The 62,087-nt window shown below is 37.7% G+C and overlaps 3 protein-coding genes and 1 long non-coding RNA gene across 4 annotated transcripts; 3 read left to right on the top strand and 1 right to left on the bottom strand.

Moving 5' to 3' along the window:
• The first annotated feature begins 2,399 nt into the window (after positions 1 to 2,399).
• On the top strand, positions 2,400 to 7,984 carry LOC112168892 (phosphoglucomutase, chloroplastic). Its single transcript, XM_024305860.2, has 22 exons — positions 2,400 to 2,749; positions 2,846 to 2,911; positions 3,119 to 3,163; positions 3,258 to 3,350; positions 3,486 to 3,538; positions 3,737 to 3,788; positions 3,895 to 3,963; positions 4,157 to 4,225; positions 4,594 to 4,716; positions 4,802 to 4,851; positions 5,039 to 5,117; positions 5,199 to 5,263; positions 5,352 to 5,419; positions 5,672 to 5,790; positions 5,902 to 5,976; positions 6,060 to 6,175; positions 6,643 to 6,784; positions 6,930 to 7,011; positions 7,082 to 7,128; positions 7,243 to 7,320; positions 7,445 to 7,550; positions 7,631 to 7,984. The coding sequence occupies exons 1-22, from the start codon at positions 2,528 to 2,530 to the stop codon at positions 7,696 to 7,698; spliced, it is 1,887 nt and encodes a 628-aa protein (XP_024161628.1). The 5' UTR covers positions 2,400 to 2,527; the 3' UTR covers positions 7,699 to 7,984.
• A 15,437-nt stretch (positions 7,985 to 23,421) lies between these two features.
• Positions 23,422 to 25,277, top strand: LOC112198085 (gibberellin 20 oxidase 1). Its single transcript, XM_024339129.2, has 3 exons — positions 23,422 to 24,102; positions 24,222 to 24,543; positions 24,633 to 25,277. The coding sequence occupies exons 1-3, from the start codon at positions 23,570 to 23,572 to the stop codon at positions 24,897 to 24,899; spliced, it is 1,122 nt and encodes a 373-aa protein (XP_024194897.1). The 5' UTR covers positions 23,422 to 23,569; the 3' UTR covers positions 24,900 to 25,277.
• An 11,764-nt stretch (positions 25,278 to 37,041) lies between these two features.
• Positions 37,042 to 38,552, top strand: LOC112196858. Its single transcript, XR_005805759.1, has 4 exons — positions 37,042 to 37,757; positions 38,002 to 38,075; positions 38,185 to 38,216; positions 38,523 to 38,552. It is a non-coding gene; the product is annotated as an uncharacterized LOC112196858 (long non-coding RNA).
• A 3,850-nt stretch (positions 38,553 to 42,402) lies between these two features.
• Positions 42,403 to 43,914, bottom strand: LOC121051780 (WAT1-related protein At5g47470-like). The gene is made up of 4 exons (XM_040515046.1): positions 43,866 to 43,914; positions 43,262 to 43,367; positions 42,965 to 43,116; positions 42,403 to 42,610 (listed from the first exon to the last, which is right to left on the bottom strand). Exons 2-4 carry the CDS (start codon positions 43,310 to 43,312, stop codon positions 42,571 to 42,573), a joined length of 243 nt encoding a protein of 80 aa, XP_040370980.1. The 5' UTR covers positions 43,313 to 43,367; positions 43,866 to 43,914; the 3' UTR covers positions 42,403 to 42,570.
• Between the last annotated feature and the right edge of the window lie 18,173 nt (positions 43,915 to 62,087).

Raw genomic sequence — 62,087 nt, 5'->3', positions numbered from 1 at the left:
ATATTACTAACCTTAGCCAAGTCCTCCCATTCCTTGAGCAAGGCACTGATCAGTATAGCACAATCACTGTTTTATTTTTTGATTGAAATTCTTGAAAAAAAATTAAATGAAGAGCTAAATACTGATTACTACCCTATAGTTTGGATCTAAAATCAATTCAGTCTCTGAACTTCTAATTTCATCAAAAACACCCATGCACTTTCAATTTTGATCTAATAGGTCCAATTTGTTAGTTTTCTGACAATTGAGTTATTTAACTTGTTAACATGGCTCATATATGGCCTATGTTTTATGATGGGGTGTCGATGTGGCTTGCATATTCAATTTAGGAGTGAGTCCTACTATTAAACATAAATAGTTTTTCAACAAATAATCCAACTATAACTTGAATCCATAACAGAATATTAACGAATTGGACCTATTAGATCAAAATTGAGAGTGTAGGGGTGTTTTTGATGAAATTAGAAGTTCAGGGACTGAATTGATTTTGGACCTAAACCACAGGGTAGTAACCAGTATTTATCCCTTAAATGAAATTAGTAAAGACAAATGTTATTATACAAAACAAAAGAAGATTAGATTTATAAAACTTCTCTAAGCCCTAGTGCAGTCAGAGAGTGAATAAACCATGCAAATTTTGTTTCTTGCTGTCGGACGGGTAGTTCTTTTGCCATGGCCTCCGGGGTTGATGGCTTGGAGGCAATTGTGGTCGATCCTTGATCTCTATTTCAATGCTTCTCGGCTGCAAGGAAGACTTGTACATCGGTGCAAGGAGCGGTGACTAGCAGTGGAGGCTGGGTTAGATTCTGATCCATCCCGGCTCCAAGTAGCGGCGTCGACAAAGGTGTTGACTGTCGGGTGCGCAGGTTTTAATTCCATCTAATTTGGGAACCGTCTGCACTGGGTCTCGGTGATGCCTTAGGAATGATGGTGTTAAGACGATGTGGTGGCATTTCTGTGCGGCGTGGCGGCAACAGACAGTGAGATCTTGATGGTGGCGGTGCTCAGACACCCTTGAGCAGGGTAGTGGTGGCTGGGATCTTTTTGGCCCAATCCCTTCAGCTTTGGGCTGTATCCCCTTGGGCCACTGTGGGTTATTGATATTTAGTTTTTTAGTTAGATTTAGCTAGGTTTCTTTATGGGCCTTTAAGGTGTGCCCTTTGCTACAACTACTTTCTGGTGGGCTTAGTGTTTTTGTTTTGGGTTTGAGTTTTTTACCTCTAACTCAGACTGTATGTGCTTCTAGGGAAGTCTCCTATGCATAGGGTGGTCCCAAAAGTTTTAAGAATAAATTGGGTTGGGAATTGGCCTGATTCGGTTCCTTTCTTGATAGTGTCAAGTTCTCCTGGTGACTTGGTTTCAGTTGCTAGGAAATGCATCTTTACGCATGATTATAAGGACTAAGGCTCTTATCAGTAGCTTATTTTTGACGGCCTGCTCATAGGGTGGGTTATTGTGTAATGTTTGCCTCTAATTAATATACTTATTAATGGATTGACACCCCAATTGATAAAAAAAAAAATATATATATATATATATATATATACTGAAGTAGCGAAATTGTATCGTAAGATTTTTTGGTTAACTTTTAATGTAGTATGTAGATAATCTAATTATAGGCGTGAAATTGATTTGGAGTTTGGTCCAATTAACTCGGTGTAATTGGTTAAGGGTTGAGCACAATTGACTTATGAATGTCATTAATAGTGGTAGACAAGAAACTATAAATCATGATGAGAATATGTGTTGTACGTTTGAGGTCACAATCAAATATTATCAATCTAAAAACCTCTTTAGGCAACTGCTTAAGCGCTAGAAGGTAAACAACTGTCTCGACTAATTTAAGCGGTGCCTCGGCAAGTCAACCGTTGAAGTTGAAAAGAAGGGTTTTGGCATTAACTTAGAACCACGTGCACCTAAAGCACCTTTTACTGAGATCAATGTAGTTGTATGTAAACCTAGAGCAATAGCATGATGAACCACGATGTCTCCGGATCCTATTGTTAAGAAATAGTGAATTATTATTCTCATTAATAGCATTTAACCAACCAGGTAACCATATGCTTCGGCCCCCATTGAACGCTGGACCATTTGTTGAAGATATATTAATATTCATTCATTGATAAATCAGTAAGTCTACTTCATACCGGTTTATCAATGAATAGAATCAATTTACCTGAACCATTAAATTAATCCACTCTTAACATATTAATACATTATTGTACCGTGAACAAACTTACACGCAGAATACAGAATACAATAACCAAACTCAACCCGACATTTGAATGGCAAAAGGCCGAAAATGAAAGCCAAAAAAAAAAAAATGTCACATGATGACATTGAAACTGAAGTCTGAAGATAAGTGTTTCCCAACGTACATGTGGCGACCATGGATTTTCAAATCAAACTCCTAATTATCAGGCAGCAAATAGTCCAAGAATAGATCTTCCCAAATTTCTTCTTCTTCTTCTTCTTCTTCTCTCTGCCAACACACGCACACACTCAGTCACAAAACACAAACTCAAGAATGGCACTTTCTCTCAGACTACACACCCTTCTCTCCACCACTTCCAGACCCAACTTTTCATCAAATGCCACTCTCACTCCTCCAAACCCATCTCTCTCTCTCTTCTCCTCCTCCTCCTCCTCCTCACTTCTTCCCCACCACCTCCCTCTCAGAACCCCACACTCCCTCACCATCAAAGCCGCATCTTCTCCAGCAACCGTAGCAGAGCCCAAGGGCATCAAGGTCCTCTCTTTCATTCCATTATATGTGTGTTCTGCTGATACTCTGTTCGTGTCTTGAATTTAATGATTTAACAAATTGGTTTTCTTTTTGTTTCAGATTAATTTGGTTCCCACCAAACCGATCGAAGGCCAGAAGACCGGAACCAGCGGTCTCCGAAAGAAGGTATTTATCCATCATTCATTGTTTTTGATGTGCCATTCTGTTGAAATGAAGAAAATTGTGATTCAAGTAAGCCAATTGGTTAAGCATGCCTAGCTGAATAGTGTTTGTATATGCTTGAAGAAAGACCTGTCATTGATCACTTTCGTTTCTGCAATGAAATTGAATGAGGGGCCTTAACTCGTTTTCCCCAAAACGTCTGTTTTGTAGGTGAAAGTTTTTCAGCAAGAGAATTACCTTGCCAATTGGATCCAGGTTTGAGTGCTTACACTTATTTGCGGTGTGGAATTCATCTTTGCGTTCAGTGCATTGTGGCTTTCTGAGTGATTTTGAATTTTCTTTTGCGCAGGCGTTATTTGATTCATTGCCACCAGAAGATTACAGGGATGGTTTACTGGTGCTGGGAGGTGATGGTCGTTACTTTAATCGTGAAGCTGCACAGGTTCTCTTATAAAAGTTTCTTCCTTTATTTTTCACTCAATGCTTGCATTAAATTTGATGTTTTCATTTGATCTCCATTCATATTGGAAATCCTACTTTCTGTTTTTATGATCATTGTTTTGGATCTGTAATGCAGATTATCATCAAAATTGCCGCAGGGAATGGTGTTGGGAAAATTTTGGTTGGCAAGTGAGTGCCTGGATTAGCTGCTGTCTCAAGTACTAGTAGTGCCTTTACATAATTGTTTCAATTTCGTGTGATGGCTGATATGGAATTTTAGATTCTCATGCATCTAATTGCATGTTTTGATCCTTTCTACTTTCTCCTCAGGTAATACCTTTAAGCTTTAGTAATATGAGTTAATGATAGGATTTCTATAAAATGCAGGGAAGGAATTTTGTCAACACCTGCTGTTTCTGCTGTTATCCGCAAGAGGAAGGCAAGCTACTTCTGCTTGATTCTTTTGTATTTCATCATCATGGCCGATCATTATACAGTGTACTTACTAGCCTTTTGTCTTCTTTGTAATGTTTCAAAATTTATAGGCCAATGGTGGTTTTATAATGAGTGCAAGCCACAATCCTGGTGGACCTGATTATGATTGGGGTATTAAGGTGAGTTTCTCATGCACACATAAAATGGAGAATGCATAGTGCAATGTATAGTATGACCGGATCATAGTCCTTACACTTGCCATGTTTCAACTTCTTTTATTTTTTCCTTGCTTCTTTTTGTGTTGACACATTACAGTGTTTATAAATCGACGACTAGATAAAATCTGACTCAACATCTATGATCACTTCCCAGTTTAATTACAGTAGCGGACAACCTGCACCTGAGTCCATCACTGACAAGATTTATGGAAACACTCTTTCTGTAAGTATCTGATTTTGTATGCTTATTCGCTACCCTTCTTATCCTTCTATTCACATTTGTTGAATTTGGTTTCTGTGTTGTTGCTCCATAACCTTTTATAACTCACCCAAAAGAAGAAACAACTTATAATTTGTCTCCAGTCAGGTGTCAAATTTAAGAAACACAGTAAGATCTCTTTGATTCAAAATTCACTTACTTTGCAAAACAGTTAGTTTTCCTCCTGGCATTCTCTGTAGGAGAAGTCTTGACCTCTAGTCATATATCTTGAAGTATAAATTCCAAAACTTAAAACTTTTCGTATAATTTTCATATGCTTTTTACCTATACCATTTCTGAGTGATTATTTAAATCCTGTAAATGCCATGCAGATCTCGGAAATAAAGATAGCAGACATCACTGATGTTGACTTATCTTCTGTTGGAGTTATAAACTATGGAAACTTCTCTGTTGAAGTTATTGATCCAGTTACTGACTACTTGGAACTAATGGAGGTGCAGACAAAAATCATGTTTTTTGTTATTTTTTATGACAAATAATCTCGTTTGGATACCACTGATTGTTCAATATTTCCTGTAGAATGTATTTGATTTCCAGCTTATCAAAAATCTTCTGAAGTTAGACTTCAGGTATACTTATCTGCCCTCTATCGAAGAATTTTTACCGTGTGCTAGCTTATTTTGGTTGTATAGCTTATTTATTAGCAGATTATGAATTGCTTCATATTCAGTTCATGCCATATTTGTGTGTAAGGTGCTCAATATGGTAGATGATATTTACATGATTCTAGACTACTTAATGGCTGGAACTTTCCAGGTTTCTATTTGATGCCATGCATGCTGTTACTGGTGCTTATGCAAAACCCATCTTTGTGGATAAACTGGGAGCCACTCCGGTATGTTAGACTAATTGGAGAATGATTATAATCTATTTCAGATCTGTTTTCCTCATGACAGCTGTTAGACATGTCATGTAGGATTCAATTTCAAATGGAGTGCCTCTAGAGGATTTTGGGCATGGTCATCCAGATCCTAATCTCACGTAAGAGTTTAATGGTATTGATGATGCTCAGTTCATAACTTTTGATCATATCAGGGCACTGCTAACATGTTATTATGTTGTCAAACAGGTATGCTAAGGATCTCGTCGATGTTTTGTACAGTAAAAATGGACCCGACTTTGGAGCTGCAAGCGATGGTATGTTAACTAAGGCAGCAGAACTTGTACTAATGACTTTATGAATTAGGAGCCGTAAAATTTTATTAGTATAATTTTTGATGTTCTAAACTTAATTGCGCTCAGATAGTAAGAGAAAATTACAATGCATGGAAGTGCTGAAGTCAGAGATTATACGACTCCTTTTCTTTGTTGTTTTAGAAGTTGCAATGGACATATCAACTTGTTGAATAACAAAAAAAATTCTTTTTTTTTTTTTCCTTTTTAAATCAGGGGATGGTGATAGAAACATGATTCTTGGTAAAGGCTTTTTTGTTACTCCTTCAGACTCTGTTGCAATTATCGCAGCCAATGCTCAAGAAACTATTCCATATTTTCAGAGTGGCCCCAAGGTGTGCACTTGTTTTCAACTTTCCAGCTTCTTACTTATCTCATGTGACTGAGTGACTCTATCTTTAGAACAGCAGTATATAACTCTTTTTCTTCCATTTAAAATTATTTAGGGATTAGCACGGTCCATGCCAACAAGCGGTGCACTTGATCGTGTTGCTGAAAAGTTAAAGCTTCCTTTCTTTGAGGTTTATCTCTCTTGACTATTGTACTTGAAGCAGCGATTTATTTCTAAGAGATGCACTTCTCATAACATCTTATGTAACCTCAGGTTCCCACTGGTTGGAAGTTCTTTGGGAATCTTATGGATGCTGGGAAGTTATCTATATGTGGGGAAGAGAGTTTTGGAACAGGTTCTGACCACATCCGCGAGAAGGATGGCATATGGTATTTGACTAAAAATCTATACTTTCGGGTTCTTATAGTGTGCACCTTTTGCCTACTTTGAATAAGACTTATTTACATATTCAAAAATGGGTTTATTAACAAAAGGTGCTCTGCTGAAGTTTTGCTTCTTGACTGTTTTGTTTGATAGTGTGAATTCTCTCATATCTAAGTGAAATGTGTGGAGTTAAAGCTCTTCCCTCCCAATAGGCTGACTTTCGAATGTAGTTGTTGTAGTTTCTTTTATCAAACCCTACTTGGCTTTGGTTCTACTGGTACAAAATGGTTTCTAACAGCTTACTATTCTTTTCCAAAATCAGTGTCCTTTAAATGAATTGTCTGATGCTTCAATTTTCTTGGACAAGTTTTAGCTACTTATGGGCATATCACGCTATAAGTAGATTTTTTTCTCATTGGTTCATCACAATAATTGTCACTTCCAGTGTGAGACCTGAGTTTTTAAATGACAGGGCTGTCTTAGCTTGGCTTTCTATCATTGCATATCGGAACAAAGACAAAAAACCTGGCGAGAAGTTGGTCTCTGTTACAGACGTTGTGAAGGAACACTGGGCAACCTATGGAAGAAATTTCTTTTCTCGATACGACTATGAAGTAAGCATCGTAACTGCAATTTGAACCATACTTTCATAATCACCGAATGCACTCTACTTTCAGTTCTGGAGCTTTGTGATCATCCTTTTAGATTAACTTATCTTTTACTGGGGTAGCTTCTATGTTTTAATTAGCCTTTATCCAGGAATGTGCGTCTGAAGGTGCCAATAAGATGATAAATCATCTTAGAGAATTAATCTCTAGGAGCAAGCCTGGTGAAAAGTTTGGTAAGTTTTTACATGTATTTCCCTTTGTTGCTCCCATGACCTTTTGGATGCTGAAAATATCACAACGCAGGAAATTATGCTCTCAAATTTGCCGATGACTTCACCTATACTGATCCTGTAAGTTCCAGAGCGCTACATGTTTTCCATCCTTTCCCAATTCCATGACTTAAAGCAAATGAATAAAGTTTTTGGGATCAGCATGTTTAAATCCAATCTCCTATGATTTTGCAGGTTGATGGAAGTGTGGCATCAAAGCAGGGTGTTCGGTTTGTTTTTACTGATGGATCGAGGATCATATATCGTTTATCAGTAATAAGCTTTTCTTCATTCTATAATTCTTTTTATTTTAAGAAGCTTTTCTTCAGTCTATAATTCTTTTTATTTTAAGAAGCTTCTGCAGAATGTAATTGACTTTCAAATATCATATATACAGGGAACAGGTTCAGCAGGAGCAACTATTCGAATATACATTGAACAGTATGAACCAGATGTCTCCAAACATGATGAGGACGCCCAAGTGGCACTGAAACCCTTAATAGGTTAGTGTACCGTCATTTACTTCAGTAACAAAGGACGTATATAACTGTTGCTTATACATCCTTTTCTGGTTATGCGTTAGATTTGGCATTGTCTGTATCGAAGCTGAAGGAGTTCACTGGAAGGGAGAAGCCCACAGTCATCACATAAAGCACAACTCCATAACTGGTACCATCTGTCATAAGAATCACCCCAAGTTAGTAGTGCCAGGGGCAGTGAGTTGTGGTACATATCCCACCTTTTAAGTTTTCGTGTACGGCTTGAAAAATAAATCATGACCCTTGTAATATGTTGGAAGGAAAATATATGAAAGTGAAAGGCATTTCCTTGTTGCTTTAAAAGCACCTGATTGGAATAAAACTTGAACTCCGAACTTATACACAGAATAAACATCCCATCTCAAGTGGAAAACCAGTTACTCTGTTTGAACCTTCAATGTGTTTTTATTTATTTTATTATTATTAGTATTATTATTATTATTATTATTTTTTTTTCACTTTGGAATGCAAACTTATTAGAAAGAGCCTTGAAACGGAGCTCAAACGGAGGAGCAGAAACACAGTAACGTCTGCTGGAACACCAAAACGCTAAAGAGCACATTTGCTCCCAAAACAAATAAATGGCAAGACCCTAAACCCCACAAGGCCCAACTAATATGAGGAAGTCTACGTCCAAGAAAAGCATTGAAAGAAATAAACTTGCTTCTAACAGTATTGATCATAGTGTAATCGGCCTAATCTCATTTCAAAGAGAGACTAATCTGATAAAGTTTCATACAGAAAAGGGGTGCTGTCCGCTTCGGTGATAGGAAGCATTTACTCTTGCAACTACACTAGATCCAGTTCAAATCTTCCATCTCCTTTGGCTTCTCACAATCTGAGGCTCGTCACTCATCATTGCCTTTGTTGAGAGGCATACCAGGCTTTTCAGAAAGGCAGGGTGCAACCTAGTAGCAACTGACTAGTTCAATGACCCCAATATGCCATCATTCATGTTCGTCTCGTTTGGAACATAATGAACAACAGCTACTTGTTGATTTCTGATCCTTGAGTCTCCTATGGTTCATGTAGACCTGATCAGTTCTCCACAATAAACAGCATCCAATAGCCGCTTCCCGACCCTTTTACATGGGAGCTGACTGTAAAACTAAACGAGCAGGACCACCATCCTCCTCACTTTATAGACTGGATTATGCATAACGCGAAGATGAAAAGACTACTCTTACAATTAGATACCTCCTGCTAGCTAGTCTTGTACTTCTCTCAGAGCGACATCTGCACCGCTCGACTTTCCTTTCTAGGGATTTGACACTCTCTTTTTTCTAGCTGCTTCTACACTTTGCTCTGTCTTTCTGTTTCTGATTATTGTGGTTATATGATTTATTTCATATTGGTGAATGTTGTGTCAACGATGTCACCAATGCAAATCCATGATGGGTTTTCCCACTATACAATCAATTTTATGCAACTAAGACCAACCATTCATTTAGATTCCACACTTTCTCAGATCAAAATACTTGAAGACTGAAGATTGGTTGTTAGTGCATTTGGGTGAGGTAGTAGCAGGAATCAAGAATGACAGGATTTGGGTCCCCTTAGCTGTTCTTGTACCTTCTTGTTGCTTTTATTGGTTCAAGGGTAATGCTAGTTCTACTTTTGCCCAAAGTTTTCTGGAAAAAACAGGTTCCCATTTCTTGTGTTGAAAGATGGCACCAAAGTAGTTGATGTTGAAGCCTAAACCGCAATATAAATTTTTGACATAATTGCCACAAGCAAGCCAAGCAAAACCGGCTTTTCTTGCTTTAAAGTCCAAAACCAAAATCAAATCCAGATTGTCTTTGCCCCCCATTGTCCAATAAGATCTTAAATCTCTATGCAGGAGAAGACCCACCAGCAAATAATGGCAGAGATGCTGAGAAAAGTAAGCAACCTTTTAGTGGATATATAGTAAGAGATAGAGGCCAGATTGATGGACACTGTGTTTGTCCTTATAGAATTGTGACACTGCTACTCAGCTCAGCTGTTTTGAAAGTATTTAGATCGAGCAGACCCTAGTTGTTGATAGATCCAATCTTCTTGGGTCTATCAGTTTCATGGGAGAAGAGCTAGAACTCCAACCATCATCTTCTTCTTTGTGTTCATGTTCATGTTAATGTGCCTCACTCGTGGGCAGGGACCTTCATGTCTCTCATTCCCACCTACTATGTCTTCTTCTGTCCTGTAGATAATAGGAATGAGGAATGTTTGAATTGTTATTTGGAAAGAACATTATGGGACAGCATTAGTTATGGTGCTCCACAATAATAACAAGAGTCCAACAATAATTTTGGGACAAACTTATAACTTAAGGCCACACATCAAAGATATTTTAAGGAATAAAGGAGTTTAAAGAGTGTAAGCATTTGATATCTGCATTGTTAGTGTGATCCCCCATTATACAGACAATGAATCAAAAGAATCGCACGCATGAAAAATCAAAAATGGTCAATACTATTTCTTAATATTGCTTTGCTTTGTAACACGCTTTTTTTTAACACGTTGTTTGGCTTCCTTGAGAATGCCATTTAGTCATCGACTCTTAAACAAGTCAACATCATACTAGAAGTACTAAAAGAAAGAAGAAAATTTCCACAAAAACTGAGGCAGTGAGAAATCGAAATCCAACAGAGGTTTATACTATGATGAATATTGAAATCCAACAATAGAATTCACCCACAAATTCTCAATAGTGAACCAAAGCACTCCTTTATACATGCTTCGAACTCTAATCCTACTGCAACCTTTACACTCGATTTTGACTGGGTAAACAGCATTGGTCGAAATGGAAATCGAAGTCCAAATTAGTTACCAAAACTGAAGTTAGCGGTCCAAACTCACGCGTACCCGACACATCCACAATATACCACATTCTTCAAATTTTGTCCAGCAGTTTGAAACCACTACTTATCATTTATGCTTTCGCCCGGACACATCCGATCTGTTGCGCTATGCCCCAATGTCATTAACCTAATTTCTACATTATTATTTGATCTGTTATTCTGGCCTTCCCACTTATCAAAATATCCATGAAACTGATAATGGAGGAAGGCATAGACGACATGCAAGTCAACTCGACAAACAAGTTAAACACTACTCAGGATGTGATGCGATCTCAGTGCTCCAATACACGCTTCCATTCACTTCTGCACATAAAGAAATGGAGTTTTTTTTTAAAATTTTTTTTTATGTCAAAAGATTATATATTAAGATAGACAGAAGCCCCGGGGGCATCCACTGTTTACAGAGTCAAAGAGCAGAGCTCTAAAAACCTCAGCCGGATACCTATCTATCCAAGTGGTGCCATCATAGCACCCATTTGCAAAAAGATCCGCTACAAAGTTTGCTTCCCTAAAAACATGTTTGAAAGAGATAAAGTTAAAACTGGAGGCGATAGATTTGATATCTTGTATTATCTTCAGTAATCTCCATAGTGGCTGGCAGACTCCATTTACCGCATCAATGGAGTCTCCTTCCACTTCAATCCTGGTGAAACCTTTTATCTTGAGCAGTGATAAGACTGTTTCGCAGTGCAGGTGCCTCCGCCACCGGAACTGTAGTGACACCAGCGCACTTTGCAGTTGCGATGATTGGTTTTCCATAGTGATCACGAATTATGTAGCCAGTTGCTGCTGAAAGCAATACAGAGAAACATTGAAGAAGAAAGGTAAAGACAGAAGAGAAAGCAAGAAAAACTTGTGAGAGCTACATTTTTTACTCAACTGATGATGAATATTACAGAGTGAAGACTTTTATACTATTCTAAAATATCCACTCCTATCTAATACCTATTATACCCTTAACATCCCCCCTCAACCATATGCTTGGGTATCGCACCCAAGCATAATGGTTGGAACAAAGAAAAAAACCTGCTAATTTATCAAAGCATCAAATAAAACCCCAGCAGCACAAGAAACGAGCTTCCAATATGCTACACTTAAGCTGGTTGCCGTATGGTTGTTCTTCATTCACATAGAGACCAAAAGGCCAAGAGATTTTCTTTGAATCCATATGTAGCAAAATATATTCCCCTCTTCATCAGAATTGACCAAAAACATCTTTTGCAACGGTCAAGAAGCATCTGAATGGCAAGAATTGGAATGATGATTGACTTGTATCTTAGAGCAAGCCCAAACAAAACATTGGTGGTAGCACCTAACTTACAGAAATCAGCAACATCTTGCATGGGGCTGAATCAATTGCTAGTATGATATGCAGTGACGAACCCAATGGTAGTCCAGCCCAAGACCAACAGATACACACAAGAACAATTGCCAGTTCTTTACAACTTCCTGAACTCCAAAAATGTAGATTGTGAAGGATGATGGCAGAGCACCCCAACAAATAATTGCAATTCCAATAGTCATTAGAATAGTGGAGAGGATACGATGCTTTTCCAAAGTTGGTCCTTGACAGCCTTAGAAATCAGTGACAAACAAGGTTGTGATCAAACAAACAAGAGTACCCATAGAAGTTTCCATTCTCTGTTCATGATCCTTGCGACTACAGAATGGCTTTGTTTTCAACACTTCAACTGGGTATTGAGAAAAGAATACTCTCAAATCATGGACACTGGAAGCATGGAGACTCAAACCAGGACCTCGTGATAGAACTCAATCATTTTAATCTGTTGTTGATAATACTTTGCCACATTATTCTCTGATATCTTCTTTATCCACCTCACTAAACTTCCTTCCACCTCCATAACTCCTAAAACCATAACCAACACCAAAATCATATCCAGAACCATAACCATCCCTTCAAAAAGGAAAAGAAAAACTTCTTCTATTCAACTAAATCTCCTTCTTTTAACAATCACTTAAATCTTCTTCTTCAAACTGCATTCAATTCTTCTTCTTCAAACTATATACAACTAATTCATCTACTTCTTTAAAATTCAATCCATTCATCTTCTTCAAAATTCACTCATTCTTTCACAAATATTTACAACTAAATCTTCTACTTGTTCAAAATCCAATAATTCATCTTCAAAAAAATGATTCACTTCTTCTTTCAACATTCAATCAATTCTTCTTCGTCAAATATATACAACTAATTCTTCTTCGAAATTCATCTAATTCAACAGAAAAGAAATTCCACCAATTCTTCTTGAAAATATCACAAATTCTTCTTATTCAAAATTCAACTAATTCAACTATACTTTCAACATGGACGGATGAAAACTGGACATAACAACCTAGTACAGAGATTCCATGATAGACAATAGCTCAAGAGCAGAAAAGAGAGATGCCAATCGGAAAGAAATTACCAGAATCTCTGTGATTGTACCAAACGATCTAGATGAGTCCACACTCAAATTCCAGTGGAGGCTGCGATGATTATACTGCAGAGGTTCCGATGCGAGTTCAGGTGCAGGAGTAGGTGACGACATTTTGCATTCTCGGTTTGAGTTTCACTCCAGAAGTACTGAAATCGTATCATGACATAACGAATAAGCTCTCTCCGATCAGAGAGAAATAGGGAGCCGATTAGCACAAGCATCGAGCAAGGATCCATGGCAGAGGGAGAAAGTGAATTTGCGGATTAGGGTTTGAAATTGGGGAAAATAAAAATTGAAGGAAACTGACAACGCAAAAGCAAAGGATAGAGGAAGCAAGAACATCTAGGTCACTGATCGACCTGAGCTCCTGATACCATGAAAGCAATACAAAGAAACATTGAAGAAGAAAGGTAAAGAGAGAAGAGAAAGCAAGAAAAACTTGTGAGGGCTACATTTTTTACACAACTGATGATGAATATTACAGAGTGAAGACTTTTATACTATTCTAAAATAACCACTCCTATCTAATACCTATTATACCCTTAACAGCTGCTAAGTTTGGTTTGACTGAGCCATCAAAATTGATTTTGACTGCATCTTGAGCTGGCGGTCTCCAAGAGATATGAACAGTACTAACAGGAGTCAGGGTATAACTTGTACCTTGAGTGGGACTGTTTGCAGGATGCAAAGCAGCATAGGAGGTTGCAAGTATCATGTGAGGTGTAGCATTCTTGCTTTGGAAGATCTTATCGTTTCTTGCTTTCCAGATATGCTAGTAGAGAGTAATCATCTTTGCAAAAAGATGTTGGTCATAAGGTTGCAGAATAAACATCTGCTTGAAAACTTGATAATAGCCCTCATCCCAGTTTGTTGATGAAGATATGCCTGCAAACCTCCAAACTGTCTTAGTGAAATCACAATAACCAAATAAGTGGTCAGCTGTTTCATTGTCAGTATTGCATAAAGGATAGGAATTATCATTAATTAGATGAAATCTGGAAAGCCTATCCCTGGTTTTCAATCGTCCCTGAAGGAAAGATCCAGCCGAAGATCCAAAGTTTGTTAATCAGTTCAGTACGAGTATGCTTCTGCACATTGTCTAACTGCAGCCAAGTAGCTGATTTAATGGTGAATTTTCCATTGGAGGATAGCCCCCAGACAAAGTTATCTTCCTGGTCAGTCGAGGGAATAGGAATACCAATAATTTGATTCACAACATTGAGGTCAAAGTAAAGGAGCAATTTTTCTTTGTTCCACCTACCATTGCTAATATAATCAGCAACAACTCCATTCCAGTTAACAGTGGACTTCTTTTTTTCATTTAGTAAATTATAAAGTAGGAAGTCAAAAGCCCAATTGAAAGACCAAAAGTTAATAGACTGACATTTGCCAATGATCCATCTTATGCCTTTGAGGATGAGTTCCCTTGCCTCCAGCACTCCCTTCCAAGCCATTGAATTGGTCTGTTTCTTCTTTACCTGGAAAAAAGAAAATTTCCTAAGATACTTTTTCCTCACAATTTGAGCCCACCAGTTATCCTGGTCAATAAAGATTTTCCAAGCCAATTTGGTTAGGGAAAATTTCGCAAATAGTACACCAAGTAAATGCCACTAATAATTCTTATACATGAAGTTCCAAACCAAACATTTCGGTACACGAAATCTGAAACTCGACCCACTATCAGTACACGACGTCAAATTTTGACACCAAAATGTCCATTATGCCCTCAGTTTTTTTTTTTTAATAAATTTTTTTTTCTGTTATTTTTTTTTTCCTTCGTTTTTATCTCTTTCTTGTTCCTTCTTCCGGGCTCACTCCCTCGCTTCCAACGCCGCCTTCCTCCTCACCTCCACGCTCACTCCCTCGCTTCCAATGCCGCCCTTGCCCTCCAATTGGTGAGATTTATGGTCCTACATCTTATATTTGTAACTCAGCCAATATTTACTCATGTGAAAAGAAAGAAAGAGATAAAAACGAAGGAAGAAAAAAAAATAACAGAAAAAACGAAGGAAAAAAAATAACAGAAAAAAAAATTTTATTAAAATTTTTTTTATTAAAAAAAAAGAATTGAGGGCATAATGGACATTTTGGTGTCAAAAATTGACGTCATGTACTGATAGTGGGTCGAGTTTCAGATTTCGTGTACCGAAATGTTTGGTTTGGAACTTTATGTATAAGAATTATTAGTGGCTTTTATTTGGTGTACTGTTTGCGAAATTTTCCCATTTGGTTAATGCTGCCTTGTTAAATAAAGCCGAGGGTCTAACTCCCAAACCTCCTAAAGATTTAGGCTGATAGACTTGATCCCAAGCTATTGGAGGGCATTTCATATCAGAGCACCAGAAGAAGTCTTGGGCTAATTGGTCAATTTTGTTAGTAATTTTCTGCAGGCATTTGAAACAAGACATGGTATGATTAGACATGCTGGCGAGATTAGATTTTATCAAAGTCAATCTGCCAGCTCTTGAAAGTGTTCATATCTTCCAACCACTAAGTTTTCCTACCAACTTTAGGAGAAGTTCCTTTGCATTAATAGGGTCTTTCCAAAAAATAACATTATGAATACCTCAATACTTACCAATGGTTGTTTTATGTTGAATGTTCAGGACATTTACAATATCCTGTTTTGTAGAACTTGCCACTTTGGGAGAGAAATAAATGGATGATTTGTGGAAATTGATCTTTTGTCTTGAAGCTGTAGAAAAATTGTCTAGTACCTTGAGGATGTTCCTAGCTCTTTTCCTGGTAGGCATAAAGAAATGGAGTTGACAGTTGAGACTGTGTATGAAAAATTTGCATGTCATGCCAAATTGGAGATCTACGAACTACTGATACACCCAATGCATGAATTATGACTAATTTTATGAGGATATTTATTACAGTCTTTTTCTTAGCTTTGTAAAAATTTGAGCATCCGAATCAAAACTAATGGAGGTGCAATATGATAAATTGTTACATAAGAGAGTATTTAGTGTAACGGTGTGTACTTGCACCAACATAAATTGACGGTTGGATAACATCAAGTATATTTTTTATTATTAAAAAAAAGTTGTCTATAAATATCAATAGCTGAGATATGCTAAATTTGCTGATTCACTTGCACCGCTGATACGTAGAAAATTTTCCATTGTTACATAGGGTTTCGCGTCTTCAATGTAGTGTATGCTATAAATAGCTTGGAATACATTGTTGGTATTCACTATACTTAAACTTTGGGTAAAAGTTATAAATAGTCCCTGTGATTTGGAGTGATACTCAATATTAACTTTGTGGTTTCAAAATGTTTAATTTTACCCTTATGATTTGCAAAATTGATCAAAGTTTGTCCAAAAGCTAATTTTGACAAAAATTTCCCATGTGTAAGGATAAGTTTGTCATCTCAATACAAAATAAAACAAAAAACAAATAAATTAGAAATTTTGTAGGAAATGAAATTAAAAATAAATAAAAACCAGAATTTCACAACCTCCTATTTTTTTATTTTCATTTTTCAAATGCTATTTAATTAAATTTCTTTTACTATTTTAAATTGAAATGACAAATTTATCCTTGCACATGAGAGATTTTTGTCAAATATAGCATTTGGACAAACATTAATTAGTTTCGCAAAGCACAAGAGCACAAGAGCACAAGGGTAAAATTAAATATTTTTAAACAAGAAGGTTAATTTTGAACATCACTCCAAACTACAAGAACTATTTATAACTTTTACCCTTAAACTTTTGAAGTTGGTGATTATTATCTAATAATGGTACTTAATTTGAAATCAATTACGTTTAATCTGCACTTAAATCTAGTCCGTGCGGACTCATGCATGCGTTTTATTACAAAGCTTATGAATTGCATATTTCATTAGACCAACTAGAACTATGAGCATCTCTCTTTCAGACTTCACCTTCAGTACTAGTTCAGATAGGTTTCATTGAATCTTCAAGTTGGTTTCTTTTAATTAGTCTCAACCACAGTTGACAAACAAAGGTATATTTTTTTTTAGATGAACAAACAAGGGTATATGAACCTATGTGGTTAACTGGTTATGAACCTATTGCAGTTACACGAGTGACTATAGATTAGGCTTTTTCTAAAACTTGAAAACTAATTAAACTCTAAATTCATGCTTGGAAATTATATATCTTATTTAGTTTTTTTTTTTTTTAAATAGGAATTGATATTATTAGTAAGCAAAGTTATTAAATAGGCCAGAGTCTAACATGCACTTATACAAGAAATCTAGTAAAGAACCAGACAACATATATAAGACAAAACTAAACTCATTAAAGTCTAAACGGATACTCGCTGGAAAGCAAGCCTAACCAAGCAAGAACAACCTCTCTTCCTAAAGGAAAAATTACTCTTCTAGTCTAATCGGCCAGCACATAATTTTGGTACAAATAATAACTAGAAACATTTTAGAAAAACTCATAGAGATGAGGATTGTAACCAGATGTCTAATAGCATACAGACTTAAGAAAGTGCTAGCTCCTTCTCGTTTGGGTTGGAACCAGCCTCATCCTCAGTCTCTTCAACAACCAACAATTTGGGCATCAGGTTGGTCTTCTTGCTCTTATTCATCTTTCCCGACTCAGTATCACTCTTGGCATTCTTGCCCTTCCCCGCCGTACCATAAGGCAGCTTGTTCAAGCTTCCCATAGGCCGGTCCTTCTTCCTCTTAGATTATTCAACATTACCAGAGGGTACCTCTAACCCCATGGTCACTGCATCAAGAATTTTTTTTTTTTTTTTCCGATAGCTAATTAAGCTCAAACGCAATTTCTTCAGAGAGATGGTTACCTCATCACCTTCCCTTAGATATCTCTGCCCTATAATTGACATAACATTTTGACATGATTTTGAACTTGCCTCTGGCCCTGTTGCATTTTTGCCACTGATTAAGGAAGAAAAGCCTCAGGGATGCAGGAAATTTTGGCTAGAAAAACTAGGGTTTGGCCATTTGCCAAAACCCTATCAGTTTTAGAGCTCGTACCCTGGTCTTCACGCAACACAGTCAGCCCAAAAGGCTGTGCCACCGTTCCCACAGTCTCATCATCATCGTCCTCCTCATTCAGTTCTGGCCCTGAGCATGGGAGGCAGACATGGGTGCCAAAACCACAACATCTGCAGCGGCCATACAGGTTATCATACTTATATTTCACCATGAACTAAACATCGTCATCCACCCAAAAACTACTCTTGAATAGTAACGGTGTGGCATAACCAATCTGCACCCTTATGCGCAACACCCTCATCTTGAAAGCCGGTTCATCATATTTCTTAAACTCACCCAACCTGCTGCCGATGAGCCTCATGATTCGTTTTGATCTGAATGTAGGAGGCACATCAAGTAGAGTCATCCAATAAGACGATGTCTTCAGTTGCACCACCGTCACCTAGCTAACCCCATCATAGTCTGCCATTGCAATCGGAGCCTGGTTGAAACCCCATGGCCCTCCCTTCCAAACCCTAGCTTTATCAGCCGGATCCAAGAAAGAGAAGAGAACCTATCATTCTCACTAGTCTCTTCAACCATAAGCGTGCCATTGACTCTCCATGCTGATCAAAACATTCCCAGAAAGATCGATGTGTGTATTCCCTCGGTATGAAAAGATTGCCTATCATGAAAACCTCCGACTGTCATAAACCCTTGGATGGATGCAACTCAACTAGCTTCTTCCCTTCCGCGATGGCAAGGGAGGAGGCTAGACGTGCAGCCATTGCATCAGTGGAGACCACTACTGTTGAGAAGATCTACGCTGATGAAAAAACCCTAACCTTAGAGTTTAGAGAAACAGTGCGGCTGTGACTAGTTAGTATTCAGGTTAGAATCTAATGTATCTTATACGTACCTTATTTAGTATTGATCACATATCAAACAACAATTCGTCTAATATATCCATAAATATTGTTATTTGCAATGAATAAATTAATTTTTTTCACTTATACCAAAACATTGGATTGTGTCCATATCAAGATTAACTAAGCATACCGAGAATACTGTACAATTGGACATCGTTATAGATGAGTGCATGAATAATGAAATTTCTTGAATTTGTCTATGTGAATATGTTGTACATGAATGTGAGCACCCTAATATATTTGCATCAACATTCGTGTCGTTTTTTATGAAAGGGAAATTCTTATTTTGGGTAAGAATGATCGAGAGTGCAACGGAGAGTGATAATGAAACAATAAGCACGGATGCATAGATTATACATTGCATTTATTTTAATTTCCATTTTTGCCATACTAGAAATTAGTGGGGAGTAAGACCCATTATCACTCTCCATTGCACTATCAATCTTACCTAAAATGGAGAGGGATATTGTGACAGTAAGCACGGTAGTATAGGTTATACATTGATGTCCATTTTTTGCCATGTTAGAAATTAGTGGGGAGTAAGACAGAAATTTGGACAAAAATAGGTATACATTATCACGCTTGAATTTCCTTTGCCTACCCATTTTTGTCCCATTAATTAGTGGTTGCACATATTGCATACATCAATCGCACCCTTGTTGTTGTCATGCACCTAGTTATTTTTGTTAGGCTGAATTAGAGCATTTTTAGTAGACTCTCTATTTTAGCTCCTTAGCTATTTTGAAGAGCATGTTTAGCTTTTTATCTATTTTAGCAGCTGCACCAGACTCCTAAGTAGCTATCCATTATAACTTTTAGCTATCTCGCTCATAAATATATAGAGCGAGATGAGACTCTCTATAATTTATGTTAATTTCAAACATTCCTTTTGACCCCTAAAAAAAACATTCATTTTGATTTTTATTTATTTATATAAATATATTTAAACTATCTAATATTCATTCGAAAAACAATATAAATTCAAAACTAGCTAAAATAGAGAAAACTGATGCAGACATATTTTAAAAGTAGCTAGTCAAAATAACTTTTTAGCTACTTTAGCTAAAATTTGACTCAAATATAGGTAGCATTGGTAAAGATACTCTTTAGTTTATGGGTAGCAACGGTAGCTAGAGCTGGTATATTTATGATGTGAAAAAATTAAAAATTAAAAACGGTTGTATAGCTACTACTCCTACAGTACGTGCGTGTATATTCTGCGGCTAGTGACTAACTTTTTTTTTTTTTTTTTTTTGGGTTATGCACAAATGGGGAACAAGAAGTAGCCCCATTGAAAATGATATCACGTACCTAAGCCTAGCTAGAAAGCCAATATACGTATTTTTGTGGTTATACGTTTTACTTTTGCCACATATAAGATCTAACAGAGGTAAAAACAAAGAGCGGAGATGAACAGAAACCATGAAGATTAGATTTCTCTTTACCACATAACCTTTTGTCCCTTCTTTTGTATGATACGTTGGAGCTTCTTCTCAAGACAAATATGCAGTTTGCATGTCCCTTCTCTTCTTTTCTTCTTTTTAAAATTAATAGAAGCACTTACAGAATTTTAGGGTTTTACCAAGGGTCACAGAACAGAAATCAGAATACTTGTGATATAAGAGAGACAAGTTCAAGTCTGACGATTGTTGCTGAAAAAAAAAAAAGGATGTCTTTTGGGGTCCATTTTTTATAAACCAACTTTCTCCACTCCACTCTGAAATCTTAAATGTAATCACTTTGACTAATATGCATGTAGGCACTGATTTTCTTAGCTAGAAAACCCTAATACAAAAAGGTCCCACCAGGATTTGTCTGATGACGGCACATATATGAGCTACATGGGTCAAAACTCAAAAGGAGAGCAATCTTTTAGTGGATAATGAAAGGAACTGAAATGTAAATGTTGCCGACGATATGTCACTCACATACCTTCACTTTCTTCTAGTTCATGGTTGTTGAGTCCCATCGATTTTCCGAGGGAATTGAAATTTGGTGCAAACTAAGAGGCTGGTTATGCATAACAGTGTTTCAAACTCCACTACCCTCCACCATGCCAGTTGCCCCAGTCACTTGCTCTTGATTGTCGATCACCTCCTAATCCCACCTAATTAATGGAAACGAGATATGAATTTTTTATTTTTATCTCTTGAAGAAAATTACATAATGTGAATAAGGCGAGCACCGTTTATGCATATAAATTATATACCTCAACGAATGTTAATAAAAGCCCATAGGCAAACGGAAGACAGGTTAGGGGACTGAGAACCTATTTTATTCGGAGATGAGGTCTGAGAAAACTAGAGTTTTTGATTGAATCAAGATTTTAGAAATTTTTTTCGCTAATTTATTATAATTTATAGATATAATAATTTTTAGACAATTTATACAATTATTTAAAATTACGCATTGAGTAAACCAACAGAAGTTACATGAGTTGATGACCCAAAAACAATATTAAGAAGTTTGCAAATTAACTATCTAGTCGTAATTCAAACAACAACAAACAATAAAAATATAAAGTAATCAAAAAATAATAATATATCTTTTAAACACAACTGTAGAGTTGAGCGTGACGTTGTGATATATTTTTTATAACTTTATAAAAAATAAGAATCTAATATTTAAAATGTATCTCTCATGACTTATGGGAAGTTATAGCCAATTAAGTAGAAGCAAGTGGCATATATTCTGTCAACTCTCATTGAGAAGTCTTGAAATCTACCCTTGTTGTACATTATTTGCTTTAATTTTAAGGCAGTAATTAACCATAAGTAATCCTGCACTCTGCACTCTCAAACTGTTACAGTGATCGACTGCAAATAAACACTACCCCAGCCAATTTCAATAATTTTGTCTCTTCACTTTTCCTTGTTGTATTGTCACTTCGACTCAGTCGTGCATGTCGAAAACGCCATGTCGCTTCGATCATTTCAATAATTAACCCTCATGCATGCAGTTGGCCATGTTGTAATTAACAGCAAATGCTGCTTAATTATACAGATGAGATATGCATTGCTTATTCGTTAATCATGTTTAAAGTAGAAGGATTAGCTTTGCTTCATCCATTAAATAATAAGGATCATGAACTCCTTGAATTACGAGTGAAAAAATCTTTGTTAGTCTGTGTCTTTAAGATATATTTCTATTTTTTTTTCTTTTGGTCAATTAAGAATTCTATCTATAAAAACAAAACACACACACGATGGTCATAGGGTTTTCTTTCACTTCATGTTCATTATCCAAATATTCGGGTGCCCGTCCAAATCGAAATCCACATTACCTAGCTAGCTAGTGATCGAATCGACCATGAGTCATGAGCTGGTGTGGTGAGATATACATATCTGATATAATCTATCAACTTGTAAACAAATTAGACCCTACTGAGTATAAATATCGATGGTGATTGTTAGTCCCCCCATTAATTCAATACCATCCTAGGCAAGCCTCCTAGTCTCTGTCATTCTGTTCTTGATGTGGCAGACACTGGAGACATATAACTATGTGCAAAACCCCCGACCCCCACACTTAACCTCCTCCCTTAATGCAATTAGCTAGGATTCTCTGTCATTTTCTTAATTTTTCTCTGGTTGAAAGTTAAAACCCTTTCAGTTCCTTGCAGAAACAAATAGATACTCGTTTGTCCTCTCCTCTTTACGTTGGAATATTTGCAATCATGGCCAACATAGCCACCTGATACTCCACAATTCACTCGCGCTCATTGGTCATGCTAAGTACTTGTTACAAAACAAGTCTGCTTTCAAGTACTTTTGTTGTTGTTCTCTCTCTCTCTCTCTCTCCCCCCTCTTTTCTTCTTTGGAACTGCTTTAATTAGAATGAATGGGAAAACAAAAATTTCTGCATTTTTCAGAGGTACACAAAAGAAATGCTGAAGCTTTTTGTACAGAAAGAGTACCTTCTTGTTAATTTACTAAAAGGAAATGACCCCTCTCTTTCGAAAAGTTTACCCCCCCCCCCCCAACACACCAAAAACTTGAAACAAAAAATTATCAAAAGTATCTAATTTTATATGAACAATGTAAAATGTGGAGAAAAACTTCATTTTATATAAAGTTGCACGAAAACTAAAAGTATCTAATTTGCTGTATATTCATATCTATATTTTGAGTACTTTATTTAAAATCCGATGTCTTCTACCAACAAAATTTAGACTGTCTTTATCAAAAGAAACTTTTGAAGGAAGGGTGAGGGGAGGACTAATTATGTTTTAGATAATAGGCTTTTCCTAATTAACGTAAGGATGTAGACCTTTAAAAAGGGTTGGGTGCTTCTGTGTTCTTTTGCTAGAGGGCTCCACGTTCCGGGCACCGGAAAATTGTTGGTCTAATAACATTGAGTGCACGATTTTACTATATAAACCCATACAAAGTTACACGCCCAATGATTTTGTTTAGATAAATTTAGAACAAAATAGTAGGGAGACTATGAAATAATATATTGCTGGTCTGTTATTTCAATGGTAGCCATTAACATTTTCTTCCCCAGAAGGAAATGCCAAAACGCCATCGGGAAAAGCTTTCGTGGCACCAACAATAAAGACAAACAATCCCCCAGATGATAACATTTCACAATTTTGCCAATTCAGAAACCCACTTCAGCAAATTTGACCTCTCCAAGAGTCCTCTTCTGCAACCTATAATTTGAATGAGAGAGAAGGAGAGAGCTATAAGATTCCAATTTTTGTTCACTCATCCACCCAATAAGCGGCCTTGGCTTTTCTCTCATCACACTTCTCAAACTTATATCTATCACAGTTTCTTCCCACTACTTTGAATACTCTGTTCTCTCTCTGTTGTCCCTCCTCTGTTTCTCTCACACATTTGTTAATGCAATGGCAATTGAGTGCATGAAAACCCTAAATCACCACAAAGAAGATGACCAAAAGCCACTAGTCTTCGACGCTTCGTTGCTCCGGTACCAAACTGACATACCCAAGCAGTTCATTTGGCCCGACGACGAAAAGCCATGTCCTAACGCACCAGAATTACAAGTCCCACTCATAGACTTGGGCGACTTCCTCTCCGGCGACCCCGAGGCCGCAATGAAAGCTTCGAGGCTCGTTGGAGAAGCCTGCGAAAAGCATGGCTTCTTTCTCGTCGTGAATCACGGCGTTAAAGACAGTCTCATAGCTGATGCACACCAATACATGGACGACTTCTTTGGTTTGCCCCTCTCTGAAAAACAGAGGGCTCAGAGGAAAGCCGGCGAGCACTGCGGCTACGCCAGTAGCTTCACCGGAAGGTTCTCGTCAAAACTCCCCTGGAAAGAAACTCTGTCGTTTCGCTACACCGCGGACCAAAGCGAGTCCAATGTTGTTAAAAATTACCTCTGCAATGCTATGGGAGAAGACTTCGAAGAATTCGGGTATGTATAACTGAAACAGAGCAAAAGTAAAACAGAGCAATGTTATGTTATTATCTTCTAATTCTTCTATTAAACTCTGTTCCGGCCTAATTAATCTGATTTTTGCTTGTGTTGTTCAGGAGGGTGTACCAAGACTATAGTGAGGCCATGAGCACACTTTCCATAGGGATTATGGAGCTTTTGGGAATGAGTCTCGGCGTGGACAGAACACATTTCAAGGAATTTTTCGGAGACAATGATTCGATAATGAGGTTGAATTACTATCCACCGTGCCAGAAACCAGACCAGACTTTAGGCACCGGACCTCATTGTGATCCGACCTCTTTAACCATTCTTCACCAAGACCAAGTGGGGGGGCTTCAAGTCTTTGTGGACGAAGAATGGCGCTCGATCAGCCCGAATTTGAACGCCTTTGTTGTTAACATTGGTGACACCTTCATGGTAATTAAGCTCGCCCCTCGATATTACTAAAATTATTGATTAGATATTGATGAAAGAAACTTAATGAATTGGTTTCGGATTTTATACAGGCTCTTTCAAACGGGAGGTACAAAAGTTGCTTGCACAGAGCAGTAGTGAACAGCAAAACTCCGAGGAAATCACTAGCGTTTTTCTTATGTCCGAGAGATGATAAGGTGGTGAAGCCACCGAGCGGGTTGGTGGATAGTTCGTACCCGAGAATATACCCGGATTTCACATGGCCGATGTTGTTGGAGTTCACACAGAAGCATTACAGAGCTGACATGATGACCCTGCAAGCTTTCACAAACTGGCTTCAAGAACAGAGGAGCAGCTGAAGCGTTTTACTAAAACAGAAACTTGGGTTCCACATGGGTCTTTCGGTCCTCTGCCAAACCTAAGAAAATGACATTATCGGATGGAGGTGGTGGTAGGCCTGGGAATTTTGCTTAAACTTCGATGCAAAAGAATTGAGACAAAGGCAAAGTTAGAGGAAAAGCCACTATTTTTTTTTTGGGTACTGTTTCCGGCTCTGGTAATTAGGTAGCTAGTTCTTAGGAGAAGAACAGAAAGCAAGACAAATTGGGACATAAGGAACCAATAAATTAAGAGCTCGGTTCAGTCTTTTTTTTTTTTTTTATTGTACTTTGGTTATGTAGAAAGATTATCTATAGCAATTAGAGTTAATTATTACCTTTCCTCCTCTTCAACCACATGTATATTGCATAGCATAGTAATAAGTTAATTAGTTTGATATTAATCAATGAGGTATTCTCCAGTAAACTTTCAAAGGTCTTCTTTAATGATGATTCCGCAAAAATTGAAAATCGTACAACCATCACTCCATCAATCTATATCATCAGCAATTCAGCATTCCAATTTTAGCTGAAGCAGATATTACAATTTAAATGACCAAATAAGTTACCAATATAATTATTATCTTCTAAATATCATTCTTAAAGAAAGATATGAAATTCGATTCTTGATGATACTAGTGAATTAACTTTCCTTTCTTCACTTTACGATTCACTTTCTTAAGCGGTGAAGAACAATCTGATGATCTCCTGTCTGCATATGAAATCAATATTACTGCTAAACCCATCATTAGCGATCTCAGTAACCAATTACACTTCCTTAAATTGAAAGCTCTCAGACCTATGTGGGTTTAGGTTAAAAAGTAAAAAGCAGCAGAAAACTCCAATGAAGGAGCTGGCCCACGTCAATGGATGATTCAGTGTAATAGGATGCTAGAATCCATGGAGGGATTGACAGAGCTTCTTTTGTCTGGAAGAGAAACTTTAATTTTATGTTCTCTTGGATTTATTGTGGTATTTTTTTATACCTGGAGATTTGGAGGATTGTGGAATATATATAGAATGCAAAGGAATACTAGCTATGCAATTGTCGTGGTGTTTGTCCTCAAATGCTGCAACATTCTTCTGATGGGATTATAAATATTAATCCAACGATTTTGAAAGGGTTTTTGTCAATTTACCCTATTTTTAGGGATTTTTTTTCCACTTACCCCATTAAGTTTTTTTTAATTCTCTCTTACTCAAAACACTCTAAGGAAGTGTTTCCTACCCTTTATTACTTAGAGAGAGAGAGAGAGAGAGAGAGAGAGAGAGAGAGAGAGAGAGAGAGAGAGAGAAACCATAGAAGACTTCGCCGGAGCTCCATCACCGACTGCCGGAATCCGGTCAACTTCGCCAGATTCCAGATTCCCGTCTTAGGCAGCCCGATTTCGGTCAACTTAGCCCGATTTCGGTCACCGGCCGCCGGAATCCGGTTACCTGTAGCCACTTGCCGGACTTTTCTAAAAACCTCGCTGGAAGTCATCGGAGAGGTTTATTGCCCCCCCCCCCAATAGAACTTTCGGTCGCCGGAATGGAAACTAATTTTCCTAAAATTAGACAAATAAAACTTTGATTAAAGAAAAAAAACTAAGAGATTACATCAATTCAAAACGTTTGTTGCCCCCAATAGAACCTTCTTCTTCTTCTTCTTTTTTCATTTTTTTTTCATTTTGGGCTTCTGAACCAATTTACTGCAAAAAAAAAAAAAAAGATTTGGGCACCCAGAGAAAAGCTCTAGGCACCAAACGTTGTTCTCCTCCATTCTCCTCCGCTACCGACATACCAGATCAATGTTCTCCTTTGCCACTAGCTTGTGTCGAGCTCGAGCACCAAATCCTGCCGCGATTTTGATTTCGTGATCGGCGAAGCTAAGCAACCGACAACTTCCGTCTTCAGTACAAACTTGCCGCCGGCGATGGATGGCGCGAACTCCGACCTAGCTACATGGAGGTGACATAAAGGAACTCCAAGCTCGCCAGCTGTACGATCGATGGCGTCAGCTGCACGAACTCGTCGTCGTCTTCTAGGCTGCACAAACTCGTCGCTGACTGCACGAGCTCAAGCTTCTGGGCTGCATGACCATCACCAGCTGAGAGAGAGAGAGAGAGAGCTCGATGTCATATGGTGTAATTTATAAATTTGACTGAGGGTAAAATTATCTTTTTAAGTTAAATTGGGTAGTGGGGAATAAAATTCTGTTGCTAGTGTAAGTACGTGGGATAACTTTTGCTCATTTTAGTGCTTTTAGTCAACGATTAGAAGACAGAAGTTAGAAGGAGTTATACGTGTGGAAGTTAGAACCGAGCGGGGGCCTAAGGCAACGGAGGAGTTGTACGCCTTACCCTGTAGTACAGTGCAAGATGATCATTGCTCGCGTAATTATTTTTTAAGGGAGATGATTACTAAGGTTGAACATATATTATAGCTATAGCCTGTCATGGTAAACGAGGTAATTTACCCAAGAACAGTGAATGAAGAAGGTGTATTGTTGTGCTTATGCATGTGATAAGTTGTCATGCATTTATGGGTAAAAAATTGATGTTCAAGTTCATCTTCTAATTATTTATTGAAAAATCTTAAAAATAAAAAGAGGAATGAGCGAAGTCCTTGGATCAGCCATAGTAATGAGGGAGAGTGGAAATTGGGTTAACATTAAGCTATATACGTGAGGAAAAAAATGAGAAATGTTATATAATATTCTTGTCTCTAAACATGGCCATCCAAACTCTCTTGCATATGCATACATTTTCATCATCTAGTTTTGTCTTGTAAATAAAAAATAAACATGAATAATCGTTCATTTGTTTTATACAAATTAATTACTAAATAATTTTTGTATGAGTGGTTCTCTAGAAATGATTTTAAAATGACGATTTTGAAAATAACGGTTCAAACTATGATGTCACAACACTACATAATGAAGAAGTTATGAAAGATTTAAAACGTATTTCATCCAAATTCATTAACAACAACATCAAAACAACATTCCACGTACCATAGGGTTCATATATAACTGCTCAACCTACCCATACATACTTGTGGTTTGTTTTTTTTTTTCTTTTACCAAGTTTTATCTGGCACCAAATGATCCGAGAAGTAAGGCAACTTATCTACCTCATATATTACAACAAGAACAAATTAAGAAGAGCTGGATATTTCACATAAATAACCTTACAGCCGCCACAGGTAAGGACAATGACAGTCCCATTCCCCGTACTCGGCTTCAAAAGGCCCGCATCACGTGGAAACCATCTGTAGTTTGTTCTGGCACCACCACACCACACGCACCCCTTCGATCTCTTCCATATTAACATTTCATTTTCCGATATCCATTTTCTTTCTCTTTCTTTCTTTCTAGGTATAATTATGCATTTTTTGTTTCTGTGTTTGCAACCACAACTGTTCGAAAACTATTCTCTCCTCCCCTTAAACGACAAAGTTTCGGATTTCTCTCATGGATACCCACCTGCTCTTCGCACTATCTATCTGTACCTTCCTCTGTCTTCTTCTCTTACGCACCACCCCACCACCATATATAACAGTACTATTTCCCCCGCTCGGTTTCCCCCTTCTAACTTCCAGCCATGGCCATTAGGCCGTTTTATATATACTGGAATACCGTATACATAAAATTTTCTTAGTTTTCTCACTCTCTGCTGTCTTCAAGAAACAACTCCCCAAATCGACAAAAAAACGAGACGTCGCAAACCTAGACATCTTCCTTTACATGCAACCCTAGCCTGCATCTTGAGGTCCTCAAAGACCTCAACACATGCCTCACCCTTCTACCCCCAGGTACCCTTCCTGATCAAACCATTACTTGGACCCGGGGAGTGAATTAGGGTTTAGGTAACACGTGAAAAGTGCGGCCTTTTCTGCTTCCCTTTCTCTGTTTCAAAAGAAAAAATCTTCTTGTTTTTATTCATTATGAAATGCACTAATCAAGAGGTCAATCAGAGAAGAGATTATAACAGGTTACTAGTAAATATAATATAATCGACTCCCGTAAACAAAAGATTAAAAGTAAATAAAAAAAGCTCTAGTCCCTCTCGAGCTATTGTCCAACAGAAAAAATAAGCTAGTTCTAGCTCTAGGACTACTATTATGTTTTATAATGTATAATACCTCTTCCCTCATTTTCATTGTGCATGTAGGACAAAGAAGAATACGTTCTTAGCTATGGTAAAAATAACAGTTGGAACCGGATCATCTTCTTGATTGATAAAGATCACGATAATATTGAATTGCTTAATATCGATGGAGAGCTAGACATCTTTGAACCACTTCCACTTGGCGACAAAGATCAAATATCATATATGATCAGATCGAGTTGGGATACTACGTCGTTTCTGTGGAATAATAATTTAAGTGATATTTTTGAGATGAGGATACTGTTGAAAAATTACGTGCCAGGATGTCCTACACAGAAAACGCTTTTAATCAATTGCACAGAATCTTATTTCTTCCAATTTTCTTGTCTTTTGCTTCAGCAATATGTACACAATGTCGTGGATCAATATCTGTAATGAAAATGAGCATGCAGTTGAGTTTGTAGTGCTCGATATCGATGGGAAGGGGGAAGACGACGGGGAAGCCCTCATGCATTACAATCACCCCTCAGATTTCTTATCTTCTTCGACTCACTCAGCTAGCAAAGAGTCATTTACTACGACACACATGCATGCATGTTACATGATTACACGTGTGACATTGTTTTCTTCTGTATTTCTCTTTGATTTCCTATAAGTTAATAAGCGATAATTCTAGAAGAGAAGAAAACGTACAAAGGTCAAAATAAAGATACACATATATTCAACAGATTGCTTCAGAAAACTAATTTAGAACTCTAAACAGATGTCTCCTCAAAAAAAAAAAAACACTCTAAACAGATGCTGTGTATATGAATTACATGGAATTGAGGATTGAGTTTAGTATTTATGTTATTGTAATATTGTGGATTCAGATTTTAGTATTTTAATTGCTTGGTGTATAGATTGATACTTTTCTAATGTAAAATTTAGGATTAGACTTTGCCACGTTAACCCTAAACTCAGAATGAGATTGGTGATTTTGTTGCGTGACCTTGTTTTGTTTCCAATTCTTTAATCTTCACTTTGTTTGCTTTTTGTCACATGAATGATCGGTTTAGAGCGCATAACACGACTCAAGTCCATATCTACACGTCAATGCATGTAGAGAGATAGTGTCGTATATGAAAACCAAGCTTTCAAACCATAATAGATATATTAGGGTTTGAAAGGTACTCGGAACGTATGGTTGGTGGAGGAGTCGACTCCTATATGTGATTTTGGTTCTTTTAACAACTTTTTGTACTTTACAAGCAGTACAATCCTAGCTTTCATGTCACAATGACATATGGATCGAGTAATACATATAGTATTAGAGAGCTCAAACCCCAATATAGCAGTTTTGCCTAATACTATACTAACCCCATATTGTGGGTTTTATAACCATGTCGATGAACACTAATTTGTCATCGTTTGGGTTTTGTCACCATGCATGTTCAATCAGGTGTCTATAAAATCAGACAGGGAGATCGTTTTGATTCAATTAAAGGCTTCTTGGCGTCTTTGTTTTCATAGTCGACCATATATGAGCAGCTGGAGGTGGTCATGTAAGTATGTAGGGCGTGGATGGTATATCTAGGTCCACCACCACGTAAGCTTGTTTGTTGCAAGTGTGGCCACTGGCGGCGTGGGCAAGCGGCGGCCTTGCCTCCCTTTTTCCCAGCCAAAGTTTTAAAGCCTCAGCTATACTACGTTTCTCATCTCAAAGTCATCTACAGCTCTAATGAGGCGACCCTCTGCCCTATTTCCCCTAGATCTCGATCGATAACAACTAACAACTTGTCAAACTGTTTCCCCGTCATATATACATAACCTAGTTGTATTCCGTTTCTGAGTCTTACAGTACCCTTTCTCTCCCGATAATGCAAATCTATAATTTGAATCGTCTCTATTTAAGATTTGTTTCTTCAAAAATCAATTAAATCAGAAAATATTTAACTACTGTTACTCACTATAACATATCACACATGACCAATTAATATAATTTTCCCGAAAATTCTTCCGTGCTCCGAGCTTGCCATGCTTGGGCACGTCAGCATAATATGGACGGCTGGATATCATATCTGAAATCTAATGGTTGAAAATGTTCACCGGGTAACCTGCTCTCCATGGATACAAATTCCTTCTTCCTTTTCCTTTGGTACTGAAACCCAGCAACAAGCCAACAACTGCAACTTTTATTATTTTTCCATCTTCATGCAAACCCAAAAGACCCAAGAAGAAATTGACAGAAACTCATTTCAAGTCCAAAGAAGCTTTTCCAAAGCTGCAATCCAATCTTGAGAGATGTTTCTCCAATTTGATTGACATTCAAACAAATAGGCAGACAACCCAGATTTCTCTTCCACCTTGAATTCAACTCTCAAATCCAAATATGATCATCATTGTCGTCGTCCTCGATCTGATAACCCATCTTGTCATTAAAACCATGTAAATCCACACTGCAAGTCTGCAACTGCACTTGCCATTAATCGAATTTCAATTAAACTGAATTTATAGTCCAAAACCATGCATCCGTCAAAAGTAACATGTAAAGGAAGAGTGGAACATGACCCATTTAGTTTTTGCTGGGTATTTATGAAGATGAATAAGAACAAAAAAGATGAGATTTTGATGGTTTTTTTTTTTTTTTTTAGAATAAATTTTGATGGATTTGGTTTGCTGGCTTCGGTCAGGAAAGGGGAACTGGTTTTCTCCTTTCCTTCATTCTCTTTCATCATTATCATAATTATTATTATTTTTTGATAAGTTTTATATAGTTAACTATGGTTAAGTTTAAAGGACATGTGGCATTAATTTAGAAGGTGGGCAAAAGTAAAGGTTCTGAAGGTTGGCCTATTTATTGGCCCGAAATAATAATTTAAGGACGGTTCAGATGAAGAGGTGCTGAGATCAAAGTTCCAGATCACACCATCTAAAATTTCATTTTTATTAGGGAATTTCTGGAATGCGCCCTACGTAGGGTGCGCCACAAACGGAAGGTAACGGAGGGGCAAAATGGTCATTAAAGATTTCACAAACGACAAGGTAGTTGGAGTGAGTACAAAATTCTTTACTGTGGCGCCATCCTCTCATCGGAGGGGTGAAATGGTCATTTAAAGGCAATTACCCAGAAACTATGTGGAAAAACGGTCTGATTCTTTGCCTCAATCACCTCCCACTTCCAAGGTCTCAGGACTCATCTAATTCCTCCGAACCTTTGTAATTGGCTTCGTGGGTCTTCTCCCTTTGCTCTCCTTTTCCAAACATAACGAATTCTGTGTCTTTTCCAAATATAACGAATTCTGTGTTTATGAATTCAACCAAATATCAATATGCAACTCACAGCACAAATCATCAACTCAGCTTGGCCAACGATCTGGGTTTGACCTATCATTCCTTCCGAGTTCAGGGACCAGGATACCTACCGGAGAGGAGTCAGAAGTCCAGAATTTCTGCCGGGAACCGAAATCACGGTAAAAAATCCGAGGCACCCAAAATACAATTTTTCCAAAACTTAATCGAATCGAAGAACTACTTACATAAACATGTAGAGGACAAAGAGTAGACCAACTTTCGTATACCATGCAAGCTGAACCGCCGCCATAGTTGCCGGAAATTGCTAGAAAACTAGCCGGAGTTGCAGCGGCTTGTCGACGTCATATCGTCGCCTATTGGATGATTTGAGGTCATGGCTAGCACCACACCGCCGAGAGGGTTCAGTCGCCACTGGTCCATAGACCTGAGGTGGCCGAACTCGAGAGATGAGGTCGGGTTTCAACGTTGCCAGGTCGTGAGATCGAGTTCGATTGAGACGCTTGAAGGTTCTGGGTTGTACCGGATCGTACGATCCCATCTCTTTAATACCCCTTCCTAAAATGAATTTCAACGGTTAAGATCAAGCGATGAGCAATTTTTATGTCTCAGATTGCACCACAATATTTTCTAGTTTTCTTAAATGATTTTTCACTTCGAAAAATCACTATAAATAGCTTGGGTATCCGAAAAATTTCTCGAAAATTTTCACGAACTCATCATGTCGTGTATTTTATTATCAAACTTCTAAATCGAGGATTTCACCTTGTTAAAATTTATGAAAATATTCCTGAGTACCTTTTATAATTACCATGATTGTAAACTCAATCTGGAGTAATTGCATTTCCACTTCTTAAATATTTTTCGGGGCTCACAGTATAGTATCTGATACAACTAATAAATAAGTTAGACCACATAAGTAGACATATAAGGATTTTGTGGGATCCATTAATCAATTTTTTGTAGAGTGCCTATTAATAGATATTCTACAAAAAATTTATGACGTATAACGTATAACAAAAAAATCAAAATTGAAAATTAATAAATTTGACATTAACGTATAACCTATTAATAAGGATTTTGTCGTTACATTACCGTATAACTTATTAATAGGTATCCTATAAACAATTAACTCGTTCCATTGTCATTCAACATCGAATAAAACGGTCAACCCTTTATACACTTATACTTATCTAAGGGGAGCGAAACCACGAGAAGATAAAATTTTAAAATTTTTTACATTGGTTGATATAGCTTAGATCCACGAGAGTGTGAGATTTGACAGCTCGAAAAGAAGAAGAAAAAGTGTATAAGTAGTTATGAGCATTTTACTTTTAGGTGTCTTTAGGGTTTGTGGTTGACCACGTAAACCGGGATCCAAACTACGACGAAAAAAATTGAAATTTTGATCATAACCAATTCTTTATGTCATGATAATATCTAACAGCTGAATTATATAAATTCTATTTCGTCCACCTTGTTTGACATGGAAAGTATACTTCTACATGTAACTAATAAGTTAAATTACATTAGTAGGCATGTAAGCATTTTGTGTGATCTAAATAATCAAAATTTAAAATCGATCAGTTTGACATTATCCATCTATTTATAGTGTATTATTAGTTACTGTGTAAAAAAATTAACTCGATCTGTCGTCATTTCAACATTAAATAAAGCGGTCAACCCTTTATATGTTTATACTTCCCTAAGGGGAGCTTAATAACGAAGAGATAAATTTTTCAAATTTTAACATGAGTTATATAGCTCATACCCACGAGAGTGTAAGAGCTAACAGATCGAAAAAATAAGTTACGAGTGAGCGGCAATGAGCATTTTAGTTTTATGTGTGTTTAGGGTCTAAGGTTGACCACATAGATCGAGACCCAACCTAAGACGAAAAAAATTGAAATTTTGACCATAGCCATTTCTTCATGTGATGATCATATCTAACGGTCGAATTTGATAAATTATATTTCATCCACCTTGTTTGTCATGAAAGGTATACTTCTACATGTAACTACTAAATAAGTTAAACTACATTAGCGGGTATATAAGTATTTACTGCGATCTAAATAATCAAAATTTGAAATCGATCAGTTTGATATTATCCATCTATTTATAGTGTATTATTAGGTACCGTGTAAAAAAATTAACCCGATTTGTCGTCATTTGGACATTAAATCAAGCGGTCAACCCTTTACATGCTTCAACTTCTCTAAGGGGAGCTTAATCACGAAGAGATAAATTTTTCAGAATTTTAACATTAGGTTATATAGCTCATACCCACGAGAGTGTAAGAGCTGATTGATCGAAAAAATAAGTTGCGAGTGAGCGGTAATGAGCATTTTAGTTTTATGTGTATTTAGGGTTTAAGTTGACCACGTAGATCGAGACCCAAACTACGACGAAAAAAATTGAAATTTTGACCATTATCATTTCTTTATGTTATGATAATATCTAACGGTCGAATTTTATAAATTATATTTCCTCCATCTTGTTTGTCTTAGAAGGTATACTTGTACAAGTAACTAATATACTAGTTAAACTACATTAGTGGCCATGTAAGTATTTTTTGCGATCTAAATAATCGAAATTGAAAATCAATCAGTTTGACATTATCCATCGATTTATAGTGTATTATTAGGTACTGTGTAAAAAAATTAACCCGATTTGTCGTCATTTCGACATTAAATCAAGCAGTCAATACCTTTTATATGCTTCTACTTCTCTAAGGGGAGCTTAATCACAAAGAGATAAATTTTCCAAAATTTTAACATTAGGTTATATAGCTCATACCCACGAGAGTGCAAGAGCTGACAGATAAAAAAAATAAGTTGCGAGTGAGCGGTAATGAGCATTTTAGTTTTTGTGTATTTAGGGTTTAAGGTTGACCACGTAGAACGAGACCCAAACTACGACGAAAAAAATTGAAATTTTGACCATTATCATTTCTTTATGTTATGATAATATCTAACGGTCGAAATTTATAAATTATATTTCCTCCATCTTGTTTGTCTTAGAAGGTATACTTCTACAAGTAACTAATATACGAGTTAAACTACATTAGTGGCCATGTAAGTATATTTTACGATCTAAATAATCGAAATTGAAAATCGATCAGTTTGACATTATTCATCTATTTATAGTGTATTATTAGGTACTGTTTAAAAAAATTAACCCGATCTGTCGTTATTTCGACATTAAATAAAGCGGTCAACTCTTTATATGCTTCTACTTCCCTAAGGGGAGCTTAATCACGAAGAGATAAATTTTTCAAATTTTAACATGAGTTATATAGCTCATACCCACGAGAGTGTAAGAGCTAACAGATCGAAAAAATAAGTTACGAGTGAGCGGCAATGAGCATTTTAGTTTTATGTGTATTTAGGGTCTAAGGTTGACCACATAGATCGAGACCCAACCTACGACGAAAAAAATTGAAATTTTGACCATAACCATTTCTTTATGCCATGATCATATCTAACGGTTGAATTTGATATGAGGTCACGGATCGCACCACACCGCTGAGAGGGTTCAGCCGCCACGGTTCGTCGACCTGGGTGACCGGAATCGAGAGATGTGGTATGGGGAGCGGCACCATGTGAGGACAAACGTCCCGGAATTTTTATATCCGTAAGTAGACCCTCTACCCACGAGAGGGTGGGAGCTGAAAGATCGAAAAAATTGAATTGCCAAGGACCGGTTATGAGCATATTTGTTTTATGTTCTATTTAGGGTATCGAGTTGACTGGGTAGATCGAGACCCAACTCAAGGCGGAAATTGCTGAAATTTCTACCACTACCATAAATTCATATGCGGACACCATCCAACGATAAAATTTTAAAAATTCCATTTCATCCCCCATTTTGCTCGTAGAGGGTGACAACCCTAATAAACAAGTTATACTACATTACTAGGCATATATGGATTATGTGCGATCCAAAAATTTTGAAATAGAAATCGACAATCAGATAATTGCCATATGTTTATATAACAGTGTTAGGTATTGTGTCAAAAAATAAAGCCGATCCGCCGTAAATAAGACACCCAACGGAGTGGTCAACTCTTTGTACAAGCAAACTTCCCTAAGGGGAGCGGCACCATGCGAGGACACAAATCCTGGAATTTTTACATCTGTAAGTAGACCCCCTACCCATGAGAGGGTGGGAGCTGAAAGATCGAAAAATTTGAATTTTCAAAGACCGGTTACGAGGATATTTGTTTTATGTTATATTTAGGGTATCGAGTTGACTGGGTAGATCGAGACCTAACCGAAGGCGGAAATCGCTAAAATTTCTACCACTACTATATATTCGTATGCAGACAATATCCAACTGTGCATTTTTAAAAATTCTATTTCCTCCCCCATTTTGCTCATGTAGGGTTTTGATTTTTGAATAACCCTAATAAACAAGTTATACTTAAATTGCTGAAAAGGTTTGAGATGTACCATGTTTTTATTTTTAGTTTTGTTGATTTATATCATTAGTAGTAAATTGGTATGACATAAATAAATTGTCCAATTTCTATTCGATTGTGGACACAAATTGTGAATTATTTAACAGTAATTAATGAATTAAAAAAAAGTTGATATTAATTTTTTTTTATAAAAATAAATAAAAAAAAACGGCGGCGTTTTTCAAATTTCATTCTTTCCCTCCACATGACGAATTTTACCTTCATGTCCAGTAGTATTTATAGAAACTAACCCTAGAAACTCAACACAATCTCTCTCTCTTCCTCGGCCGCACACCTAATTCTCTCCTCCCTCCTTTCCACTTCTCTCTGCCATCATCGGAGACCACAATTTCCGGCCACCAAATCACAACACCGCCACCGCCAATCGATTCTGGACCCAATTCCGATCAAAACCCAAGAAGGTCACTGCCATCCACCGCCGCCAGCCTCATCACGCGACCATCAAAGTCGCGACGGCGCTGCTCCCTAGCTCGCATCAAGTTTCGGCCATTTCCTCAACACACCCCGCCATCAGCGTGCGCAGAGGAAGCCGGACATCAAAATCCAGAAGCTTCGCCGCCGGCCGTACCCCGCACGTTCCATCGCCGGAATCCTAGACCTTGGGTTTCTCCGGTCTTCCTCCTCCAAATTGAATCGAGCTCCAATACCTCCAAGAATGGAGTCAGTGCCTCTCCTTTTATCAAAACAAAGGGCCCGACTTCTGATTTCAACCAGAGCCTCCGCGGACGCCGCCGGATTATCCTCTTCGTTCTGGTAACCCATTCTCCCAAGCCTCTCATTCGTTAATAGGCTGAGTTTCAATTTCACTCTAATGGAGTTATTAATGTTCAGTTCTTTTGATTGTTGTTCTTGAATTTCGTACTTGGAAGAAACAGAGAAATTGAAATGTAAAGGGGAGCTTCGATTGATGAGGAACTAAGGAGGACTGCATGCAGCAGCAGGTCATTGAGACTATTGTCTCGGCAGAAATGGTACAAGGTAAGAATTCCAAGCCTTTGACTTGTGATTGTGTTTCTGTTGGGATATTGAGATTAATTATATCTGTAATTTTGCGGTGGAGATGAATATATGGAATTGATGTATAAAACCATTAGATTGATTGAATTTGGGATGTCTTTGAATTTTATTAATACGGAATTGAAATGCTTCTGCAATTTGTTTCGGGTTTACGGTAGTTGAACTAAATTTTGTAGTCTTTCTTTATGTTTAAATATCTTCCAAGGGAACTGACAGAAAAGAAGATGGGTATTCCTTAACCAGTAGCGATCAAGCAGTTTCAATTGACAATGGAGGAAGGTAGAGTTTGAACAACCCAGTTCAAATATGTAAATGGATCATCCTTTTGTTTGATCTGAAATTTGATCTCTGTTTTTTGTTCGTCTTTTTTGGCTTTTTAACTTTACAGTTGATGAGCTGCTGAAGAGCAGCACATTTGAGGTTAGACCCTATTCCTCTTTCAAGTTTGCTCGATCTGGGCTCTTCAAGTTTTGAACTTTTGTGATATGCAGCACCAGATAATGAAACCCTGTACTCATTACAGTTTAATCATTTAGCTTTGCTTTTCTTTTGGAAATTACTTCCTGCTGAATCTTAAATCAGTTTTATGTACTTGATCTGGGTCTTTTTCCTCATATTTTGGGTTGTTAGATTGATTAGCATGAAGTTCATCTTCTATTTTTCAAAGAGACTTGCTGTATTTATTAACTAATGCTCGATCAATTTTCTGGCATTCTTCCTTCTCAGCTTGGTTATCTGGTCAACTTGCGGACCTTGTAAGCCATCAAATCCTCCTTTTTTCAGTCTCTTCTGTGGATAAATACATGCTGCATGCTGCATGTTGCTAATGCAAAAACTTGTCCTATTTTCATGCTTTGTAGGAAGTGCAATGAAACATTCAGAAGACTGGAGGGGAAAGATCAGAAATGCTTAAGCTTCAATCAAATGTTGTAGGAGCACTTAAATGCAGCTCAAGACTTAATTTCTACTTTCTGAATTTATATGAAACTATCAAAACCCTAGTATTTTTTTCCAGAAAGTGTAGAGTCAAATGACATTAACTTTGAAGCATGGACGGTGAAATGAAAGGCATAGCCTATCACAACAGCAAACATGGTAATCAGACTACAGTTAAAAACTGTAGTTTGATTCATTTGTTGGCCTAGTGCGGTCACGTTTCCAAATTTGTGGACTCTAAACAAAACCCCAAACTCCAAATTTCTGTTATGTTTAAGCTGTATTATTGTTGTTCTACTCTGATTGTAAAAAATTGCTCTTGGGGTTCACATATGATAGTTGCCATAATTCTGTCTTAATTCTGGGTTTGCCATGTTGTGGTGCACACTCATGTGATGTATATTCTGAGTTAAATATCGACAATTGGATGGTGCTATAGATAAACATAACAATGGTCTAATGTACAAGCAATGTTTATCTCGTGAGAGGAAGATTGAGAAATCCGTGTTTTTGTTTATGTATCATAATTATAATGTCACTGGTGTAGTCTATTTAGAATAATAACGGATAACTTTGAGATCACAAATACTATTAATTAAATAAATTATCAAAAAACAATTCATTAAAATTAAAAATACATACACTAATAACTAAGATGACCCTTAAAAAAAAAAGATAATAATAACTAAAATAACAAAAAAAATAAAATAAAAAATAAGCCAAGTCCAAAGCAAATGCCCAGGCCCATGCGTTTTTTTTTTCTCTTCCGAAGAAAAAAAAATTCTGAGAATTGCTACTAACTTGCTGCCAAGTTCATACGCAGTTCTACCGAGTTCGCAGTACAAGTTCACACAAGATCAGTTTTCTCATCTAATCATTGCTCCTTATGGAAATAACAAAACTCAATTAGACCAAAATCCTGGCTGCTGCAGAATTCACAAACCTTAAATCTCAAGTTAAAATGTTGCCGTGAATGCGAATTGCCATTTTTGCAGCTTCCGATCAAGGATTCGATTGCAATGAGATAAATTGGAAGCATGCAATTGCGACGAAACTCGAGTCAGACTAGATCTCAATCCCTTTGACATAGACCGTCCACTAATTAAGCTTCAGATTGGACCAGACTCGGTCGGCGTAACTCGCCCAGGGCATGGCAGGTCCGTTAGACTGAAAAAGACCTCGAGTCAGTCGACGACCCAAACTCGTCGCAGTCGAGGAATCCCGAAACTTGCCGATCTATTTCACTGGAGTAAACTTTGATTGTGCTTTTGGGGGATTGGGAAACTGGTTATTGCTTTGGAAATTCCTTGCTCAGTAATTCTAATCTTGTTCAGATTGGGTCTGGTGCTGCTTTTGCATTTTGCTAGGATTGAATTGACCAATGAACTTTGAAATTTTACCCACCCCCTTCTTTCTACCTCTTGATGGAACCGGACACCGTCTATTCCTTTCCCATATACATTTCCCCTTAATTAATTGACACGTGCAGCTCACGTGTGTGGCCCCAGACAAGACGAGCATGGGAAGCTCCGAGCATGGAAGACGTTCTGTTTCCCCGTCATATATACATAACCTAGTTGTATTCCGTTTCTGAGTCTTACAGTACCCTTTCTCTCCCGATAATGCAAATCTATAATTTGAATCGTCTCTATTTAAGATTTGTTTCTTCAAAAATCAATTAAATCAGAAAATATTTAACTACTGTTACTCACTATAACATATCACACATGACCAATTAATATAATTTTCCTAATTAACACTAAATTTAGGCCCGGACTTCAGGTTTTTGAGACTGCGGAGATTCACTATTGCTGCAAATCGAGAAAGAAAAAAAAATAAAAGCCAATTGTTGGGGTTTGGGATCCCTAGGGTTGTTGTCTCATTACTCATTAGGCTCCCTTGACCAAGTCCCGTCAAATTTGATCGTGGGACACTAGATTCATTGAAACAAATAGATCTCAGAATAATTACGTAGGGTAACCAAGCAAGCAAAATCACCGGTCTAGATATTTTTCAGTTTGTATAACATTCGACAAATAAAATGTTAAAAATTTAGTATTACATTTTTTTTTGGGCTTAAAGATTGTGGATAGGAGAGCAAAAAGCCTCCCTATTGCATTATTTTATTAATCAAAGAAGAAGAATGAAGGAGGGGGACCAAAACCAAAACATCCTAGAAAAAAAAAAACAAACAACAGACTAACTAAAATGAAATTGAGGCAGATCTCTAATGTCACTATTACAATACAATACTATAAAAGGTGGAGGATCATCCAATCACAACAAATTAGAATAAGACATACCATTATTTGCCAAAACATCAGCTATTTTATTTCCTTTCGGAAAAATATGAGAAGCTCTAAAGTTCATATGAGAGATTTGAGATAATCAATTCAACCAGCGAACTTGGAGAGACCAAGGACAAGAGAATTGGTCAACTAGAGAATTGATATAGTGCATACCTTTAAATTAGTTCTCGAGAATGAATGCATCGTGGATATGGAGTCATGGCCTCATGGGGTTATGGGAAAGAACTAAACCTGTTGGGACGTTTATGATGAGTGAATAGTGAATATTGCCCCCAAATCTCTAGAGCTTGATTCTTATTCCCCATGCCTGACTATTTTTATCGTTATTTCAAATATGGAATGTAGTTTTGATTCCAAAAATGATAATATGGAATGTGGTTGATCACTACCATTAGTTAGATTTTCTTTTGTATTGGGTTCATCTGTAACTTCTACCTTTGGCACCAGAAATGCGTAGTCTTGCTAGTCATTGTTTAGTACTCAAGTAGCTCTTCGGTTGGTTTACTTGTGTTACTACTCATCAGTGTTCTTCTCCAATAACTACGCTCATTTAAGAAACAAAATATGAGTTTGATCAATGCTGTTGTTTTCCACAAAATCTGTGGGCTTCCCATGCGCACTGGACAAGCCTACAATAATGGGGGAAATGGAGGGGCCAAGTCCAGGCCCGTCAATAAGTGAATCTATTAAAAAACTCAGACTATGAAAGCAAATTATAAATGGTGGTTCTAGTTGGACCTCCAAATTTACTATTTGGACCTCCTATCACTACTAGAAATTTCTCCATTCCACACTGACTTCAATTAGTCCCTATTGGGGCAAAGCACACTGATAACAGTTGGTAATGGAATTAGCCACTATTGAGGAATCAGTCCCCTCTATAGCAGGTGCCATTGAGGCAATATGCACTGATAAAACAACAGTGGAATAACGGAGTCCAAGGTAAAGTCAACATCTAATTTCACAATGATATTAGTGGTTTTGGAATGCCACTAATATCAGTGGCAAATTTATGAGGTTGTATTAAAAAGATAAGGTGCCATTTGGCACCTTTACATTCTTGTACTATACTTTATATTGTATTTTAAATGGTATATAATACGATAAATGTACTTAACTATAAATTTACAGATGCACCCATCAATATATAAACATCAAGACTTCATCCCATAGCTGCAACGCTTCTTTTGATACAGACAGCCTGTATCAGGTTAGTTAGTTCTTATTCTAACAATTACACAAACCAACTTAACATATAAAAAACATTAGAGTGAAGCTAGAGGTCTCTTTGGTGCTGAACATGTATTATACAAGGATATAATATATAAGCTATTATAGAAATTTAGCATTCAAATAAACATAACTACAGAACAATAGGTATAAAAAACAGACAGTCATGACAATGAAAAGGGATAGCAGTGCACATCTGCATATACACTCTCAATTTCAAACCCTTTTGGTCATGAAAACAATTTGTAGAAAACATAGGAAAATACCTCAAAGCCACACAATATTTCTGACCCAACTTCTCAAGCTCTGCCATTACATAATCTGTGATACCAGGAGTGCCTGTATATTTAAAAGACAGATAAACAATTAGAGAAAAATAAACAAGAGAAATGGAACTTACCATGCATTAACTATCAAAACTTTTGGTGACCATCATAAGTTAACCAATTTCTCTGAATCATTCTTGTTATATATAAAACTGAACATTCAAAACAATTCCTAATTAAGAAACACTAAACATTAATACAAGCTAATTAGCATATTCCAATAAATATATATAGAGAAAAAAAAAGGTATAAAAAACTGGCGGACATGACAATGAAAATGGATAGCAATGCACATCTAATACTTAATTCGCACATTTACACTGAGCTGTAATTATAATCAGTAAGAATTAGAAGATAGTTGAAGTACCTTCCAACACTGATAAATTCTCCTAAGGTGATAACTAAGAGAACAACTGAGCAGACAGTTCCAATGGGACTAAATAGCGACACCAAAACTGGCCCTCTCTTCACCATTGCCCACCCATTGAAACTAAAACAAGCTCCGCTCAATGTACCTCCCTGTGAATTAGAAAGTTACAGCAGAAAAGTGATTTACATTAATGCTCAAAATATTCATTATGGTATCAAAAAAGACAAACATAAACCAGATGCAGTATGTTTATCAACCAGACAACAATAAACCAGATGCAGTATAGATGCATACCAAATGATGGAAGTAAATATGTTGTTCAAGTATCTCAAGTAGGAGGCTCATGGCAGTACATAAATCTTATACCATAGAAGTCGTCTCCTGTCAGTAGCAGCTGCAACTGCATTATAATGCAAATATGAAATGGTCAGAAAAAGAACAAGCATGTATAGTTATTTAGAATCAAGCTTTCAGGAAGAGAGTGAGCAAAAAGGCAAGAGTCCTTAAATTATGGCACAGAAATATACATTTTTCCCAACTGTTTAATCTTGATGATTTAGTATACTTTGTCCGAATCACAAAAATAGCAATTTCTTTCTGGTCAGATCGAACAGAAAATGTCATCTCTAATACCAAGTCTTACAGAAAGTGCCCTACATAATCTAGTCCATTACTCTATTGGCGGTTTTTGGTGTCAACCAAAACAGAACCAATGAGAATAACTTTCACTCATGATCCTACTGAAAACAAGTAAAAAACAGGAATACTTGAGCAAATCATAGTAAAATTTCAATATATAAACAATACAAAGAATCAGTAAAATGCCATCCAAATCATAGAGTCCTTAAGTGAAATATGTATAGAAATCAAAATACATGTAGAAAGTGAACCAAGAGACTTGAGAAATGCAGGACCGTAGGACTTTGCTGGAGTCAATTGAAGTTGCTTCAATTATCTCATCATATTTAACATCAACCCCTGCAAACTATAATTAACTGATTTAACTATATCAACAAGGTCCTCACACAAAAGCACAATAATTTAGAAATCTTGTATTACTAGCATTTTATTTGCAGGGTAATATAAGCAAGACTCATACCAAGTAGAAGGCTTCAGCGGCTTCAAACAATCTTGGACCCCTGTAGCAAGAAGAATTTGAGGCTAAGAAATGAATCAACAACAGTAGAAATACACAGTATGGGCTTAAGTATTGGAACTATTAGGCCATTATTTGCTTACATTTTCAGTGTCAAAAATAAACCCAAATTCAAACATAATGAGGAACCATTTTCTTCGATAATGGGTATGCATACTCACAAATCTAATCCAATCAATCAAGCAGTTCCACTCATATATTCCATTCTTTACAAGCAACCAAAAGGCCCTAGAGGAGAGAAATTTCCTAACCTAAACTTGAAACACCATTTTAATTCAAAACCAAAAACAAAAGGATATGACGTGCACAGAAAAGAGGGAGATGGGTCAACAAAAAAAAAAAAACAAAAAATTTTGCAACTTTATACTTACTTCTAGGTTCTAATAAGTGTAATAGAGTAAGAACGGTACCAGAGATAATAGGGCACAGATTAACCAAGGGATACGATAGAATAGTGTTGTAAAACACTTCCCTGCAGTCGATTTTGTACGATTCAAATGTATAGGATTCCAAAGCCATCTGGGTCCATTTTGCACCGAAAAACCCAAATCAAAATAGATCAAACTAAGAAACAACAACAATGAGAACAAGGAAAAGTTGGAATAAATAGGAACTACCTTGGTGGAGGCCTGGAGAAGATAAGGGCATAGATTCGATAGGTACTAGACTGGGAGAGAACTTGGCTTCTGGGAACGGAATTATAGGGTTTGAAGGAGAGAGACCGAAGGGTACAAGCTTGGGTTTTTTTTTTTTTTTTTTTCTAACCTCAACTAACAATTGTTCGAGGCCTGGAGATTAAGATAGTATGGGTCAGATCCAGATAGAAAAGAAACAAAGCTGAAGGCTTCAAACGGAGGGTCATTCTTCTCGAGAATCCTTCCTTGGCTTGACGATAACGCCGTTTGGACCAGAGACGCAGAGCTTGGAAGCACGTCAATGGCGGCTTCGAGTTCTTTGTAGTGCTGAGATTGTAATCTAATGACAAGTGATGGGAGACGATCTTATCCTTACTGCAATAGTCACCCAGAAGATTGAAAACACTACGAGGATAGAGATCAAAAATTAGAAGATGGGGAGAAAAAAGTAGATCTTGTTTAGGTATGGAGACGGAGAGAGAGAGATGAAGGGAGAAACCTCCAGATCTAAATTAGGTTTGGACTCTGAAGGGGTGAAGGGGTTATATTGAAGGAAATTTTCCCTCATCGTTCGATCAACTCTTCATCACTAATCCAACGGCTACAAATGATTGTCAAAACCAATAATTGACACACGTCAGCTCCACTACCGTGTTTGACACCGATATCAGTGGTTTGAATTATAAATTAATCACAAATATGTGCTTTTTCTCACTTACCGAAAAAAATTTATCCCACCAATAATTCACATCAGTGGCTTACTATTTCCATTTCCCACTGATAATTTTTAGTGCCTACTAGTTAGTCCCTATTGGGGAAATTTTTAGTAGTGTATACTTAGTATAACTCTAATTTACTTTTTAGAATACTTGAAAAACTAAGTAGATCTCCTTATTTTTACCAAAACACCATTGAATATGAGATACAATAATCTGTTACTCTATTTTTTATCTCTATCTTCAACCACAAGAAGAAAAATGAATCAAAATCACATGATATTGCTCTCTTATGAGTGCCTCTACCAAAATTAATCAGAGGGTTGGTTCTTGATCTTGATATATTGCTAGAATCTCTTTGAATTTGCTAAAAGAAGGATTTCAAGGGTTTTGGGTTAGAAGATTGAGGAATAACTATATCATAATATTCAATTAATTTAGTTTAAAAAAATTTCAAATCAGATTGTTTTGAATTTAATTTTGTATTAAATGATAGGCCCTGTATAGAAATTATTATTTTTACTTAATTATTTTAGGTAAATTATAAAACTATATGACAATATAAGGAAATTCCGGAAAAAGAAAAAAATAATTTAATTGAACGTTATATTTGGGGAGGTAAGAGTTTTTTTTTTTTTTCAATTTCCTCACTTTGTCCTTATTTGTCTTTTTATATGACTTGACAAAGTCTATTAATAATTGAAAAAAGTTGGAGGTCCAAATATCAAATTTGGAGGTCCAACTAAAATCACCCAATTATAAATATGTAGAAGAAATAGAAAGAAAAAAAAAATTACCTAGTGTGATAAGGTTAGTGGAGTAGCCTATCATGGAGCTCTCATGTCTAGTGTTCGAGTCCTAACTCTCAACAGGTTATGGCCAGCAGATTTTGAAAGCTTGAAGAAGAAAAGCAAGAAAATTGAGAGAAAGAACTTGTATTGAAAACTTTAGGCTCTGTTACATGCTCGAGAATGAAGACCTGCAGCTATATATAGCAAGTACTTGAGTAGTAGAGCGATATCATGTATGTAATTACACTTTTACCCTTAACATCCCCCCTCAAGCTGATGGGAGAGAAGCTACCATCAGATTGCTGCACTAGCAGCAATACAGTAACCCATGATATTAGTTTCAACCAGGAGGAATAAGAGGGAGTGATGAACATAACTCCATAGTTTGACAAGCTTTCCTACAATTTATCAAAGATCTGTTCGGAGTTGAAGGGAGCAACCAAGGGCCTGATGTCAACAAGGCTTCAATTTTCTTACCAAGAGCTAGTTGCAAAGGAGGGTACATTGGAACTGGTAGCGGAGATACAGAAGCAACTGACAATGTTTGAGTGGAGATGAAAGCATGCAAAGGCTTAGGTGCTGCATAACTTTGTTGTTGAATATCATTGTAATGCCTACACAGACATTCGGCTGCGTTGTGACCTCTCTTAAAGCAAATTTGACATTACATTGATGATCCGGAAGCAACAACTTGTCTTGGAGAAAATCTCTGAGAACATGTGTTAGCAAAATGGCCAAAACTATAGCAGATTTAACAAGCATCAGATATGAAGGTACCATTAGTATCATCAATATAACCATCTATATTACAAAAACCTTCCTCTTGGATGATGTGATGTAGAGCAGAACCTACACAAATTGACCCAGAATCACCACTGCTCGTCTTGGATCCAAGAGACTTGTCACTAACTAGAAAACGGTTTAGATCACTGGGAGCACATAAGTTGTCATTTGGGGGTCCATTGAACATGTATGGTGAAGGAGAAGGGTTATTGATGTAGCCATTTAATGCAGCAGGAGCAGCACTCATCATATACTCAGAATTAGGCACGTATTGCATAGTGCATCCAATAGGAGAAGCAACACCAGGTGTGGTAGATATAATAGTTGATTGAGGCACACAACCAAATTGAGTAATATGTTTTGAAGAATTGCTTGTAAGAGCATTAGTGTTTGAAATGATAGCAGCAGGTGTAGTAGATGAGCAAACCATTTCAGAATTAGGTAAACTATTATTCAAAGAATGAGAAGGTAAAGTACCTCTGGAATTATCATCAAATGCAGCCATAGCAGCCTCCAAAGACAAAGAAATGGATTTCAAAGATTGATTAATCTTATCTTCAGCAATTAACAAGAGAGATCTTAATTCATCCATTGAAACAGGGGATTTTAGTGTTTTGATCCTTATTATAGTTTTCATGGTAGCAAACTCAGACGTCAATCCATTCAAAATCAAAATAACTATTTCTTCATAGGAATAGAAACTCCAGCTACTGAAAGATGATCCCTTACAATTTTAATGCGTTGCAGATACTTGTCGATGCTATCACTACCTTTCTGAATATTCTGCATAGAGGTCTTAAGCTCAAAAGCTTTTAACTTTGAAAGTTTAGCATATCTCTCTTCAAGTGAAAACCATACTTCTTTTAAGGTTTTACTACCATTAATGATGACTGAAAGATCATCAGATGACAAAGTACCACCAGCTAGTAAACTCATTATAGCGAGTCATGCTTCCTTCAATCCTTATACGTACTCTTGCGTAAGTTCTGGCTCTGGGGTAAAACCAGCCTCATGTACAACTTTGTATTGTGGCAGACATAGGACAGACCCATTAATATATCCCATTAGGTCACCCTCCACCAACATTCTAACATAAATCTCTAAGATACATAGTTAGAGTCATCTAAGCTTACTCTGATTAGATTGGTGAAGTTGGAGAGAAGACAATTTTGAAGCTCAGTATTCTTATACATGATTCAGGGTAGCACTGAAGCAAAATGTAGTTTCTTGAATGTAGAAATACAAAAACAATAGTAAAGCCTTAGTCGAAAGCTCAAAAGTCCTCTCTTACAGTTCTCAGACACATCCTAGATAAGTCTATTGCAAATCCATGAAACCCTTGCCAATCAACTATGAACAAGCAGCAATCTTCCATATCAAGAATCTTCATTAAACAATAATGGTTCTTTTGTAGCTTTTCTATAATGCTTCTTCAAGAAACGAACAAATTTTATCAAAGAATCTTGCAGACCAATAGAATAGACCAACCAAGAATATCTCAATGGATGCTAAACAATTAGTGTAGAGATAGCAACCAACAATGAAATTTTGTAGATGACAAAAAACTTAACTATCAATGGATGTGACTTGCTACACCGTTCTTGGTATTAATGTTACTGATATTACAAACTCCAATGTTAGCATTGAAGCCACCCTCAAGTGCAAGAGGTACAAGTTATAGAATAGGGGATTAAGTAAGGATGTCGAACCCACGAGGATTGGTAAATCATTTCCTAGCTAGGGAAAACCTAAGGAAAAACTAGAAGAATATGCAAATGTACAATCACAAACAAAGGCTCACAAGTGAACCAAAGTTTATGGTGAGTATGTGCAAGATGGTGTGTAGATATTTGATTTTAAGATTGGTTTCTATTCAAATTGAAACAATGAAAGCAAGTAAAATAAACTAAGCTAAACTAAACAAGTTGTTGTCAAATAGATGGGAGTTAGGGCATCGGGTTTCACCTTTTGCCTCCCTTGCAAGCATTAAAGCAATTGAATATGAATGATGCAAAGCTAATTGTCCAACTACCCTCTTAGCATCCGGATAAAACTACTAAGGCTAAACCCCTTTCATTTTATTAACTCTAACAGAATAAGTCTAGAGCTAACTACCTAGAGACAAATTCAATTACCGGATAGGTCTCAATCCTTTTCCCCTAAATGCATAAAGCTTAGAGTTTAAGTAACCAAGCAAGCAAACCAATCTTATCTCTAGGTGATTTTAGCTCACTACCCTCACATGCACACATGGTGTGCTTTCATTCTCCCTTTTTACCTAGAGGTAATCAATCTCTAGGAAAAACTTCATGTCATGGCAAACACATAACTCAAATTGATTAGGTCTTAGTAATGCACTCAACTATTGACTTAGCATGTGAGAATGACAACATGAATTTGCATCAATTTATAAACAAAAGCATCAATACAAGCAAGTTTGGCTAGGGCTTTCAATCCTAGCCCCAACTAATTCACTACTCACACATAGCTAGATACACAAGCTTTAACATTCTATTAAACATCAAATACATAAAGAGATAGAGAGTAAAGGGTGACTATTGATGATGCCGGAAGAGGTGGTGGAGATGGGTCTCCAAGAACATGATGTGGTGGTAGTCACCTCCTTCGCCTTTCTCCAAGCTCTTGATATCGGTAAGAATAGTGAAATTTGGGATCTCTAAGATGAGTTGTGGTGTTGAGTGGTGGAGGAAATGGAGGTTGTAGTAGTGGAAATGGTGGTGTCTTCTCTAGAGAGAAAAATGAATCTTGGATAGAATGATGATTGAATGGAGTCAAGAATGCTGAAGAATTGGTCTTTGGCCTCTCTTTGATCAGCTATGTGTGTCCTCTTTGGTCCCAAAGTGTGCAAGAGATGCTCTTACACCATTGTCCCCCAAATGGTCCCAAATTGGCAAGGTGACAAAAGGACAAAGTGTAGGGAAATATTTGAATTTCAAGTGATGGGAGATTCTCACAACCATGGTCCTCCTTTGCTGGAGAAAGGACCTTCCATGAGTGGCAGCTCGCCGAAAAAGTTTGGCTGAAAAGTAGCTGGAAAAGTTCACAGGAAAAATCGCCGGAAAAGTCGATTTGTAATTTTCTTCCAATCTCCGTGTCTTCTTCCCCTAGCTTCAAATCTCCGCATTTCAAGTCTCATATAGTCATTTTATTCTCAATGCAAGGTTTTCTACAAATAAAAGGAAATGGATTAAAAAGGGCAAAATAACATGGAAGACAAATCAATTTTCATAATTATGGGACACAATTGCATAAGTAATTTGTGACTCAATATCCAACAGCAAGTACAATAATATCTCATCATCTACTTCCATATATGTCCAAATCAACAGAGAATACGCATAATTCGATCAATCATCACTTGTTCAGCATATAAAACCACTCGTCTCAAATAGAATTACTAATATAGCATGATTCAAGAACCATTCCAGATCGAAGAAACCTCATATATTGAGAGAAATCCAAAAGTCGAACGAGAAGTAGTCCAACTGAGCTAAAATTGAAATGCACACCAGGTGTTCGATAAAATAATTGTGAGAGATCTTACTCCAATAGTTGCAAATCACTAGCAGATGTGGTGAGAACTCCAGAATTATCTAGGGTTTCGTAACCTCAACAACACAAAATTTCACAAAGCATTTTGATTAACAACTTTCTCTTGAAGAAAAGCATAATCGAACATTGGATATATGAAACCAAAGATTCGAAGTAAGTAACAAGTATCAATTTGTAGTAGAACCATAATGATTTCTTCAAGAACAAGGACTAGATCTTTCTTCAAGAACGATGATGAAAGACTTATCTGAGCTTTAATCTGAGCTAGTATGAACAAGAACACGAAGATTTGCAATTGATTTGTATGAGAATCATGAATTTTCAATACTCCAAGATCGCAACCTAGCTCTGATACCATGAAAGCTTGAAAAAGAAAAGCAAGAAAATTGAGAGAAAGAACTTGCATTGAAAACTTTAGGCTCTATTACATGCTCGAGAATGAAGACCTGTAGCTATATATACCAAGTACTAGAGTAGCAGAGTGATATCATGTGTGTAATTATACTTTTACCCTGAACAGATTTAGGGATCTGTACATCTAATGTATTGATATGCCATGTTATATGACGTAATCTTAGCCATTGGTGTTATCTTAAGGCTTTTTTTTTTTTAAACACAAAATGGTAATTCCATTCTTACTTCCTCACAACCAAGCAAGTAAGTCTAAAACTAGTAAACCCTAGGATTTTGAGCAAAGAGAGCGATGACGGCAGATCTGTTCCTATTCATTGGATCTAGCAGAGGCAATGTCTCTAGTCGTCGGGTCTGCCTTTGGGTGAGGCAAGGTTGCGGCTTGGTATTGCTTTTGGGGTCGTCGCTTGGACTATAGCGGAGGAGTCCGCATGAATTGGGTTTAGCAGAGGCAGTTTGGAGTCGGTGAGAGTCTGGTTTAGCGGTAGCTGTCGTGGCTTGGGCTGCAAGTGAGGTCTCTGCTATTGCGGCGGTGGTTTAGAGTGGAAGTCGTGAGTCTTTGGTGTAGTTAGAGGCTGGTTGAGGTCGTGAAATAGGTCAAAGGTCGAATTTGACTGATCTAGGCGGTTTTGATCGGAGCTTGATGCTATAGTCGAAAGGACGGCCTTCAAAGAGCCTGATGGCGGTGGAGAAAGATTGGCAGCAGAGAGTTGAGGCTACTGCTTCTTTTGCACGGGTTTGGACTTGGGTCATCGGGCGTGGGCTCGAATTTAGGCTGATTGGCTATATGTTGTGGGCCAGTAAAGAGTGTGTCTTGCCATCCTTATTCATCTCTTAGTGATGAGGGTGGGCCTGGCCTAAGAGGTGGACCTTCTTGGGCCTTCAGGTCGATTTAGTCAAATAAGACAAGTTATGGAGAATAAATTTTCTGATATATTTTACACCCATTCTGTGGTGTATATATATAGGTTACAATCGTACTACAACATACTACAACTCGTACTACACAACATATACAAGGTAAGTAGTTACAACAATATATTCCCTTGTAGTCTATTCCTAATAGGGAACGATGACTCACACTAACACTCCCCCTCAAGTTCGCGCATATACATCAACCATGCCCAACTTGCTCAGTGAGTTATAAAACGCCTTCCTGGAAACTCCTTTGGTAAGTACATCTACAAGTTGCTCTTTAGTTGGAACAAAAGGAAAGCTAATAATTTTGGCATCTAGCTTCTCCTTTATAAAGTGACGATCAACCTCCACATGCTTAGTACGATCATGTTGTATTGGATTCTGTGATATGTCAATAGCTGCCTTGTTGTCACAATACAACTGCATGGTATTTTTGAGTTTGAAACCCAGATCACATAAAAGATTTCTTAGCCACAACAATTCACACTTTCCATGAGCCATACCTCTATACTCGGCCTCAGCACTAGAACGTGCAACAACTTTCTGTTTCTTACTCTTCCATGTAACCAAATTACCTCCCATAAAGGTAAAGTAACTTGATGTCGACCTCCTGTCTGTGATATTTCTAGCCCAATCTGCATCTGTGAAGCCACAAACCTCAAGAATGTTGTTGTGTTTAGAAAACAGTACTCCCCTTCCTGGAGCTGACTTCAAGTACTTCAGAATTAGCATAACAGCATCCATGTGACTCTCACTCGGATTATGCATGAATTGACTCACCACACTCACTACATATGCAACATCTGGTCTAGTATGAGCCAAATAAATCAAGCGCCCAACTAACCTCTGATAGCGAGCTCGATCAGTAGGTACCTGATCTGGATACTCAGCTAAACAATGGTTCTGCTCAATAGGAGTATCAATAGGTCTGCAATCCAACAAACCTGCCTTTGTCAGCAAGTCAAGAACATACTTCCTCTGGCACAGATAGATTCCTTCTCTCCCCCTGGCTACCTCAATTCCTAAGAAGTACTTAAGCTCACCCAAGTCTTTCATCTCAAACTCAGAGGCTAGCTGTCTCTGCAGTCTATCCATCTCAACAGTATCGTTACCAGTGATTACCATATTGTCCACATAAATAATTAGAGCTGTTACCTTCCCTTGTTGATGCTTGAGAAACAAGGTATGGTCTGAGTTGCTCTGCTTGTAACCAACCTTCCGCATGAACTGTGAAAATCTTCCAAACCAAGCACGAGGTGACTGTTTGAGACCATACAAAGATTTTCTCAATTTGCATACAAAATCACCAGGAGAAGCAACTACATATCCCGGTGGAAGGCTCATGTACACTTCCTCGGCTAATTCTCCATGAAGAAATGCATTCTTGACATCAAACTGTCGAAGCTGCCAGTTTAAACTAGCAGCGAACGAGAGCAGAACCCGAATAGTATTCATCTTGCCAACATGAGCAAAAGTTTCATCATAGTCGATACCATACGTCTGAGTAAACCCCTTTGCTACAAGGCGTGCTTTGTATCGATTCACAGATCCATCTGCATTATACTTCACGGTAAACACCCAACGACAACCTACAGCCTTCTTGCCTTGTGGTGGAGGCACAAGTTGCCAAGTATTGTTCTTTTGCAACGCCTCCATCTCTTCATTCATAGCCTTCCTCCACTTTGGATCGCTCAATGCATCCTGCACTTTGTTAGGTACTGATACAGCAGATATTTGATTCACAAATGATTCATATGACTTAGACAACCTCTTAGTGGACATATAGTTTGCTACTGGGTATTTTGATTTGGCAGTAAAAGTAAGTTCATATCTTTTGGCTGATTGACCTCGAGTGGTCCTATGTGGTAACACATATTGCTCAACATTAGGCTCACTACTACTAGTATCAGTGGATGGACATACCTCAAAAGGGTGATCTTCAGTACCAGGAAGCTGTGGGTCAGGGGTAGAAGCGATGGCAGGAGGGGCAGTTGTGTCTTCCACCTCATTATGAGTGATGGAAACTGGTGCTTGGGTGTCTGGAACCTTTGCTGCTGGAGACGGCGAGCTAATAGTTTCAACCGGATCCGTCAAAATACCTCCTGGCTGTGTGGCTTCTCCTTCTCCTTCTGATTCCTCCCCCTCTCCATGATATAGCTCTTCAAAATATGAATTCTCCCCCTGAAGAGCTGTATCTGAAGAGGAGAAATAACTCATGTCTTCAAAGAATGTAACATCCATAGTGACATAATACTTTCTGGTTGGTGGATGATAGCACTTGTACCCCTTCTGATAGCCTCCGTAGCCAACAAACACACACTTAAGGGTCCAGGAATCCAACTTAGATCTCTGGTTTTTGGGCACATGAACAAAAGCAACACAACCAAAAACACGAGCTGGAAGATTATTGAAATGATGGTAAGGAGACATGAGAGGCGAGAACCTCAAATGGAATTTGGCCCTGGAGGACACTGGATGGAAGACAATTGATAAGATGAGAGGAAGCATATATAGCATCGCCCCAAAGATACTTAGGCATATGAGCACTAAAAAGAAGGGCACGAGCCATATCAAGTAAATGACGGTTTTTCCTTTCGGACACTCCATTCTGTTTAGGTGTTTGCGGACATGTGGTTTAGTGAACAATCCCATGAGTTTGAAAAAACTCTTGGAACACATGGTTAACATACTCCCCCCATTGTCATAACGAAGGACTTTAATGGTGCTATGATACTGTGTTTGAACAAGATTACGAAATGTTTGAAAAGCAGGGAAGACTTCATCTTTGGTTTTAAGAAGAGCAACCCATGACAATCTCGTACAATCATCAATAAACAACACAAAATATCGCATACCCGATACAGTGGGCTCTCTAGAAGGTCCCCAAACATCAGAATGAATCAACTCAAAAGGAATAACACTTTTATTAGAAACACTAGGAGAATAAGTAGCACGATGACTCTTGGCCAAAACACATGTTTCACAATGTAAAACTGACTCATCCACACCAATAAACAGAGTAGGCATGGTTTTTTTCATAAGACTAAAAGATGGATGCCCTAAATGGCGATGCCACAACCAAATTTCACTTAACTTATCAGAATTCGAAGTCAAAGCTGCTCGGGACTGTGCTCCTGGTTTCTCTCCTGCGTATGTCGGATCCAGATGGAACAACCTTCCCCTCAGATACCCCCGACCGACTATCTCCCTGGTGAGAAGATCCTGAAAAATCACATAGATTGGATAAAAGGTTACAGAGCATTTAGACTCAGTGTTCAACTGTGGGACAGATATCAAGTGATGAGATAAATCAGGCACATATAACACATTATGAAGTTCTAAAGTGGGAGTAATATGCACGGACCCTGACCCTAACACAGGAAAAGCCTCACCATTGACATTGGTTACATAGGACACTGGTGGGGAAGACAACTCAGTAAAATATGATTTGTCATAAGTCATATGATCGGAGGCACCAGAATCAATAATCCATGTATCAGAACCAACAAAGTTAGAAACCTTTAAAGCCATACCAATTTTACCTCGACCAGCTATAGAGGCTGTAGGAGTAGCTCCACCTGCTGTATGATGATCTTGGCCAGCTACTCCATAGAAATCTGGTTCTTGGACTAATTGAACAGCAGATGCTTTCTCCTTAGGATGATAACCTTGCTTTTTAGGTTTTAGGTGGGGGTTCAACTTCCAACAAGTCTCCCGAACATGCCCAAGGTCGTTGCAATAAGAACATTGAGGACGAGGGTGTTGAGTCACAAATTACTTACGCAATTGTGCCCCATAATTATGAAAATTGATTTGTCTTCCATGCTATTTTACCTTTTTTAATCCATTTCCTTTTATTTGTAGGAAACCTTGCATTGAGAATAAAATGACTATTTGAGGCTTGAAATGTGGAGATTTGAAGCTAGGGGAAGAAGACACGGAAATTGGAAGAAAATTGCAAATCGACTTTTCCGGCGATTTTTCCGGCGACTTTTCCGGAAAACTTTTCCGGCGAGCCGCCACTCATGGAGGGTCTTTTCTCCAGCAAAGGAGGACCATGGTGGTGAGAATCTCCCATCACTTGAAATTCAAATATCTCCCTACACCTTGTCCTTTTATCACCTTGCCAATTTGGGACCATTTGGGGGACAATGGTGTAAGGGCATCTCTTGCACACTTGGGGACCAAAGATGACACACCTAGCTGATCAAAAAGAGGCCAAAGACCAACTATTCAGAATTCTTGACTCCATTCAATCATCTTCATCCTATCCAAGATCCATTTTTCTCTCTAGAGAAGATACCACCATTTCCACCACTAAAACCACCATTTCCACCACTACAACCTTCATTTTTCTCCACCATTCAACACCACAACTCATCTTAGAGATCTCAAATTTCACTATTCTTACCAATATCAAGAGCTTGGAGGAAGGAGAAGGAGGTGACTACCACCACATCATGTTCTTGGAGACCCATCTCCACCACCTCTTCCGGCATCATCAATAGTCACCCTTTACTCTCTATCTCTTTATGTATTTGATGTTTAATAGAATGTTGAAGCTTGTGTATCTAGCTATGTGTGAGTAGTGAACTAGTTGGGGCTAGGGTTGAAATCCCTAGCCAAACTTGCTTGGATTGATGCTTTTGTTTATAAATTGATGCAAATTCATGTTGTCATTCTCACATGCTAAGTCAATAGTTGAATGCATTACTTAGACCTAATCAATTTGAGTTATGTGTTTGCCATGACATGAAGTTTTTTCTAGAGATTGATTACCTCTAGGCAAAAAGGGAGCATGAAAGCACACCATGTGTGCATGTGAGGGTAGTGAGCTAAAATCACCTAGAGATAGGATTGGTTTGCTTGCTTGGTTACCTAAACTCTAAGCTTTATGCATTTAGGGGCAAATGATTGAGACCTATCCGGTAATTGACTTTGTTTCTAGGTAGTTAGCTCTAGACTTATCCGGTTAGAGTTAATAAAATGAAAGGGGTTTAAGCCTTAGTAGTCCTATCCGGATGCTAGGAGGGTGGTTGGAAAATTAGCTTTGCATCATTCATATTCAATTGCTTTAATGCTTGCAAGGGAGGCAAAAGGTGAAACCCGATGCCCTAACTCCCATCCATTTGATAACAACTTGTTTTGTTTAGCTTAGTTTATATTACTTGCTTTCATTGTTTCAATTCGAATAGAAACCAATCTTAAAATCAAAATCAAATCTCTACACACCATCTTGCACATACTCACCATGAACTTTGGTTCACTTGTGAGCCTTTGTTTGTGATTGTACATTTGCATATTCTTCTAGTTTTTCCTTAGGTTTTCCCTAGCTAGGAAAGGATTTACCAATCCTCGTGGGTTCGACATCCTTACTTAATTCCCTATTCTATAACTTGTACCTCTTGCACTTGAGGGTGGCTTTAATGCTAACAAGTTTTTGGCGCCGTTGCCGGGGATTGGTGTGAAATCCAATCCCTAGCTTGGGTAGCCTTAGGGATTAGCTAGAAATTTTTCTTGTTTTTATTTTATCTTTGTTTGCCGACCAGTCGTTTGTGTTAATTTCGTGTGATTTTTGTCTCGCCTACCAGTCGTCGAAAATTTCCGACCAGTCGGCAAGTGTCATTTTAGGGGTCAGAAGCTCACCGACCAGTCGGCAAGTGTCGCCGACCGGTCGTTTCCCCTGTTTTCAGAATTTTTCAATTTCTTATTTTTGGTTTCTTTTTGTATCTTGACTTATTTTCTTACCTTTGTTTTGAAATTTTATAGCTGTTTATGTCTCACGAATCACCTATAAGTAGTCCAAGGATCAATTCAACATATTCCACTCCATCATCTCCAAGCACACCAAGTGGAGACAACATATCTATTAATCAAGTTCTTGAAGATAGTGGTGAAGAAACTCGGATACCGCAAGAAACTCTTGATCTCATAAAGAAATTGGCAGAAGAGTTGCAAGCTAAAATAGCCCGGATACCCACAATGGATGAACCACGCCCCATGAAGGATTACACTTTACCAACAATCTCCAATCATCCAAGTTGCATCGTGCTTCCACCATGTGCCGTTGCTTTTGACATAAAGCCGGGGACTATTGCAAACTTACCCCTCTTCTTTGGCTTGCCAAGTAATGAGCCATACTTGCACTTCCAAGAGTTCAATGAAGCATGCTCAATCGTTCAACTTTTGGGTATTGATGAAGGCAACTTGCGTCTTCGGCTCTTCCCCTTTTCATTGAAGGACAAAGCTAAGAAATGGTTGTACAAGCTTCCCCCAAGTAGTATCCACACTTGGGAAGAGATGCAAAGGGTATTCCTCAAGTTCTATTTCCCTCCTCACAAGTCTAATTCATTGAGGAATGAGTTGATGAACTTCCGAGAGCTACCAAATGAGTCATTCTATGAGACATGGGAGAGATTCAAGGATATAGAAGGTGGTGTTCCCAATCATGGCCTCTCTAAGGTAGCGGTTCTAAGTGCCTTCTACACCGGGTTTTCACAAGACACAAGGAGGAGAGTTGATAATGCTTGTGGGGGATGTTTCATGAACAAGACCGAAGATGAAGCGATGACAATTCTAGATGAAATGAGTGAATCTTCTCAACTGTATGATAGTGCCTCGGATAGAAAGCCAATGATGATGAAGAGTGCACAAGTACCTATGAGGGAGCAAGAGCAAAGGAGAGGCATGTATAATGTTGATATTCCAAGTGTTCAAATGCAACAAGAGTTGAAGCGGATAGAAGGACAAATGCAAAAGAAACTTGACATGATTCTACAAGCACAAGGAAGACACTTCAATCAAATGGCATCACCAAGCCAAATTCGGGAGCCTAGTTTGGGAGTCAAATCCATGGAGCAATCTTGCTTGATTTGCGAAAGTGTGTACCATAACACAACGGAGTGTTCACAAAGCGACATGTACCCGGAATTGATAGAGCAATGCAATATTCTCAGCAACCAAACAAGGCCAAAGAATGATCCTTATAGCAACACTTATAATCCCGGGTGGAGGAATCACCCTAATTTTGGTTGGGGTGGGAATCAAAACCGTGAACAAGGTCAAGGTTACCAAAGGCAAAGAGGTGGATTTCAAGGTGCAAGTAGCTCACATTTCAACAATCAAGGAGCAAACAATGCTTATCATGCTCCTAGACCACCTTATCAAGCACCACAGCAACAACCTCTACCTCTACAACAACCCCAAGTGCTAATTCAAGAAGCAAGAAAGACACCTACCCTTGAAGAAATGATGGTGGCCTTTGTGAACAATCAAGTAAAGCAAGATGAGAAGATCAATGTCATTCAACAAAGTGTGAGCAAGCTTGAGGTACAAATGGGGCAACTAGCTAGTGAGTTAAGTCAAAGGAGGCAAGGTGTATTTCCAAGCCAAGTGGAGACTAACCCAAGACATGAAGCCAAAGTTATTACCACCTTGAGAAGTGGAAGGCAAGTGGAGAACAATGTGTACATGCCTACCAATGAGGAAGATGTAACTCCAAGGGAGCCACCCGGTTTTGAAAGAAGATCAAAGGGGAAAGCAAGAGAGTTGTCACATGGAGAAGTCATCTTAGGCTTCAATGATGGTGAAGAAGAAGCTTTGAATGATAAGAAGAATGCTTATGTCGATGAGAAGCAAGAAGAAGCCTTGAAGGACAATTTCAATGCCAAGGTTGGAACTCATGATAATGAAGACTCTCCTTCTACTCTAATTGAAAGGCCATTCAAAAGAGGTATGACCTTCAATCCTCCTTTGAAGATTGTGCAAGATGAAGAAGTGTCTCTCCCTCACCCTCAAGCTATATGGCAACAAGAGAAAAAACTCAAGAAAGAGAGCCAATTGAGGGAGATGATTGATTTGTTCAAGAAGGTTCATATAAACATTCCACTCCTTGAAGCCGTGAAGACAATCCCATCTTATGCCAAGTTCTTGAAGGATATGTGCATGAAGAAGAAAAAGTTCAAAGAACATGAGAAAGCGGCTCTTTGTGAAGAAGTGAGTGCTATCATTCAAAGAAAGCTTCCACCAAAGCTCAAAGATCCGGGAAGCTTCACTATTCCAAGCAAGATTGGAGAAACTACTTTTGACAATTGCTTGATGGATCTTGGGGCAAGTGTCAATTTAATGCCCTATTCGGCTTTAAAGAAGCTTGGTCTTGAAGGAGCTTTGAAACCAACTTCAATCACTCTCCAATTGGCGGATAGAAGCGTGAGGTATCCTAGAGGAATCTTGGAGAATGTGCTTGTCAATGTTGTAAGGTTTGTGATACCGGTGGATTTTATAGTCCTAGACATGGAGGAAGCCCCTATGGTTGACAATGAGCTTCCTATCATCTTTGGAAGAGCTTTCATGGCCACTGCCGGTGTCAAGATTAATGTGAAGAAAGGCACCATGAGCATGAAGGTACTTGGAGACAAAATCAAGTTCCAAATCTTTCCTCCCCTTCAAATTATGGATGACATGAATGAATGCTACTTTTTGGGTTACTATGGAGAGGCAAGAGTAAGGGGAGATGAGAAAGATAAGAAAGAAGTTTGGGCACCTCTTCCGGTCTTACCATGTTCACAAGGCTTTGAGTCACTCCTCACCCCCATCAAGAAGAAGAAACAAATTGGAGGATTGCTCAAGGGAGCACTTGTTGACATGGGAGCTTGCCTTGGAAGTTCAAAGAAGGTAAACAAGGGAGATGGTTGTCTCAAGAAGCCCCCCTGAATGAATGAAGAATCAACGGACCGGCTAGAAGTCCTTAAAGCAAAGCCCTACTTGGAGGTAGCCAAGCTCATAATGCAAGTGAAGGAGGAGGAAAACCCTGGGAACCATTCTTGAAGAAATGACACCATTAAAGTTTAGCTTGGAAGGCAAGGGCTTAAAGCCTTGCATGTTGGTGATTGTTGGTGAATTGAATGAACTTCATGGTCTACAAGGGGGAGCATTCCTAAACCTTTTTCTTGCTTTATGTACTTCATTGTGTTTAAATTCCGGTCACTTCTTTGTTTTTGTGATAGTTTGCATGCTCTTTCTTACCATGCTTGACTCTTTCATTGCAAAGCTTTCAAGAAAATACTTTTTAACATTGAGGACAATGTTAAGTTCAAGTGTGGGGGGGATGGTCTAGTTTAAATTCAATAAATTCAAATTGTTAAAAAAAAAAATTGTTTTTAGCTTTTAGTTGTTTCTAGTTATTGTGTGTTTTGTTTGTGTTATTTTTAGCTTTTAGTTGTTTCTAGTTATTGTGTGTTTTGTTTGTGTTTAGTTCCTTCCAACTCCTATGATGAAACTTGAACTTGATTTGTAAAGGGATAGAAAGCATGTCTATGTCTTGTGAACTCAATTTTTCAAATAAAGATTATGCGACTTATGTTTAACTTCATTGGTACCTTTGATTGTCAAGTTGATGCATTGAGATATGGTTGGCATGATGAGATTTGTGAGAACTATTTGCACCACAAATGTGAGTTTTGAGCCTAATAAAAGTGCATCCAATAGCTCTTAGCACTTAATTCTTCATGTGTGATCAATCTTTTGTGAATTGTATCTCTAGAACTTGCTTTATATCTCTCAAAACTTTTGTCAAGCATGAATACATCGCGGAAATGATTGAGACAATAGGAATTCCACCATGGCCAAATAAGCTCTTGTCCTAAAAAGATGATTATCCTTAGATTGCCAATTTGTGCCTTTTGTTAGCCTTTATTTCTTTGCACCACAAATGTCTTACCTTCTAGCTTAAACACTAGCCTTACCCTTTCTAAGTTTTCTTAGTGAGCAATGTGAGATTGTATATGTCAAGATGCTTCAAGAAACAAAGTTTGGGGGTACTTGAAAAGAAATAAGTGTGGGGGAGTATTATGTTTGTTGTGCATTTGTAATTTGTCTTTACATTTCAAGAAAGTCAAGAAAGAAAGTCAAAAACAAAAAAAAAAAGGAAAGAAAGAAAGAAAGAAAATCCAAAAAGAAAGTTTCTCTAGTTCAATAAATAGTTTTTAGTTTAAAGTTTGGGGGAATGGTTAAGAGAGTGAATCATATGAAGCATCTTAAGGTCTTAAGTTCGTAAAATCTCATTAAGGGAGTTGCTTGCTAAGTTGCTTGGAATTTGTGATTTCCTATCCACTTCATTTCTCTAACCCCTTGCCCTAA

Source organism: Rosa chinensis, chromosome 1, assembly GCF_002994745.2.
Source record: "Rosa chinensis cultivar Old Blush chromosome 1, RchiOBHm-V2, whole genome shotgun sequence".
In the NCBI taxonomy this organism is placed as follows: Eukaryota; Viridiplantae; Streptophyta; class Magnoliopsida; order Rosales; family Rosaceae; genus Rosa; species Rosa chinensis.
The sequence above is the reverse complement of the archived record's forward strand: the minus strand, read 5'-3'. Positions and strand labels throughout refer to the sequence as shown.

What these genes read in the sequence shown, in the direction of transcription:
- LOC112168892 (XM_024305860.2), top strand. Translation starts at nt 2,528, where the DNA reads ATGGCACTTTCTCTCAGACTACACACCCTTCTCTCCACCACTTCCAGA. An exon ending in CTGTTATCCGCAAGAGGAAG is followed by an intron (nt 3,789 to 3,894) that starts GCAAGCTACTTC and finishes CAAAATTTATAG; the next exon opens with GCCAATGGTGGTTTTATAAT. An exon ending in ATAAACTGGGAGCCACTCCG is followed by an intron (nt 5,118 to 5,198) that starts GTATGTTAGACT and finishes CATGTCATGTAG; the next exon opens with GATTCAATTTCAAATGGAGT.
- LOC112198085 (XM_024339129.2), top strand. Translation starts at nt 23,570, where the DNA reads ATGGCAATTGAGTGCATGAAAACCCTAAATCACCACAAAGAAGATGAC. An exon ending in GAAGACTTCGAAGAATTCGG is followed by an intron (nt 24,103 to 24,221) that starts GTATGTATAACT and finishes TGTGTTGTTCAG; the next exon opens with GAGGGTGTACCAAGACTATA. An exon ending in ACATTGGTGACACCTTCATG is followed by an intron (nt 24,544 to 24,632) that starts GTAATTAAGCTC and finishes GATTTTATACAG; the next exon opens with GCTCTTTCAAACGGGAGGTA.
- LOC121051780 (XM_040515046.1), bottom strand. Translation starts at nt 43,312, where the DNA reads ATGAGCCTCCTACTTGAGATACTTGAACAACATATTTACTTCCATCAT. An exon ending in ATATTTACTTCCATCATTTG is followed by an intron (nt 43,117 to 43,261) that starts GTATGCATCTAT and finishes TCTAATTCACAG; the next exon opens with GGAGGTACATTGAGCGGAGC. An exon ending in GAATTTATCAGTGTTGGAAG is followed by an intron (nt 42,611 to 42,964) that starts GTACTTCAACTA and finishes TTAAATATACAG; the next exon opens with GCACTCCTGGTATCACAGAT.